Genomic DNA, 72,089 nt, shown 5'->3' with positions numbered 1-72,089 from the left:
TTGATAACCTGAGCTTGCGAGACACTCCCTTACATTTACTATTACCAATAGTATTAACGTTGATCAATAGATCTGCACGATTGCTTCACTTTCATGGTGTTAAGAATGTTTCTCAATGAATTAAAACAGCTTCATAGTTTTATAGAGGACCACCAGATCAGCAGACTCAGTATCTAGCCAAGTAACAAATACTGTACACGTTTCTCGTGTATTATCGTAGTTTTATAGAGGGCCACCAGATCAGCAGACTCAGTATCTAGCCAAGTAACAAATACTGTACACGTTTCTCGTGTATTAGCGTAGTTTTATAGAGGACCACCAGATCAGCAGACTCAGTATTTAGCCAAGTAACAAATACTGTACACGTTTCTCATGTATTATCATAAGCTGTATGTTTTTGTCACCATTAATTCAGGAACTTTAATTAACTTTTTTCATTGGCACATTGGAAATACTAGTAAAAATACGAAATGTACATATACAAACTCATTGGTTACGAAAGAAAAGGAGTTTTCATTGCTGTGTACTAGCAATTAGTTGAGATCAAAATCAAAACTGGACACTTATAGTAGTAGTAGTATATTTTACTAAAAATTACACATCATAATAATATAGAATTATGTCCCTGGTTGCGTATTTTCAGATAAAAACACTTACCTGTTTTCAGCCATCGGTGTTACACTGTAGAAGTGGACGTTAATGGTAACTCTGAAGGAACGACTAGGAAATCGTGTTTCAAGGAATTGAAGATGGTTTTGATATGGTTCCCTATTTCTGTATATTTATATCTTCAATAGTTAATTAAAACAACAATAAATAATTCATGACCGCGCAACCGATATCAAATAATTCATTAAATAAAAATCGTATAGTTGTTTATTGTCATGCCGAACATACTCGACGTAAATAAAATTGTATCGTTATCTTAACAGTGCAATCGTGCATGACTTGAACAACTATAATGCTAATACTGATTGGGAAGAAATACGTGATCCGTAACCTTATCTCGACCCGTCTAGGAACACTAGATTATTTTCAGTAACACATACTTATTCAGGCCATATGTATAAACAACGATAATGATTCCTTTGATAACCGCCAAGGAGACGTCACGTGATGAACCTTACACGATTAATGTCATATGACGTAACGCATGGGTAAAGATGTCTTATGGACATGACATTAATCGTACGACAATGACATGTGACACATGAAAAATCACCAGACATTCCTCCGAGTGAATTTTACAAGAGAAGCGAGACACGCACTGATTCACAAAATGTTAATGACAAACTCCGAAGTACTCGTTACAATTCATTTTCCAAATTTGTTTCAAATTTTTTAAACTTGTTCTTAAATACAGCAAAACATTAAAAAAACAACAGATGTGACCTCTGAACCAAGTACTCTCCGATCGATACAGGACCAGTCCATGTTTAACTACAAACTTATTTGAATTCGTGGAATATCGCTATACCGAAATATTCGATCAGGTTCAGAGAACAAATAAGTTTCACAGGATATGCCAGGGACATTTAGATCAGATTGGAAACGTTCGTAAGAATAATTCACATGAACTCAAGGTTTGGTACATGAAAAGCATTGCAGAAAAATGAACTGTCTTTTCATCAACACATCTGCAATTTTCAATCATAATTTCGAAGTTTTTTTAGATTGCATAAAGGGCAATAACCGTGTAAATAAAAAATTAATGAACAAAAAACCAAAAAATAAAACACGCGAATAAAACGTGATGGCGAATACAAAAAATACTAATAAAATGTAATACTTCTACGATACATCACAACAATTTATCAACGCTAACGCTTAATTTGCCATAATTTACTTCTGATGATTCGCGATAAGGGGGCCCTGATCGCACATATACCACAACGCACTAAAGCGTGGACGTATAGATTTACGATTTCGTTCAAAATACAAATAAATACTCACGTACACACATATTTAAAGTGATTGTGACAGGGTACATATCGGTTCAGTCACTGGAAAAAGAACACTTAAACACGTTTCAAGTTAAAGAGATTTTAATCTGTGTCTGCACAAACGTTAACGCGGTTTTCAAATTTGAATATATATTCACGTTTTATCTGATAGCAAGTATATCACAAACGTTTTGGAAAGGCAAGGTTGGCGAGCTTACCAATGTTCAAAACAACATCTTACAAAGAAAATGAAATGTTCAAATCGTTCAGGATATTTTAATGCATTTTCTCCGTTTATCATACGAAGAACGGTCCGATAAAAAACGAATTGAAAGCTAACTGCCCATGGCGAGCTGTTGGTTCATGGAAGGGTTACAACCAAAAATCATCAAATGATTAGGTTGAAGCTGTAAGTATTGACATGTGACAAACGGATTAAAATATTATGGCTTCATTAAATTCTCTACACACTAAATGGCCATCGGTGTATATGACCAGCTCTCACCTCCCGGTAACGGCTGGACTTTTCTTCCTCCGCAACTAAACGTAACCATTATCGATCGATAGCTTGACTGAACACAGCTACTAGAGGTCGTTTACAGGTCAGGTCAAGCTAAGTTCACCACCGTTACGTATACAATGTAAAATGAGAAATAGAGCAGACTTGGCATTATATATGCAATTTTTCATTTATTAAATGGGAAGTTGACGTTTCTAACAAGCTTAATTAATGTTTTTGTTGTTGTTTATGTTATATTAAGTAGAACCCCAGTAAAAAGGAAATACTAACAACATAACAGCTGATGATAAACAGGCGATCGTCCTTCTATAAGTCACTGACCCTGTTAAACATTCAACAGCCGAACTTGTTAGCACAGGCTTACATTGTACTGGTCTACATCTGTATATACATATGTAATACTTCACAGACAGAAAAGCCACCCATTTCATGTTTAAACATCGAAGTTGTACCTGTTGTCTGATTGATTTTACTAACAAAATGTATCGCTTTAATTGTGGTTGTCTGCGGTGTACTGAACCAGGGCATGTTATTGCTGTGTCCTAAGGTTGTTAGCACGAATGCTAAATATACCGAGGCCGTTCACCTCAACTAATGCCAACATAATGTGGTTTCCTGTGGTTACAGAGGCTGGATTCTATATACCGGAATACTGCTTTAGGAAATTTAATAAAAAACAAAATGGTTAAATACATGCTCTTGGCCATAAGTTAAGTTTGTTCTCAGTATTTAAGAAAAATATTCAATGACCACACAAAAGGAAATATAGGAATGTTTTAGACATCTAACGAAACTATACACTGTCGAGAGGAAAATAAATTTAGGGAAGTGCTGTATCATTTAAAACATATGTGTTCAAAAAGGCATTCCTAAAGCCAAGAAAAATCATCACATCATCAAATCATAAACCATGTTACCAATTAACGAGTTCTATTGGGTATGGAAATGTCAATATATTGTATAGCCACAACGTTTCTGGTTCAATTCTTATGTCCGTCGTCTTATACCATGGAAGAAAGTAACAGGTTTGGTATTGTCATCTATGAGGATAGAGCGATCTGCCAAGGAAATGTCATCGAAATGCGGGGACCAAAAGTGAAAGGATCTGATCACGGTACATCTGCCCATGTAAAGTTCTGTTGCACCAAGGTGTAATTCTGATGCCGTATTTCTCGATCTCCAAACACGGACCCTGGCAAATGTCAGATTATGTCGATCAGCTTTCATCAGAGCAGTGTACTCTTCGCCAAGGCCTAATATCCCACCTGTGACGATCACATGCCCATTACTGTATTGCTTGTTTGTGCCTTTCGTGTAACAAAGTGCGTTTTACTGGTCAACGGTAACGTGTTGTTTGAATCTCTGTTGACGGCACGGCGGCTAACGCGAACATGGACTTTCCACAGTCTTCAGAGCCTGATGGCGGTGGTAACTGGGGATTGCCTTGCCTGTCTACACACTTTCGAGGGCTGTCAGACCCGGGACGCTCGTCAACATGCACATTTTGGTTCAGAAGCTGCATTAACATAGAAATAACAGACTGGTTAACATTACAATGTACAGCTACTTGCCTATTTGTTACCCCACCTTGAACTACGCGGAAGCCTGCCATCTTTCGGTATATGTCAATTTTCGACGTGTCATTTTTAAATATAGTATGCGCACGTGTTTGATTTACCAATAACACACGTGCGATCACTGCTTTAAGTGCAGAAACCAACTTGTTGTTTGTTAGAGTACAGGGTACCCAAATTTAATCGGGGTTATTTTAGTTGTTTGTTCGCTTGTTGGCACACGACATCGAACACAACAAATAAAAACACTGCATGGAGTACGACAAGGTTTATTTTCACAAAGGATAATCAGTTCTGATTGAAATTTTATACTACAATAAATAGTAACGAACTGATGGCCAAGTGTTTTATAGTTTTCTTTTACACAACAAATCATGCATGTGAGCAGATACGTTTGATAAAGCGAGTAACTGGCTCCTTTACCGTCCTGATCAAGAACCAGCCTCGGCCCGTATATCTATCTTTCTTATTAAGATATTTCCCCATTCGGAGTCTGTATAATTTGCAGTCATCATTTCTGTCACGGGCCCATATATTAACAAGACATTATCTCGAAAATAACGATATTCGAAATATTGTAAGACTTCGCGGTAGCTAGTACAGCAGACGAAAAATATATATTTGCTGCGTTATTCAGACATAAATTGCAGATGACCGACCAGATATAAAACCTGCATGTATAGGACTATATAGACGGACGACCCGATATAAAACCTACTTATATAGGACTATACAGACGACCGAACTATACAGACGGCCGACCAGATATAAAACCTACGTATCTAGGACTATAAAGACGGCCGACCCGATATAAAACCTACGAATATAGGACTATAAAGACGGCCGACCAGATATAAAACCTACGTGTATAGGACTATACAGACGGCCGACCAGATATAAAACCTACTTATATAGGACTATATAGACGGCCGACCAGATATAAAACCTGCATGTATAGGACTATATAGACGGCCGACCCGATATAAAACCTACGAATATAGGACTATATAGACGGCCGACCAGATATAAAACCTACGTGTATAGGACTATACAGACGGCCGACCAGATATAAAACCTACTTATATAGGACTATAAAGACGGCCGACCCGATATAAAACCTACTTATATAGGACTATACAGACGGCCGACCAGATATAAAACCTGCGTGTATAGGACTATATAGACGGCCGACCAGATATAAAACCTACTTATATAGGACTATACAGACGGCCGACCAGATATAAAACCTACGTATCTAGGACTATAAAGACGGTCGACCTGATATAAAACCTACGAATATAGGACTATATAGACGGCCGACCAGATATAAAACCTACGTGTATAGGACTATACAGACGGCCGACCAGATATAAAACCTACTTATATAGGACTATACAGACGGCCGACCAGATATAAAACCTACTTATATAGGACTATACAGACGGCCGACCAGATATAAAACCTACATATATAGGACTAAATAGACTGACGAACGGAATTGAAAATCCTGGACACGAGTTACCTATTACAGACTGACAGACAGATAAGAAATCGATATGTAGGCCTTTGCAGACAGGCGGACATAAAAGAAACCTTTGTGTAAAGGACTTTACAGACTGACGGGCAGTAGGTGGTGTGTATTTGTCTCAAAAAGCAATCAATCAAAACTGAAAGGCTCGGTTACCAAAATCTATAGACATTATCTAAATCATAACCACAACTGCCCACACAAATGACGGTCTAGCACTATTAAATAGTCACGTAGTTAAAACGGGATTAACACGCAGTTTGGAAATATAACATCTTCGTCAGCATTTGCAAATAGATCAGCAAGCACCTAACGCCGTAAACAAAACTGATGTACATTTAGCTAAGGTTATTTGGCAACATTACCGATTCTAAATAACACCTTTATACAGCGTACTACTGTTTTTGTACGTTATTATTCCTGTTACATATGCTGATGAACGATTGCTGGTTTCCTTTAGCAGAAACTACGCATTGAAGTGTAGCAAGAATGACAGAAGCCTGACCGGAGGGTAAAACGATGTACAGTGTCAATAGAAACTAATTAACGCCGATGTTTGCCAAATATTGTCAATAAGTATTGATTTCACACGAGTCTACAGGGTCAAACCCACAGCACTAAGACTGAAATGTTAAGTTCTATAACAGCAGAAATATAGGATCGAAACAATTATAACATGAATTATAGAATTGTTGTTGTTGATAAAAAACTTTCTGTGGAAATATCACAGCTTTTCTGGTAGAAACAGTGTAAAAAAAGTAAAAACAAAAATCCACAGCGAAAAGTCCTGGTCGTTTCTGTGTGTGTAATTAATTCCGAAGGAGCCATGAGTGGAACACAGGTCAAGGACCGAGTTATATTTATGTATGTAACACGTTTGGTAGCATGTGATGTTTGACTATCATTATGAACAAACGCGAGGCTTTGCACCACACATGAAACACGTTTAGTAAAATGTGAACGGACAAAAGGTCCAACGGGCTTACTTTTATCTAACTAAAGACGTCCGACATGTTAACACAACTGACGGTATACAAGTATTTTACTTGGTCATGATTTTGTTTATCTATTCTATGAACTTAAGATAATTATGACAAACAAGAATTTACCAAAGATTTACATTTCAATACCCCTTCACCGTTACTTTGAAAAGAGGTCATGGACATTGCTAATGCAAGCTGTTGTCCGTGTACCCTGACTTTATGTACCTCATCGAATGTATTTTTTCAGTAGTTCAGCTGTACTTCGAAAGTCTAAAACAACTAAGGCTCTATAGCCAGTCGGGACGCTATATGAAATCTGTATAAAATTGAACTTTTCTCCAGACGACACCATGAAACACCCTTACTAATGAAAAGTTTCAATACACATGAACCGACTGAAAAAAAATCTTTCCGAAAAATCCAACTTGTTCCAATTAAAAAGACGTTGAATGTCACAACTAGATACAGCGCGATATGTGTGCACATCAAAAAGTACCACGTGAATATGAATGCCATCAGGACATGATTTCCAATTTCTAATTTGTTCCTGTTGTCACCAACGCTGTAAGAGCGCCGGTCTTTTTGTCACTTCCCGACAGCCCATATCAACTTTCCTATGAGATTCAGCCATGATGAAAACGTTTCTGCCATGGCAGTCATAGATCAAGTGAATGCCACAAGGTTAACGTCGATTGTCCTGTGATACTACAGTATTCTAGTGTATATATTTTAACGTAAGTGTACAACTCGATCCTTATATATAGAACGCGTCATAACCTTATATAAAAAAGCAAAACCACAATAATATTGATTAAATGCTCAAACATGACAAATTTTACCTCTAACTATCAAATAAATAAATAAATTAATAAATAAAATTAACGCCCCAGTATCTAACAGTAATGTTCTTTGGTGAACTTTTAGGACAAGTACGGTCGAACAATCTGGTGTTTAGATAGAGGATTTTGATGTCAGTGTAACTGTACATTTTGAGGTTGTGTTTAGTTAGATTTTGATGTCAGTGTAACTGTACATTTTGAGGTTGTGTTTAGTTAGATTTTGATGTCAGTGTAACTGTACATTTTGAGGTTGTGTTTAGTTAGATTTTGATGTCAGTGTAACTGTACATTTTGAGGTTGTGTTTAGTTAGATTTTGATGTCAGTGTAACTGTACATTTTGAGGTGGTGTTCAGATAAACAAATCTAACTCTTCATCAAGTTTGTAGATAGTGGTGACATAAAAGTCTATATTTGATGTGATATTGATCTCCAGTGAAAATAAAACAAAAGAATTTCTCACATATTAACAAATATGACACATGCATCCATCCTCTGTATAACACTACGATGATATATCTATGTAAAATTAAGTTTTTAATAGTAATGAAACATCCACATTTAAGTAAGAAATTCAAGTCAATCTACTCTGACAATTATGTAGATAGGTGTATGTAAAAACTTCAAAACACAGTTTCATCATATGACCTTGTATGTACCAAGACATCCAGACAGACAAAGTGGATGTAATAGATCTGAGAAATATGTGATACCTTACAAAGTGCAATCAACTCCTGAAATGAAGTTTTGACATTTCTCAGTACTTAATAAATAGTAGTTTGTGTGGAACAAGAGGTTTAAGTGACTTGTAAAAAGATATCAGCTTGTGTAGAACAAGAGGTCCCACTGATCTGTAAATATATGGCAACATGTGTAGAACATGAGGTCCAACTAGCCCTTATACATAAATAGCAGCTTGTGCAGAACTAGATGTCTAATGACCTGTAAATAAATAGCAGCTTGTGTGAACAAGAGACCCAACTGGCCTGTAAATAAATAACAGCTTGTGTAAACAAGAGGCCCAACTGGCTTGTATATAAATAGCAACTTGTGTGAACAAGAGGCCCAACTAGCCTGTAAATAAATAGCAGCTTGTGTGAACAAGAGGCCCAACTAGCCTGTAAATAAATAACAGCTTGTGTAAACAAGAGGCCCAACTGGCTTGTATATAAATAGCAACTTGTGTGAACAAGAGGCCCAACTGGCCTGTATATAAATAGCAACTTTTGTGAACAAGAGGCCCAACTGGCCTGTATATAAATAGCAACTTGTGTGAACAAGAGGCCCAACTGGCCTGTAAATAAATAGCAGCTTGTGTGAACAAGAGGCCCAACTGGCCTGTAAATAAATAGCAACTTGTGTGAACAAGAGGCCCAACTGGCCTGTAAATAAATAGCAACTTGTGTGAACAAGAGGCCCAACTGGCCTGTATATAAATAGCAACTTGTGTGAACAAGAGGCCCAACTGGCCTGTATATAAATAGCAGCTTGTGTGAACAAGAGGCCCAACTGGCCTGTATATAAATAGCAGCTTGTGTGAACAAGAGGCCCAACGGGCCTGTATATAAATAGCAACTTGTGTGAACAAGAGGCCCAACTGGCCTGTATATAAATAGCAACTTGTGTGGTAAAAGAGGTCTAAGTGACATGTAAATAACTATCAGCTTGTGAAGAACAAGGGGTCCCATTGACCTGTGAAAATATAGGAATTTGTGTAAAACAAGAGGTTTGTGTGAACAAGAGGTTCAACTGGCCTGAATATAAATAGCAACATGTTTAGAACAAGAGGCCCAACTGGCCTGTATATAAATAGCAACATGTGTAGAACAAGAGGTTCAACGGTGTGTAAATTAATAGCATCACAACAAGAACAAGAGGCCAAACTGGCCTGTGAATATATAGGAGATTTTGTGGAATATGTGGTTCAACTTGCATTGATGTATGGGAAAAATGTCCAACTGACCTGTTAATGTGTTGATAAAGAGGTCCAAGTGGCCTGTATAACTAGTTTTCTTGTAAATTTCCTCTTTTCTAGAGAACTATACATGTGCTTCACATTTTTAAACATATCAGTTTCAGTAAACAAGAAGTAGTTATAGTTGAGTTAACATTGGTTATCTGACTTCTGTCAACATCAGAAACTCTTCATGATTTTTTCCTACAGAACCCCTACTAACAGGGCCACTTCTAACAGAACCCCTACTAACAGGGCCACTTCTAACAGAACCCCTACTAACAGGACCACTTCTAACAGAACCACTTCTAAAAGGGCCATTTCTAACAGAACCCCTTCTAACAGGGCCATTTCTAACAGAACCCTTTCTAAAAGGACCATTTCTAACAGGGCCATTTCTAACAAAACCCCTTCTAACAGGGCCACTTTTAACAGAACCCCTACTAACAGGACCACTTCTAACAGAACCCCGTCTAACAAGGCCACTTCTAACTGAACCACTTCTAAAGGGCCATTTCTAACAGAACCCCTTCTAACAGGGCCATTTCTAACAAAACCCCTTCTAACAGGGCCACTTTTAACAGAACCCCTACTAACAGGACCACTTCTAACAGGGCCATTTCTAACAAAACCCCTTCTAACAGGACCACTTTTAACAGAACCCCTACTAACAGGGCCACTTTTAACAGAACCCCTACTAACAGGGCCATTTCTAACAAAACCCCTTCTAACAGGGCCATTTCTAACAGAACCCTTTCTAACAGGACCATTTCTAACAGGGCCATTTCTAACAAAACCCCTTCTAACAGGGCCACTTTTAACAGAACCCCTACTAACAGGACCACTTCTAACAGAACCCCGTCTAACAAGGCCACTTCTAACTGAACCACTTCTAAAGGGCCATTTCTAACAGAACCCCTTCTAACAGGGCCATTTCTAACAGAACCCTTTCTAACAGGACCATTTCTAACAGGGCCATTTCTAACAAAACCCCTTCTAACAGGACCACTTTTAACAGAACCCCTACTAACAGGGCCACTTTTAACAGAATCCCATTTAACAGAACCCCTTCTAACGGGGCCACTTTTAACAGAACCCCATCTAACAGGGCCACTTCTAACGGGGCCACTTTTAACAGAATCCCTACTAACAGGGCCACTTCTAACAGAACCCCTTCTAACAGGGCCACTTCTAACAGAACCCCTTCTAACAAGGCCACTCTCTCCATAGCTCTACTCTACATGCTGTAATCTGAAGGTTGTACTCTACATGCTGTAATCTGAAGGTTGTACTCTACATGCTGTAATCTGAAGGTTGTACTATACATGCTGTAATCTGAAGGTTGTACTATACATGCTGTAATCTGAAGGTTGTACTCTACATGCTGTAATCTGAAGGTTGTACTCTACATGCTGTAATCTGAAGGTTGTACTCTACATGCTGTAATCTGAAGGTTGTACTCTACATGCTGTAATCTGAAGGTTGTACTATACATGCTGTAATCTGAAGGTTGTACTATACATGCTGTAATCTGAAGGTTGTACTCTACATGCTGTAATCTGAAGGTTGTACTCTACATGCTGTAATCTGAAGGTTGTACTATACATGCTGTAATCTGAAGGTTGTACTCTACATGCTGTAATCTGAAGGTTGTACTCTACATGCTGTAATCTGAAGGTTGTACTCTACATGCTGTAATCTGAAGGTTGTACTATACATGCTGTAATCTGAAGGTTGTACTATACATGCTGTAATCTGAAGGTTGTACTCTACATGCTGTAATCTGAAGGTTGTACTATACATGCTGTAATCTGAAGGTTGTACTCTACATGCTGTAATCTGAAGGTTGTACTCTACATGCTATTCTCTATATGTTGTACACCATGACTTTACTCTAAAGACTTTACTCTACATGATGTGCTCTAATGGCTCTACTCCAAAGGCTTTACTCGAAATGTTATACTGTAAAGAAGTACTTTACCATGCTGTGGCTCTATTCTACTGGTTATACTCTACTGACTGTATTCTTCATGCTGTACTCTGCTTGCTCTACTCCACTGTATTCTACATGCTGTACTCTGCTGACTGTATTCTACATGCTGTACCCTGCTTGTTCTACTCTACTGTATTCTACATGCTGTACCCTGCTTGTTCTACTCTACTGACTGTATTCTACATGCTGTACCCTGCTGACAGTATTCTTCATGCTGTACTCTGCTTGCGCTACTCTACTGTATTCTACATGCTGTACTCTGCTTGCTCTACTCTACTGTATTCTACATGCTGTACTCTACTGACTGTATTCTACATGCTGTACTCTGCTTGCTCTACTCTACTGTATTCTACATGCTGTATTCTGCTTGCTCTACTTTACTGACTATTCAAATGCTGTACTCCACTTGCTGACTGTATTCTACATGCTGTACCCTGCTTGCTCTACTCTACTGTATTCTACATGCTGTACTCTACTGACTGTATTCTACATGCTGTACCCTGCTTGCTCTACTCTACTGTATTCTACATGCTGTACCCTGCTTGTTCTACTCTACTGTATTCTACATGCTGTACCCTGCTTGTTTTACTCTACTGTATTCTACATGCTGTACCCTGCTTGTTCTACTCTACTGTATTCTACATGCTGTACCCTGCTTGCTCTACTCCACTGTATTCTACATGCTGTACCCTGCTTGTTCTACTCCACTGTATTCTACATGCTGTACCCTGCTTGTTCTACTCCACTGTATTCTACATGCTGTACTCTGCTTGCTCTACTCTACTGACAGTGTTCTTCATGCTGTACTCTGCTTGCTCTACTCTACTGTATTCTACATGCTGTACCCTGCTTGTTCTACTCCACTGTATTCTACATGCTGTACTCTGCTTGCTCTACTCTACTGTATTCTACATGCTGTACCCTGCTTGTTCTACTCTACTGACAGTGTTCTTCATGCTGTACTCTACTTGTTCTACTCTACTGTATTCAACATGCTGTACTCTGCTTGCTCTACTCTACTGACTGTATTCTTCATGCTGTACTCTGCTTGCTCTACTGACTGTATTCTACATGCTGTATTCTGCTGACTGTATTCTACATGCTGTACTCTGCTGACTGTATTCTACATGCTGTACCCTGCTTGTTCTACTCTACTGTATTCTACATGCTGTACCCTGCTTGTTCTACTCTACTGACTGTATTCTTCATGTTGTACTCTGCTTGCTCTACTCTACTGTATTCTACATGCTGTACTCTGCTTGTTCTACTCTACTGACTGTGTTCTTCATGCTGTACTCTGCTTGCTCTACTCTACTGTATTCTACATGCTGTACTCTGCTTGTTCTACTCTGACTGTATTCTACATGCTGTACTCTGCTTGCTCTACTCTACTGACTGTATTCTTCGTACTGTACTCTGCTTGCTCTACTGACTGTATTCTACATGCTGTATTCTGCTGACTGTATTCTACATGCTGTACTCTGCTTGCACTACTCTACTGACTGTATTCTACATGCTGTGCTCCACTTCCTCTACTCTACTGACAGTATTCTACATGCTGTACTCTACTGACTGTATTCTACATGCTGTACTCTACTGACTGTATTCTACATGTTATACTCTGCTGACAGTATTCTACATGTTATACTCTGCTTGCTCTACTCTACTGACTGTATTCTACATGCTGTACTCTACTGACTGTATTCTACATGCTGTACTCTACTGACTGTATTCTACATGCTGTACTTTGCTGACTGTATTCTACATGCTGTACTCTGCTTGCTCTACTCTACTGTATGCTGTACTCTGCTGACTGTATTCTACATGCTGTACTCTACTGACAGTATTCTACATGTTATACTCTGCTTGCTGTACTCTACTGACTGTATTCTACATGCTGTACTCTACTGACAGTATTCTACATGCTGTACTCCGCTTGTTCTACTCTACTGACAGTATTCTACATGTTATACTCTGCTGACAGTATTCTACATGTTATACTCTGCTTGCTCTACTCTACTGACTGTATTCTACATGCTGTACTCTGCTGACAGTATTCTACATGCTGTACTCTGTTTGCTCTACTCTACTGACTGTATTCTACATGCTGTACTCTACTGAATGTATTCTACATGCTGTACTCTACTGACAGTATTCTACATGTTATACTCTGCTTGTTCTACTCTGCTGACTGTATTCTACATGCTGTACTCTGCTGACTGTGTTCTTCATGCTGTACTCCGCTTGTTCTACTCTACTGACAGTATTTTATATGCTGTACTCCACTGACTCTACTTTACATGGTGTACTCTAAAGGCGTCGCTTAATTGTTTTCTCCTCCATTTTCTTGGTATCTCTTATTTACTTCCCCAAAAATGTCTGGGCTAAGCATAAAATAGTATATCTCTTGTGAATAAAAAACAAAACCACAAATCAAAACAGAAGAGTTAAAACTGTAATATAGAAAAATGTTTACAGGTCACATGAAATCTTTAATAACATGTGCACAAATGATTGTGAACACATTACATACAATTGATCAATATCACACAAATGGATTACTCAGTGGTATCACACCATACCTCAGTCACTATAGCTACACTATACAGTACAAAAGTCAATAAGTTATGTGTAGTACTGGATAGAATAGCAGCAAAAAAATCAATGTCACTGTACTGGTCCCAGTTCTAGTTAGATCAATGTCACTGACTGGTCCCAGTTCTAGTTAGATCAATGTCACTGTACTGGTCCCAGTTCTAGTTAGATCAATGTCACTGTACTGGTCCCAGTTCTAGTTAGATCAATGTCACTGTACTGGTCCCAGTTCTAGTTAGATCAATGTCACTGTACTGGTCCCAGTTCTAGTTAGATCAATGTCACTGTACTGGTCCCAGTTCTAGTTAGATCAATGTCACTGCACTGGTCCCAGTTCTAGTTAGATCAATGTCACTGCACTGGTCCCAGTTCTAGTTAGATCAATGTCACTGTACTGGTCCCAGTTCTAGTTAGATCAATGTCACTGTACTGGTCCCAGTTCTAGTTAGATCAATGTCACTGTACTGGTCCCAGTTCTAGTTAGATCAATGTCACTGACTGGTCCCAGTTCTAGTTAGATCAATGTCACTGTACTGGTCCCAGTTCTAGTTAGATCAATGTCACTGTACTGGTCTCAGTTCTAGTTAGATCAATGTCACTGTACTGGTCCCAGTTCTAGTTAGATCAATGTCACTGTACTGGTCCCAGTTCTAGTTAGATCAATGTCACTGTACTGGTCCCAGTTCTAGTTAGATCAATGTCACTGTACTGGTCCCAGTTCTAGTTAGATCAATGTCACTGTACTGGTCCCAGTTCTAGTTAGATCAATGTCACTGTACTGGTCTCAGTTCTAGTTAGATCAATGTCACTGTACTGGTCCCAGTTCTAGTTAGATCAATGTCACTGTACTGGTCTCAGTTCTAGTTAGATCAATGTCACTGTACTGGTCCCAGTTCTAGTTAGATCAATGTCACTGCACTGGTCCCAGTTCTACTTAGATCAATGTCACTGTACTGGTCCCAGTTCTAGTTAGATCAATGTCACTGTACTGGTCCCAGTTCTAGTTAGATCAATGTCACTGTACTGGTCCCAGTTCTAGTTAGATCAATGTCACTGTACTGGTCTCAGTTCTAGTTAGATCAATGTCACTGTACTGGTCCCAGTTCTAGTTAGATCAATGTCACTGTACTGGTCCCAGTTCTAGTTAGATCAATGTCACTGCTGTGCTCCCAGTTCTAGTTAGATCAATCGCACTGCTGTTGTCCCAGTTCTAGTTAGATCAATGTCTCAAACTGGTCCCAGTTCTAGTTAGATCAATGTCACTGTACTGGTCCCAGTTCTAGTTAGATCTATGTCACTGTACTGGTCCCAGTTCTAGTTAGATCAATGTCACTGCTGTGGTCCCAGTTCTAGTTAGATCAATGTCACTGCACTGGTCCCAGTTCTAGTTAGATCAATGTCACTGCACTGGTCCCAGTTCTATTTAGATCAAAGTCACTGCTGTGGACCCAGGTCTAGCTGTTTTGTAGATGAAGCATCACTGTTCTATTCTAGCATTGCTGTTTGGGCCAGTTTTAGCATCACAACTTTGTTAAGATTAGCATAATGACTTAAGTTATATAAGTGTCACCTCTCTTTTCAGATTAGCCTCACTGCTCAACTCAGACTAGCACCACTTTAATCAGATTAGTGCCACTACTCCCATCAGAGTAGAGTCACTCCTCCCATCAGTGTAGAGTCACTACTCCCATCAGTGTAAAATCACTACTCCCATCAGTGTAAAGTCACTGCTCCCATCAGAGTAGAGTCACTGCTCCCATCAGAGTAGAGTCACTGCTCCCATCAGAGTAAAGTCACTACTAGCATCAGTGTAGAGTCACTACTCCCATCAGTGTAAAATCACTACTCCCATCAGTGTAAAGTCACTGCTCCCATCAGAGTAGAGTCACTCCTCCCATCAGTGTAGAGTCACTACTCCCATCAGTGTAAAATCACTACTCCCATCAGTGTAAAGTCACTGCTCCCATCAGAGTAGAGTCACTACTCCCATCAGAGTAGAGTCACTGCTCCAATCAGAGTAGAGTCACTGCTCCCATCAGAGTAGAGTCACTGCTCCCATCAGAGTAGAGTCACTGCTCCCATCAGAGTAGAGTTACTACTCCCATCAGAGTAGAGTCACTACTCCCATCAGAGTAGAGTCACTACTCCCATCAGATTAGAGTCACTCCTCCCATCAGAGTAGAGTCACTGCTCCCATCAGAGTAAAATCACTACTCTCATCAGAGTAAAGTCACTGCTCCCATCAGAGTAGAGTCACTGCTCCCATCAGAGTAGAGTCACTGCTCCCATCAGATTAGAGTCATTGCTGTTATCAGATTAGCGTCACTGCTCCAGAAGCCACCAGCGGTGATATGGGTTTATACTGCATGATGTGCTGGTCACCTTTCTGAAAGTCCACAATCTCCTCTCTGCAAAACAAAAACAAATGCAACCACTGGTCAGTGCTAGAATAACATTTACTTATCATCTTACCTAGATATCACATGGCAACCATATGTCAAGTAGATATCTACAATGTGACATGTATGTCCTGTGTCTATTTCTTTTTACAATATAATCGCAGAAATGAAAATAATGAAATGGTGATTGGGAAAAATATTATAAAATATGAAAGTTTAAAAATTATGGTCATAAAAATTGAATATTTTTTATATTTAGATTTTCTGTCATGAAATGACTGTTGGAAATGGCATGTATGCCTATGTTTTCTAGCATTAGACTAGCTAACCTCAGCCAATAATGGTCTACAACAATGCATTTTCTTTAAAAACAGGAGATAAACTAACATCACCGTCCACACCAGGTATATGGCAGTTCTTTATAGACAGGAGATAACAAACTGTCTACACCAGGTATATGGCAGTTCTTTATAGACAGGAGATAACAAACTGTCTACACCAGGTATATGGCAGTTCTTTATAGACAGGAGATAACAAACTGTCTACACCAGGTATATAGCAGTTCTTTATAGACAGGAGATAACAAACTGTCTACACCAGGTATATGGCAGTTCTTTATAGACAGGAAGAATGCCTTTCTATAGCTGGTAAATTTCTTCAAATTAAAAATGACAAGTTGAGGTAAAAAGGTAATGATTTTACATCAGGAATGCAACTGAAGTAATCTTATCAAAGGGGATTACTGTTCAGGACGAAAGATCTGCTTATACACTATCATCACACCAATGAGCCCAGGTACACTGTAAAGGACCAGACTAATTAATGTCTGATATAGCTGTCACAGAATCAATACACAGACAACTGGTTCCTCAGGAATCAAAAGGCCTAAGGGGCTTGTAATTTTTACCTGTTATGTAATAGTGTTGGCAAAACATATCTTGGGAAAATACAGCTTGAAACATTCGCAATTTTGGCATTCAATCACAGGAAATGTGATTTTGAAGATGGTAAGGGTCATCTAGCACTTTACAGCAGATATCTGAGATGATAAGACTACAGACTGCACAGTGATGGGTAATGTCATTGATCACTCCATTAATTTCTTTGGATATATTTGGTTACTTTGGTCACAGTACAATATGATCCTATTCAACAATAGCCGTTCCCAGAGTCCTTGTATGTCAATGAGGGCCTGTATCATTCACCTGGATATTTAAGTCAATAATGCAAAACTTTACATTCCATTGGAAGGAAAATGTTTTACCTTGGACCTTTAACATTTTCAAAGCTGTAACTGGACACATTATACTCATTATCATATTAAAGTTACACAAATGTAATTAGTACTGACCTTATTCAGGGTCAAGATCAGGTGACTAGGATTTGGTTTCCTAACTAAGACAGCTAGAGTATTGAAATTTCAGGCTAAATAGAGGTCAGGATCTATGGCTTATATAAGGTCTCCTGTACCGTTATAGATGGTGGTTATAAAACTGACATTGGAACAGGACAGTATCAACATTACAAACAATCCTAGACCACAACCTCAAATATCTGGATCTGGACATATTCTGGATCAAAACATATATTTTAGTCAGCTGTTCCCATAAAATGAAACAATAAAATTTCAAAATGATATGTTCAGTTACTTTGAGTTGAAATTTGTCATTTAGGTTCATCAATTTTTTAGAATGGAGAAAAAAATTTATAAGAGCATGAGGATGTTTTGTATGGATCTGTCCTGATATTCCAGTAGGTGATACAGCTATATCACACACCTCTCTGACCTTATGGTACTTAACAGGAACACAGACAATGTTAATCAGAAAAAAAAACACCTCATAGGTTATATTTAGCCTGATCTTGAACTTGAGAGTGCAGACAAACTGAACTTGACCTAAATGTGTGTGGGTAGAGAGCGAGCATGTAGTCTGTGTGTATCAGTGAGTGAACACAATCATGTGGCCTTAACGTTTGTAGGCACTTTATAATACTTTATTAACTGGTAGTTTCTCCTCCTCCCCAATAACCAATTACTGGTAGTATCTCTCCCTCCCAAATAACCAAGTACTGGTAGTATCTCCCTGTCAACAATAACCAAGTACTGGTAGTATCCCCCCTCCCAAATAACCAAGTACTGGTAGTATCTCCCTGTCAACAATAACCAAGTACTGGTATTATCTCCCCCTCCCAAATAACCAAGTACTGGTATTATCCCCCCTCCCAAATAACCAAGTACTGGTATTATCTCCCCCTCCCAAATAACCAAGTACTGGTAGTATCCCCCCTCCCAAATAACCAAGTACTGGTATTATCTCGCCCTCCCAAATAACCAATTACTGGTAGTATCCCCCTTCCCAAATAACCAAGTACTGGTAGTATCCCCCCTCCCAAATAACCAAGTACTGGTATTATCTCCCCCTCCCAAATAACCAAGTACTGGTAGTATCTCCCTGTCCCAAATAACCAAGTACTGGTAGTATCCCCCCTCCCAAATAACCAAGTACTGGTAGTATCTCCCTCTCCCCAATAACAAAATACGATATAAGATCTCCCCCTTTCTCTCCCCAACATATGACATTATATTTGTCTATTTACTCAGATACTCAATCAATACAACCAATTAACATTTTATATCATGTATCAACTTAACTGTTCAATGGTTAAATATTGATATACCAACCTGCTGTCCCATTACAGCAGTACTAAATAGCCTTTGATGTGAAACAAATATATATAGGTCTGATAGATGGGTTGTGAGCCTGATATCTAAGGGTTTGATTTTAGACAGACATATTGCATTATTTTTCAACATAATTCTCTTCAGTATCTATAAACTTTTGCCAACAATATTTATGAGCCTCAATGCGACTTTTTCACTGTAGTATATGAAGGGACATCATTCCCTAGTATTGCTACCATATCAGTATGGATATCCTTAGATGTAAAGACCTTTCTTATGCAAATATTGAATCACTGCTCTTTCAGCAATTTTGTCGATTTTGTAAAAGTCACCTGCCTTAAAGCTTCAACTAGACTTCAATGAAATATCTACATCCAAGCAGAAAAAGTGTGATTTTAAACTCTAAGCTCTATTTCCAATATTGGGCCCTACTCTTCTACATGCAAACCCTTGACTTACATAAAACTCATCACCTGAGCATATTTGAAGCAAAACGTACTCAAAATACTTTCATTGAAACAGAAAATGGATTTCAAACATAACACTTATCTATACCCTATTGGGACCTCCCCCTTAGACCTATGGAGGGTGAGACCTATTGTTCTTACAAAAATAACTCACCATCACCCAGGTGTCAGAATGTGTCAGACCAAATTGGACAAAATCTCAACATTCCTACAGAAAAAAGAGGATTTTAAAGAATTTGCTAAATTTCTTCTTTAAGGCCTCACCCCTCAAGCCCTAAGGGATCAAGAATCACCATTGATACAAAATCCGTTCCCATTACCCCACAATACTTTTGAACAAATTTAGCCGGAATACCTTCATCCAAACAGTATAAGGAATTTGAATAGATTTCTCCATTTTCCCTTTTTCCCTGTCATTTCTGTCAGAAGCAAAATTAAATTCGATCTATTGCCTCAGTCTCCTTGGGGTTCAGCCCCACCACTTGTGAATATCAAACACCCAGGACTTCCATTCTAATCAAAGTAAATGAATATGTCGTATGAAGAAATTGTAAACCTAAAAATGGTGAACTACCCTTTTGAACCAGGTGAGCTACTAACATAGTTAATTATACTGACAGTATGGATGAAACCTTTTCACTTTTTTCTTCACATGTGACTTGCTGAATATGTTGGGCCACTCAAGCTATGCTTGCTATTTATCAACTTAATGAATAAAAAAGCAGTCTATAATAAGATACCTTCATAATGACCACAGGTCAGTACTGGTCAGTGGAAGTAGTGGAAACAAGAGAGATATAGTAATTACTGTCACATGATGTAAACTGCTGGCTTACGGCGCTAAGATGTTATGGAGTCAATGAAACGTAGAATCTTCACATGTTGTGTTTGTGTGATGATGAGAAACCTCTCAGGAAGTTATCTGTATATAATCACATGTACCAAAAATACACCTAGCTGCATGTCTAATAACGTGATAATATAGGTACATTATTTCCCCCTCAACCATCCATACTATGCCTTATTGTAACACTGTAAACATCTTACAAACCTGTTTTATAATGAGACTAGATTGTTGGAGCTTATTTGAAATATAGCCACACAAATTCTGAAGACATGCACAAAGGAATCAGATTTCAATTAATTTATAAAGTTAGTATCTGATAGATATAATTGTGGAATCTGAATGAGGTCATATTACAATGAAAGTGCAGTCTGATGAATGCTTCCCTTTTGTCCATTACCAATTATCTGAAATAAAAACTAAAGATCCCTGAGGAATCATGGCACTCACTCGGGCGAGAGAAAGGCATGAATACTAATAAGGGGCTTTAGGGGTGGAGATATGCTCAGAACAAAATGTTTGTTTACACAAGGTCAAAGATAAAAGATATAGGTCACAGTGACCTTATTACGTCATGCAAATCACCTTTTGCCTAATATGTTTTAATACAGCAAGTTTGGTGATTCAACATGAATGAAAAAGTCAGACTTGCCAGAATGTACCCACTCACCATGTTTGATGTTCCTATATGAAAAAAGTGTACTAGATATGCTCTCAAGGAAATGTATACCACCAACACATAGCAAAAACAAGATGGAGGCCATGGTAGCCATCATGACAAAGCAGCATAATGAAAATCACTTAGAACTAGGGACCAAGGAGAACACATTATTATAATCTTTATGTATCACCTCTTACACTTTTGGTGAAATATCTATAACAAATTTTACCGGTCAAACCCCAATATGACCATGGTGGTTATCTTAAAAATCAAATCAATCTGGAAACATACATAAGGATGAAGGAACATGTGTACTGACAGATTACAGGAGATCCTTAAGACTGTTTCAGAGGAGTAGTGGTAACATAAATTGTTTAAGGATGATGGAACATGTGTACTGACAGATTACAGGAGATCCTTAAGACTGTTTCAGAGGAGTAGTGGTAACATAAATTGTTTAAGGATGATGGAACATGTGTACTGACAGATTACAGGAGATCCTTAAGACTGTTTCAGAGGAGTAGTGGTAACATGAGTTGTTTAAGGATGAAGGAACATGTGTACTGACAGATTACAGGAGATCCTTAAGACTGTTTCAGAGGAGTAGTGGTAACATGAGTTGTTTAAGGATGATGCAACATGAACAAAACCTGATACATCAGCCCATGTTACTCAGTAGATTTTAATTATATATTACTGCTGAAATAGTTAAGTTTATTGGTGCTTTATGTCATATTTACAGCCAGTGTCATTTGAGGACATGCCATGACTGGGCAAAGGAGAAGTCCCATACTTACAGGATACATTAACCACTAAGCCACGGTGGCCCACTGCCAAATACCAGATACGTAAGTCCCTGTATGTTGCTATCCTTATACCTTTACACAGTAAATGGGGCTTGAAGTGACCTTCACCTCTGGAATTGAGTGCTTGAGCTCAGTGGGGAAGATGGTCGGTTTGTGATTTTAAGCCCCAAGGAACTCCCTATAATCAGACAAATCCTGGAACCTGAGACTATTCAAATTAATAGCTATTGATAACAAAACAGATTAAGTGGTGAGTACAATAACAGAGACCTAGTCTGATGACTTTTGTCACAGAAATTAAAATGATACAATATATAAAATTAAAAACAGATTTCTAAAAGCATTATAAAAAGATTCAATTTGACTTGTAGCCTAGTATAAGTAAATCTGTTTCTGAATCGTCTTATCAGTGTGCTAACCTTGGAATCCTTATGTAGATGTTAGTGACCCTAGCTGTCTAACTTCTATTGTGTGAGTCAGAAAATGTGGTATCCCAACACAATACCTTTATAACAGGAGTGATATATCTACCTGTAGGCTGACCACTCTGGCTCAGGTATTTACAATGCTAGACCTTGTTTGCTTAACCAGGTGACTACAATATTTCTAAATTTCTTCCATTTTAAAATTTATTAATAAAATCCAAGATGGCCGTCTTCCACCATTTTGTTTTTCTCTTCAGTCCCAACTCAAACAGGCACAATTAGGGACCTTAAAGAACCTATACAAGAAATTTGAGAAAGATTTATATATAGAGTAGTTCTCAAGAAATAGTGATAACAAACTTTCAAAGTCAAAATCCAAGATGACTGGCTGTCAGCCATTTTGTATTTTTATCACACCCAAAATCAAATGTGCACAACGAGGGGGACAAAGGGGAACATACATGTGAAATTTAAAAAAGATCCATCCTGTACTTCTCAAGAAACAGCGAAAACAAACTTTCAAAGTCAAAATCCATGACGGCCACCTTTTGGCCATTTTGTTTTTCTGATCGGTCCCAAAATCAAATGGACACAACCAGTGACAAAGTGGAACCTACTTATGAAATTTCAGAAAGATCCATCCAGTACTTCTCAAGATATAGCAATAACAAACTTTCAAAGTTAAAATACAAGATGGCCACCTGTACTCCATTTTGTTTATTTGATCAGACCCAAAATCAAATAAGCACAACTAAGGACCAAAAGGAACCTACATTAGCAATTTGAGACAGATCCATCCAATACTCTCAAGAAATAGCAATAACAAAAACTGTTTACAAACGGATCTATGGACCATGGATGCAGAGCGATTTGAATAGCCCACACCAGATAGTGGGCTTATAAAATCAAAGTGGGTAGGGGCTCATAGACATATACACTAACCCCCTCATCGCTTTCTTTTTCCTTCTCCATGTATAAAGGGGTTCACTTATGAAGGGCTAATTTTGTACACACAAAAGTGGTCAACAATGACCTTTGACTAGGACTATCAAAATGTAATCAGGTATAGACCTTGGTAGAAGTATGATGCTAAATCTGGGATGCATGTGATATCTTGTACACAAGGTTATTACCAACACAACATAATATATATAAACTAAGAGTTATTATAAGACACTTTTTAGTTAGGAGAAACACTCATCAATCAAATCTAGACTGTAAAACACTACAAAAATGTCACTGTAATGGTAAAAGAGTTATATAAAAACATATACCAATCTATATTGTATCCTTCCCAGGGCTGCTCTGTTGATCTGTATACTCTGTCCATCAGGACATGTTTAGAAGGGTATACATATATATGTGTAAAAAGCAGGGCCAGAATTCACTGTGATCAGTACTTTCATGTTTAACCTATTAAATCTATTTGCACTCTAGCTGCTCCAGTTCTTTGAAACCTACATGTATCATTTATACAATTAACATTTCTTATAACTGAGTTGTAAGTAATGGAGTAGAGTGCAAACTAATCAATGACATGAGTACACCTACTTCACAAAGGGAGACAACTCCACAACACTATGACACTGATGTTGCTAAATGTCACCTATACAGTGAAAATACTTCCCTTTTACAATTTCCAGGTATCTATGAATACAACTGCAGCAGGAAAAATTTGGTTATGGGTGGGATCTGAACCAAGTACTTTTAACAGATACATAATTTAATGTTTTACACATAATTATGTGCTTCTGACCCTCAGTAATTCTATACCACATTCCCTGCTGTCAGTAAAAAGAAAACCAAGCTTAAGATCAATAAATATTTTGGCAAATCTTTAACATGTTTCCTTAAAAGGAACCCTACCCTTTTAAAGGGACATGCACGCATGCACACACACACACACACACACACACATATATATATATATATAAGTCAGACACAATATTGACAGGTATTTCAAATCTGAAACCTTCAGATCATGACAACTTGCTACTATGATCATGTAGCTAGCTGTCTATACACTACCACTTCTAAGCATCCTTATTTTGGGGATGTCTTGGTGATGTAATGGTTAGGCAGTTGCAAAATTTCTTGACTTTGGAATTTGGTGCTATAGATTGTGAGTTCATGTCCAATTCAGATAAATGTAGGAGTCAAAAATTGTCTTCCTTCATCAGTTGTGTAACAATGGTCCAAATAATATATATATATATCTATACCTAACCTCAAGCATATAGTGTGTGATGGAGATATGGCAATATTTGTTTAAAAGGACCTGGCTTGTTTAAAGGATATCCTCCATAACTTAATCTGCTAGTCTGATATAGTGCAGTAAAGAAATGGTCTGTTTGTTAAACACCTCATTGATAGGTAAGACAAATGAGTAAACACTGCCTGTGACAGCTGAACAAAAACTAAGGAGTCAAGGACAGTCAGTCGCCTTATCAGTAATAAACAAAACCAGCATATATTTACTGGCATGGCCTTGGACTAACTTGTACAAAATCCAAACAACTGTGATAAAGGGGATGATGATTATATAGATTTAATACACCCAAGTTGAAGTGTACTTTTGAAATGTCTCCTTACAGGTGATACATGTATAGATCAGGGACAGCGAAGTCTAGTATCCTGTATACAATTGTAAGGTGCCCTGTATAAAATATAGATGTCTGGTGCCTTTTACTTCAAGGTGTCCTCTACAAAGAGGTGTAGTGTCCTGCACAGAAATTGAGGTCTCCTGTTTTAACATTGAGATCTCTGGCGCCCTGTACATATAGGTCTTATGTCCTGTATGTAAAGGTCAGGTGTCCTGTACAAAGAGGTCTGGTGCCCTGTACATACAGACCAGGTGTCCTGTACATAGAGGTCTGGTGTCCTGTACACAGAGGTCTGATGTCCTATACATAGAGGTCTGGTTTCCTTTACATACAGGTCTGGTGCCTTGTACATAGAGACCTGGTGTCCTGTACATAGAGGTCTGGTGCCCTGTACATACAGGTCTGCTGTCCTGTACACAGAGGTCTGATGGTCTTGTACATAGATGTCTGGTGCCCTATACAGACAGGTCTGCTGTCCTGTACACAGAGGTCTGATGTCTTGTACATAGAGGTTTGATGTCTTGTACATAGAGGTCTGGTACCCTATACATACAGGTCTGCTGTCCTGTAAATAAAGGATTTGGTTTCCTGTACATAGATAAGGTTTCCTTAACACTGGATTAGTGAGCTACCCATGATTGGAAACATTCATAAAATTGAAAAGGGTCCAACCTAATAATAGTATAGCAATCTACCTACTTTTTCTAAGTTAAGATTTTGAAGACAGTAAGCATTTTGTATATAAATTTAAGTATCAACAGATTAAAAGATGCTGTACAAAAATGAATAAGTAATTATATCTTCTTTCCATAGAAGAAGAAGAAACATCAGCTCTGACGTTATACCATGGGTGGTTAAAACAAAAATGGGATATAAAATGGTAATAAAGGCAAATTTCGTGATAGAAATTGTAACATTTAAAAGTCGCAGTTGATACCTAAACTGGAAGATACAAGCAATTCAGATCTTATTGAATCTTTCTTTCCACCGAGATTTCCAGAACAAGGATAAAAGGAATTAAACTTGAGAAACATAAGATAACCAATCAGCTGACTAGCGGCTATTTATGTTGTGGGAGAGGTCATTTCAACTGATTACAATACAAATTGATTATTAAGCTCTAAGGAAAGATCACAAAAGAAAGGGTTTCCTTAACACTGGGTCCTATGAACAGATCACAACAGACAGGGTTTCCTTAACAATGGACCCTATAAATAGATCACAACAGACGGGGTTTCCTTAACAATGGACCCTATAAATAGATCACAACAGACAGGGTTTCCTTAACTATGGACCCTATAAATAGATCACAACAGACAGGGTTTCCTTAACTATGGACCCTATAAATAGATCACAACAGACGGGGTTTCCTTAACAATGGACACTATAAATAGATTACATTAGACAAGGTTTCATTAACACTGGACCTGATAAATAGATCACAATAGACAGGATTTTCTTAACATTGGGATCCATAAAAAGATAACAAAAGACAGGGTTTCATTGACACAGGATCCTATCAACTGATCACAATAGACAGGGTTTCCTTAAAAATGGACCCTATAAATACATTGTAGATCACAATAGACAGGGTTTCATTGACACAGGATGCTATAAATAGACAACAGACAGGGTTTAGTTAAGTCTGGACCAGTTAAACAGATCACAATAGACGGGGTTCAGCTAAGTCTGGACCATTTAAATAGACCAAAATAGACAGGGTTTAGTTATGTCTGGACCCTTTAAACAGACCACAATAGACAGGGTTTAGTTATGTCTGGACCCTTTAAATAGACCACAATAGACAGGGTTTAGTTAAGTCTGGACCCTTTAAACAGACCACAATAGACAGGGTTTAGTTAAGTCTGGACCCTTTAAATAGACCACAATAGACAGGATTTTGTTAACTGGACCTTAAGCATAGATCCTGATACACATGTTGTTTTTCCTTGCTGCCAATGACATACAGAAAGGCAGACAGATGCAATACCCAGATATTACTGATAATAAATTACTACTCTGTGCTCTCATGAAAACCTCTGTAATTTGCATGTTTCAGTTAGTATTGATATAAATTACAAAACACAATGTACATGTCAAGAGACTCTCTGATACAATCCATCAGTCTGGTAGTGTGACAACTTTAGATCCACAGTGTAAGACTTTCTAGATGTTATGGTAGTCAAAGACAATCTCATTAGTGAAGAAAAGACTGCAAAATTAATGTTGAAAGTAGAGATTATATCTACAAGTAAATAAATATGTCTCGAATATCATAATGATTGCAGCCTTATAATTAACAAAGAATTCACAATCAACCTCTGATTCTAACAAACTTCTTCAGATCTGTGTGTGATAAATCAATTTTACTGACTGGAATTTGTTCAAAGGCTCATTACTGTAACAGGTGTGAATATTTAGGCCCTGTGTGCAGAATATCAATCATAAGAACAGAAAACTTTATGGCTGAATAATGTATATTTATCACTAAAGTAGAATCTACTGTCGCTTGATAATTGGTTTTCATCAGTATATTAGCAGTTAATCAGCATGTTTACCTATCATTTACTGATAGACTAACACATTGTAAGACTGTGGCTTGTCTTTGAATCACACATCAAACTTTCCTTGTCTGACTTGTTTACAGAAAGTGTCAACATGTCATTTGAGAAGGTAACAAAAGCTACCATGGAACAGCCACGCATAGAGACATTTATACAGGTTACAGACATGCAGTCCCCACGAGACTATCATGGGAGGGATCATGGCAAGGCCATCGTTGTGCGGTTATTGGGCTCGCCACCTGTCCCTAATAATATCAGAATCCTTATAATATCCTGTTAGCTAATTATGTATGCATGGTACATTTTCAAAATAAAACCTACTATTTATTTGAGTAACTTTGTTTATGCAGCTCCATTCAGCCAAAAGCTTCACTCCTTAGAATGAAGTTGATTATTAATGTTTTTTATAATATTTATTTCCTATAATTGCACAATGCAGCAATTGGAACGAATGTGTAGCATAGAATAGAGAAAATGAAAACTGCTATTTAAACATGGAAAGGAGAATTTTAATGTGATTGCAACTTATTATTATACAATGGTGACCTAATAAACTACTTTAACCTTCAACCCTTCCAAAGGGACAATGTGAGACCCTGGGATCATGAAATTTACAATTTTGGTAAGGCCCTTCTAGACTCTGCCACCCATGTAGAGTGTTTGATTTTACCACAAATGGGTATTGAGAAGACGATATTTGAAATTTCAGTCAATTTTGGCTCCGCCCATCACCACATGGCGGCCAAGGTAAACTTATTTAAATAATCTCTGTAGTCAGCTATTGGATATTTATTATACCATCATCCTAAGACTTAAGGTTCACTAGAAGAAAATGTTTAAAAAAAATTAGGTTAGGTTGGATTGGATTGGGGACCATATAATTTACATTTAAGGTATAAAATGTCACTGAAATCTGTCTGGGGTTTTTCCTGTCGCCCAAACAAACTACTGGCCACACCATATACCATATGGTGTTGTTCATTGTCTCCTTTCATACAGGTTGTCAATCATTTGAACAATAAACAAAATTAACCTTTCACACAAAGTCAGGTCAAGGTGTTAAGAACAATGTAGAACCTCTGTAGTCAGCCATTGGATATTGATTATACCATCATCCTAAGACTTAGGGTTCACTAGAAGAAATTGTTAAAAAAAAAATAATAATTAAGGACTTGTGACAGCGTAAAAAAAATTTCCTTTACCGGTCATAAGGAGAAAAACAACACAACAAAGAAAAAATTATCCTTATTAAAAAAAAAAAAAAAGAAAGAAAGAAGTCAAAAATGTTTCTAGGATTATTTGATACATGTCTAGAAAAAGTACACACTAGGCTAAAAAGTAATGCCAAAGTTATGCATACTTCTCATATGGAATACAAACATCCAAAAAACCATGAATATTGGCATATCTCCAAAGTTTATACAACATGCACAACCAGTGTTGGTGGCCATCCATTGCCTTGTGTATATGTAAACTGATTAATGCTAGTTGAAATAAAATGCTAAGTACAGGTATCATACATTAAAGGTAGCTGTTTAGTACTGCCAAAACAGAAGATTATGAAAGTCTAAAAATATTACAATCTGATATGATTAAGTTGACCGTTCTTCTTTCGGTCTTAAAAGATCTACAGGTACAATGTAGAGTATTATGTGTTAAAGGGTGCAAAGTTAAATTATATCTGAATACCTAAAAAACACTCTCAAGGTTGCTATTAATATGTCCAACTTTCAATTATTCTTGCAACATCTTGCAAAAGTGATTCAGATATGTCAATTTTTTGCACAAGATATTCAATTTTCCTCAGCTTTCTGGCCACTGCTTTCTCGATGGTCAGTTAGCACAGTGGTAACACATTCTCCTTTTACCTAGATATCCTTGTTCCTCCTGGGTACTCTGGTTTCCTCCCATTTAAGCAGAGCAGTTTAAATAAGCTTGGGACTACATTAAAATTTTCTTAATCCTATGCCCATGCCTACTGACAAAACTGTTAATATCTATAGTTATAGAAGTGCTGTTTAGCAGAACTACCTACAACTACTACTTCAATGCTCTACAAAATATCCATATCATATGACACAATAACAGTGTCTAGGTCAGACTTTTTGTATTATCATTACAGGATAAATTTGATGTTGTATTTGACCATCAGCTGAAGTGTAAATAAACCCTGTATTTTGGGTGTGTCACAGAGAATTATTACACTTGGTAATTCTATAATTATAAATTTCATCACTGAAACTCAACTTAAAAAATACAACATTATTATAAGGTACTGTAGGATTACGACTCAAGGAAATCATGTAGAATGGAATCTATCAAATATATATTCATATATAAAACCAAAGACAATCAAGAGGAAAAGGGATTTCAATGGCATGAATAACACTTTGCATATTCAACATGTAGCTGGTGTGTCAGGAACCCTATTCATAGATTACTGCAATAAATAAACACTTTACCTCAAGGTCAAGGAAGGAAAGCGAGTGCACAAACATGTACCGCTATAATCTGTGACATTCGTATAGATAGCGCAGGCAAATGGCCAGATCCTTGATACTGCCAATATTACACTATATTTAATACTGCCAGCAACACAGCTATTGCTGAAGGTCAACACAGTCAAACATGAATTTAACTTATAATTAATTTCAATACATAATCAAGAATAGTAGCAATTGATTGATGGGTCTACTGTTTATATAGGACTTTATTGGACAGACTAATACCAAGGATATAGACAGTGTGTGGATCACAGGACCCTCATAGATTTTCTAATCTGACACTTGTAACCTTGAAGTTTCAAGGTTTTATTCAATCACTCTGACACACATGTGTAACAAGAGGTCACATACATATAGTTAACATGATAACTTCAATGTCAGAGTTATATAAAGTACAGGTTCTATCTCGGCGAGGAATACCTAACCATCTTCCTGTTTCTACAGATAAATGCTTATTTGAATGTCAGAGTTACATAAAGTACAGGTTCTATCTTGACGAGGAATACCTAACCATCTTCCTGTTTCTACAGATAAATGCTTATTTGAATGTCAGAGTTATATAAAGTACAGGTTCTATCTTGACGAGGAATACCTAACCATCTTCCTGTTTCTACAGATAAATGCTTATTTGAATGTCAGAGTTATATAAAGTACAGGTTCTATCTTGACGAGGAATACCTAACCATCTTCCTGTTTCTACAGATAAATGCTTATTTGAATGTCAGAGTTATATAAAGTACAGGTTCTATCTTGACGAGGAATACCTAACCATCTTCCTGTTTCTACAGATAAATGCTTATTTGAATGTCAGAGTTATATAAAGTACAGGTTCTATCTTGACGAGGAATACCTAACCATCTTCCTGTTTCTACAGGTAAATGCTTATTTGAAGTATCAAACTTCCTATCTTTAGTATCAACCTTAATCATATATTTTTCTTGTTCAAATTTTGCCCTTTAGAAAAGTTAAGAAAATCATAGAATAATTTCTGTATATATTGATCCTTGAGTCTATCTTTTACCAATGTTTTAATTTCATCTTTAGAAAAGGATAGTACCTGACATAATTAAGTTTCGAATATAATTTCTTTAACACTTGTGAGCCATTTAAATGACATGGTTCCATTTTCTTATAACATGTATATTGATTTATAGATAGTACTTGATAACTTCTAAGCAGTAATCAACTGATGCCAGAATACTATTATTTAATTTCAATGTCTAGTGGGTATCTTCCCAGTTTACCATAAACAAATTAGCTGTGCTTTTTAAGTATATTTTTACAAAACTGCACAAGGATTTTTTAATAGAATATTTATATTTTCAAACCCCTATACTTTTGATGAATACAGGAGAACTGGTATGATTAATGAATCAAATATTTTCAATTATAAATCAACTGGTAGTGATATGTTTTTTAATTTCTTAAAGACTGCAAAAACTGATTTCTGTGCTTGTTCAGCAATTTTTTTCGTTACTTTAAAAAGCTACAGTTGAAGTTAGATAAAATACCTAGATAGGTACACCCTTCAAGTATATCTAATTCTATGTTACATAATGTAAAATGGGGAGTTCTTGTACATTTCCTTTTTAAGAAAATGACAACTTCAGTTTTCCTTGAGTTAATAATGAACTTCCATGTATTACAATGCTGTTCAAATTCATCTGGTGCTAATTGTTAAACATCTGGTATTTCTGATACCAGAATGGTATCATCAGCATACAAGATAATGAATGGTTTAAGATACATTCTAATCTCATCAATACAAAGTTTGTCTATTGTTTCAAGACAACTTACATTTTTTTCATCTAGACATATTTTTAAATCATTTAAAAAAAATTGCAAATACATGTTGATAAAATTTCCCCTGTTTTACCCCGTTCTCACAATCAAACAAATCAGATTGTTCACATACATTTTTAACATATGATTTGGTATTATCATATAACTTAAAAATAACTCCCAGTAATTTTGCTTTTTTGAAGCTTTTTCCACAGACCGACTCTCAACAGAGAACCGAACGCCTTAGCAATGCCTTGAAAGAAGGTGAAGATCACATGATATTAAAGTGATAACTCTTTATCCCAGGTGTCTACAGGTGTCTACTGGTGTCTACAGGTGTCTACTGAGCAAATATGACCCTTGTGTTTGGGACTTGAGACAAAGTCTGAAGGCCACTAAACATTAAAGTGATAGCTCTTTATCCCAGGTGTCTACAGGTGTCTACTGGTGTCTACAGGTGTCTACTGAGCAAATATAACCATTGTGTTTGGGACTTGAGACAAAGTCTGAAGGCCACAAAACATTAAAGTGATAGCTCTTTATCCCAGGTGTCTATGGTGTCTACAGGTGTCTACTGGTGTCTACTGAGCAAATATAACCCTTGTGTTTGGGACTTGAGACAAAGTCTGAAGGCCACAAAACATTAAAGTGATAGCTCTTTATCCCAGGTGTCTATGGTGTCTACAGGTGTCTACTGGTGTCTACAGGTGTCTACTGAGCAAATATAACCCTTGTATTTGGGACTTGAGACAAAGTCTGAAGGCCACAAAACATTAAAGTGATAGCTCTTTATCCCAGGTGTCTATGGTGTCTACTGGTGTCTAATGGTGTCTACAGGTGTCTACTGAGCAAATATGACCCTTGTGTTTGGGACTTGAGACAAAGTCTGAAGGCCACAAAACATTAAAGTGATAGCTCTTTATCCCAGGTGTCTATGGTGTCCACTGGTGTCTAATGGTGTCTACAGATGTCTACTGAGCAAATATGACCCTTGTGTTTGGGACTTGAGACAAAGTCTGAAGGCCACTAAACATTAAAGTGATAGCTCTTTATCCCAGGTGTCTATGGTGTCTACTGGTGTCTACAGGTATCTACTGAGCAAATATGACCATTGTGTTTGGGACTTGAGACAAAGTCTGAAGGCCACAAAACATTAAAGTAATAGCTCTTTATCCCAGGTGTCTATGGTGTCTACTGGTGTCTACAGGTATCTACTGAGCAAATATAACCCTTGTGTTTGGGACTTGAGACAAAGTCTGAAGGCCACAAAACATTAAAGTGATAGCTCTTTATCCCAGGTGTCTATGGTGTCCACTGGTGTCTAATGGTGTCTACAGGTGTCTACTGAGCAAATATGACCCTTGTGTTTGGGACTTGAGACAAAGTCTGAAGGCCACAAAACATTAAAGTGATAGCTCTTTATCCCAGGTTTCTACAGGTGTCTACTGGGCAAATATGACCCTTGTGTTTGGGACTTGAGACAAAGTCTGAAGGCCACAAAACATTAAAGTGATAGCTCTTTATCCCAGGTGTCTATGGTGTCTACTGGTGTCTACAGGTATCTACTGAGCAAATATGACCCTTGTGTTTGGGACTTGAGACAAAGTCTGAAAGCCACAAAATATTAAAGTAATAGCTCTTTATCCCAGGTTTCTACAGGTGTCTACTGGGCAAATATGACCCTTGTGTTTGGGACTTGCGACAAAGTAATTTAGAGATGTTAATCAAGGTATTTGTCCGTAACATCTTAAAGAAAGGTCATGGTCACTTGCTTTTTAGTCTATGACACGTTCCTTAATAGTATAATCATCACATATTACTACAAGCCATCTTGTTCTTAAAGGAGAACATGACAGATTTCAACAAGTATCATACAAATGATGGTCTATTTATGTGTGAAAGGTTAATGGTTACAGAATATGTTTTTATTACAAAGTTACAACAGTAGTGCACTAATAGAATATAAACAAAATCTCCATTTTTATCAGAGCTATGACTGTAATCAATACCAGAATATAAAAATCTCTGTTTTTATTACCAAGTTACAGTGATAGTCAATGACAGAACTGATATTACTGTGATGTAAAGAAGAATATAAAAGTTGTTTTGTTTACTATTGGAACTTCTCAACCTTGACCTTGACTGATAGGTACTTGTTGTTGACTATAAACCACCTTCTAACTATGGCAAGCCATTAGTATTGATACCATATCATCAAAGATCTGATATCCTATGCCTGAGTTTAGCTTCAGGCCTCCAACATACAAACACTGCCTAATCCTTATTGGTATCACATGTATTATCTACTATTAAATACAATCAACTATTTTACCTTCTTAGGTACCATATGTACAAAGTTCTTCAATATCAGTTAGCTTGCTATAGTACTATAAAACTGATATGTGATTATGGTAAGGTCTACGTGACATCTGAAGGTCAGCCCAGGTCATGTTTACAGTTTTCAGTATAAAAAACAACACATATCAGGGTGACCTGACTTGATGAATATTGGAAACAAGTAGCAGGTCACATTCCACTGACAGTACCGTGATCATAATAACATAATAGATTCCAGGCTAGACAATAACAACTGCCTTTGGTACATAAATAGTCCTGACACAATCTCTACACCAGAACAGTGAACTTTTTGTACTGTGGATCTCTTTGCCTAACCTGACCTCTTAGCACTAACACCAGGGCAGAGATTCAACAGGAAAGGAAACCATACATAAACAAGTCTATAGATAGTGATTCAAGCCTATACACATCACAGACTGTTTGTTCAAATAATGTCAGGAAAACATTGTCAGTGACCCACTAGGGGCATTAAAATGTAAATTACATTAATAAAGAATGCATTCGTCAACACAGGTATGATAATTGACTATTCATTTATGCTGCTAGTCTTGTAAACGTTACTTTATATTCTAGTATGACTTTCATGTGTACTATCATTATGGGGAACATTCAGACAAAAAATACTAGAGTTATTCTTCTCAATCTCAATATTCACTGAAACAACTGAGGAATACTTTGGTCCAACAGATTCAAGAAATGTATTTATCTAATGGTGCAGTTTAAATTGTATAATTTTTAAAACAAACAGATATTTGGTAACAAGTCATTCTAACATTAAAGCTGTACAATGTTAACATTTCAGAATTCAACTGCTAAATAAAGAAAAGAGTTATAGTAATCTTTAACAGTTGTTCTGATTTATGTGATGTTGACCTCTAGAAGTATTGATGGGAGACTCATCCTCCAGAAGTACTGATGGGAGACTCATCCTCCAGAAGTACTGATGGGAGACTCGTCCTCCAGAAGTACTGATGGGAGACCCGTCCTCCAGAAGTACTGATGGGAGACCCATCCTCCAGAAGTAGTGATGGGAGACTCATCCTCCAGAAGTACTGATGGGAGACTCATCCTCCAGAAGTACTGATGGGAGACTCGTCCTCCAGAAGTACTGATGGGAGACCCGTCCTCCAGAAGTACTGATGGGAGACCCATTCTCCAGAAGTACTGATGGGAGACCCATCCTCCAGAAGTAGTGATGGGAGACCCATCCTCCAGAAGTACTGATGGGAAGTAGTGATGGGAGCCCATCCTCCAGAAGTAGTGATGGGAGACTCATCCTCCAGAAGTAGTGATGGGAGACTCATCCTCCAGAAGTACTGATGGGAGACCCATCCTCCAGAAGTACTGATGGGAGACCCATCCTCCAGAAGTACTGATGGGAGACTCATCCTCCAGAAGTACTGATGGGAGACTCATCCTCCAGAAGTACTGATGGGAGACTCGTCCTCCAGAAGTACTGATGGGAGACCCGTCCTCCAGAAGTACTGATGGGAGACCCATTCTCCAGAAGTACTGATGGGAGACCCATCCTCCAGAAGTAGTGATGGTCGACCCATCCTCCAGAAGTACTGATGGGAGACCCATCCTCCAGAAGTAGTGATGGGAGACTCATCCTCCAGAAGTAGTGATGGGAGACTCATCCTCCAGAAGTACTGATGGGAGACTCATCCTCCAGAAGTACTGATGGGAGACCCATCCTCCAGAAGTACTGATGGGAGACTCGTCCTCCAGAAGTACTGATGGGAGACCCATCCTCCAGAAGTACTGATGGGAGACTCATCCTCCAGAAGTACTGATGGGAGACTCGAAGTACTGATGGGAGACCCGTCCTCCAGAAGTACTGATGGGAGACTCATCCTCCAGAAGTACTGATGGGAGACTCATCCTCCAGAAGTACTGATGGGAGACTCATCCTTCAGAATTACCTAGACAACTTATCACCTGGAAGTGTTGATGGGCGACTAAATAACTCATCATTTCTGTGTTATGAATATGCGCTTTGATAATAGGCTTAAATTTTGTCATTTTACTTAGTTTCATGTGAAATGAAGACAAATATAGGATTTTGTTCATTACGTAACTTTTGTGAGTATTCACAAAAAGAGCCAATCGGCACAAAGATTCAATATCTAGATTGGTGATACTCAGTCTATATGGTTTCTGATGTACAAATACAGGGATTGTAATATACTGGGTGTTATTACACTGATAACAGAGTAGTTATGTGATGGATGTAATAACACTGATAACAGGGTAGTTATGTGATGGGTGTTATTACACTGATAACACGGTAGTATGTGATAGATGTAATTACACTGATAACAGGGTAGTTATGTGATGGATGTATTTACACTGATAACAGTAGTTATGTGATGGGTGTTATTACACTGATAACAGGGTAGTTATGTGATGGGTGTTATTACACTGGTAACAGGGTAGTATGTGATGGGTGTTATTACACTGATAACAGTAGTTATGTGATGGGTGTTATTACACTGATAACATGGTAGTATGTGATGGGTGTTATTACACAGATAACAGGGTAGTTATGTAATGAGTGTTATTACTCTGATAACAGAGCAGTTATGTGATGGGTGTTATTACACCGATAACAGAGTAGTTATGTAATGGGTGTTATAACACTGATAACAGGTGTTAAAACACTGATAACAGAGTAGTTATGTGATGGGTGTTATTACACTGATAACAGAGTAGTTATGTGATGGGTGTTATTACACTGGTAACAGGGTAGTTATGTAATGGGTGTTATTACACTGATAACAGAGTAGTTATGTGATGGGTGTTATTACACTGGTAACAAGGTAGAATGTGATGGGTGTTATTACACTGATAACAGGGTAGTTATTTGATGGGTGTTATTACACTGGTAACAGGGTAGTATGTGATGGGTGTTATTACACTGATAACAGGGTAGTTATGTGATGGGTGTTATTACACTGATAACATGGTAGTATGTGATGGGTGTTATTACACTGATAACACGGTAGTATGTGATGGGTGTTATTACACTGATAACAGAGTAGAATGTGATGTGTGTTATTACACTGATAACAGGGTAGTTATGTGATGGGTGTTATTACACTGATAACAAGAGTAGAATGTGATGGGTGTTATTACACTGATAACAGGGTAGTTATGTAATGGGTGTTATAACACTGATAACAGGTGATAAAACACTGATAACAGGGTAGTTATATGATGGGTGTTATTACACAGATAACAGGGTAGTTATGTAATGGGTGTTATTACACAGATAAAAGGGTAATTATGTAATGAGTGTTATTACTCTGATAACAGAGTAGTTATGTGATGGGTGTTATTACACCGATAACAGAGTAGTTATGTAATGGGTGTTATAACACTGATAACAGGTGTTAAAACACTGATAACAGGGTAGTTATGTGATGGGTGTTATTACACAGATAACAGGGTAGTTATGTAATGGGTGTTATTACACAGATAACAGGGTAATTATGTAATGAGTGTTATTACTCTGATAACAGAGTAGTTATGTGATGGGTGTTATTACACCGATAACAGAGTAGTTATGTAATGGGTGTTATAACACTGATAACAGGTGTTAAAACACTGATAACACAGTAGTTATGTGATGGGTGTTATTACACTGGTAACAGGGTAGAATGTGATGGGTGTTATTACACTGATAACAGGGTAGTTATGGGATAGGTGTTATTACACTGATAACAGGGTAGTTATGTAATGGGTGTTATTACACTGATAACAGGATAGTTATGTGATGAATGTTATTACTCTGATAACAGTAGTTATGTGATGGGTGTAATTACACTGATAACAGAGTAGTTATGTAATGGGTGTTATTACACAGATAACAGGGTAGTTATGTAATGAGTGGTATTACTCTGATAACAGAGTAGTTATGTGATGGGTGTTATTACACTGATAACAGAGTAGTTATGTAATGGGTGTTATAACACTGATAACAGAGTAGTTATGTGATGGGTGTTATTACACTGATAACAGGTGTTATTACACAGATAACAGGGTAGTTATGTAATGAGTGTTATTACTCTGATAAAAGAACAGTTATGTGATGGGTGTTATTACACTGATAACAGAGTAGTTATGTAATGGGTGTTATTACACTGATAACAGGGTAGTTATGTAATGGGTGTTATTACACTGATAACAGAGTAGTTATGTGATGGGTGTTATTACACTGGTAACATGGTAGAATGTGATGGGTGTTATTACACTGATAACAGGGTAGTTATTTGATGGGTGTTATTACACTGATAACAGGATAGTTATGTGATGGGTGTTGTTACACTGGTAACAGGGTAGTATGTGATGGGTGTTATTACACTGATAACAGGGTAGTTATGTGATGGGTGTTATTACACTGATAACATGGTAGTATGTGATAGGTGTTATTACACTGATAACACGGTAGTATGTGATGGGTGTTATTACACTGATAACAGAGTAGAATGTGATGTGTGTTATTACACTGATAACAGGGTAGTTATGTGATGGGTGTTATAACAATGATAACAGGTGTTAAAACACTGATAACAGAGTAGTTATGTGATGGGTGTTATTACACAGATAACAGGGTAGTTATGTAATGGGTGTTATTACACTGATAACAGAGTAGTTATGTGATGGGTGTTATTACACTGGTAACAGGGTAGAATGTGATGGGTGTTATTACACAGATAACAGGGTAGTTATGTAATGGGTGTTATTACACTGATAACAGAGTAGTTATGTGATGGGTGTTATTACACTGGTAACAGGGTAGAATGTGATGGGTGTTATTACACTGATAACAGGGTAGTTATTTGATGGGTGTTATAACACTGATAACAGAGTAGTTATGTAATGGGTGTTATAACACTGATAACAGGGTAGTTATTTGATGGGTGTTATTACACTGATAACAGAGTAGTTATGTAATGGGTGTTATAACAATGATTACAGGTGTTAAAACACTGATAACAGAGTAGTTATGTGATGGGTGTTATTACACTGGTAACAGGGTAGTATGTGATGGGTGTTATTACACTGATAACACGGTAGTATGTGATGGGTATTATTACACTGATAACATGGTAGTTATGTGATGGGTGTTATTACACTGATAACAGGGTAGTTATATGATGGGTGTTATAACACTGATAACAGGTGTTATAACACTGATAACAGAGTAGTTATGTGATGGGTGTTATTACACTGATAACAAGATAGTTATGTGATGGGTGTTATTACACTGATAACAAGATAGTTATGCAATGGGTGTTATAACACTGATAACAGAGTAGTTATGTGATGGGTGTTATTACACAGATAACAGGGTAGTTATGCAATGGGTGTTATTACACTGATAACAGAGTAGTTATGTGATGGGTGTTATTACACTGATAACAAGATAGTTATGTGATGGGTGTTATTACACTGATAACAAGATAGTTATGTGATGGGTGTTATTACACTGATAACAAGAGAGTTATGCAATGGGTGTTATAACACTGATAACAGAGTAGTTATGTGATGGGTGTTATTACACAGATAACAGGGTAGTTATGCATGGGTGTTATTACACTGATAACAGAGTAGTTATTTGATGGGTGTAATTACACTGATAACAGGGTAGTATGTGATGGGTGTTATTACACTGATAACAGAGTAGTTATGTAATGGGTGTTATAACAATGATTACAGGTGTTAAAACACTGATAACAGAGTAGTTATGTAATGGGTGTTATTACACAGATAACAGGGTAGTTATGTGATGAGTGTTATTACAATGATAATAGAGTAGTTATATGATAGGTGTTATTACAATGATAATAGAGTAGTTATATGATGGGTGTTATTACAATGATAACAGGGTAGTTATGTAATGAGTGTTATTACAATGATAATAGAGTAGTTATATGATGGGTGTTATTACAATGATAACAGGGTAGTTATGTAATGAGTGTTATTACAATGATAATAGAGTAGTTATATGATGGGTGTTATTACAATGATAACAGGGTAGTTATGTGATGAGTGTTATTACAATGATAATAGAGTAGTTATATGATGGGTGTTATTACAATGATAACAGGGTAGTTATGTAATGAGTGTTATTACACTGATAACAGAGTAGTTATATGATAGGTGTTATTACAATGATAACAGGGTAGAATGTGATGCAATGCAATGATAACATTGTGTAATGAGTGTTTGTTGAACCTTACCCAGCCTCTAGGGTTTCTTCCTCCACCAGTACACCTTCTGTGTCTTCGTTTACTTGTAGAAACACATATTTGTCCATGTTAGGTCGCATAGCTGTGTAAAGGAAAAGTTATTCTATAAATTACAATACTGAGTTATAGATTACCATGATGTTACTGGCTACTGTCATTTTACCAGTAAAATGACCACTGGCTACAGGTTGGTCAATGGGCAGTAGTTGAACAGGTAATATAATAAGGAGAGTGGCTTATCTTCAATTGCAGATTTGATTTTCATTCTGTGGGCTATATAAAACTTAATGCATAATCTTGAGATAAATGGGTAAGTTTCAAGTAATTATTAGACTTTCTGCTTTTCACAGAAACTGCTTAGAATTTGATTAAAGGATTATAGTGCAAGAAAAAGTACATCTGAAGGAAACAGGTGGAAACCAGTGCATAATAAGTAATTAGACATTTTTGTTGGGAAATTAAGGGCAATTTAAATGAACAATAAGTAACTGTTAGGCAGGTGCTTGTTGAGGTTTGGGCTGAAGTTTTCTTTCCTGTGCGTGGTTGATCTGGTGCCTCTAGAACTACACTGTAGTCTGTAGTTTAAGTATTAAGTCATTTTATTGTGGTATTTGCTTATGTAATGAAAAATAGTAACAATTTACATGAAATTGAAACAAAATCTTCTAGAATTTTTCTTGATGATAGTAAATGCTATTTGCAGACACTCTAGTGGTGACAAGAACTATCATATACAGAAAGCAAGAAAAGATAAATTAGACAAGACTTTGTCAATATTTAAGATTTATCCCAGCAAAAGTAATTAAACAGGAAATTTCTTTGAGACAGAAATATTAAAAAACAAATTTTGCAAAGGGAATATATACAAGAAATTTAATACTTTTATTTAATTACACTACATTTTATTTAAACACTATTTTCATAACAATATTTTGTTATTAATGGAATTATTGGCCTTATATGTTTGTCTTTATAGATCATTCATATAAATATTCAAATGATGGCTACACTTTCAACAGAAATGGTGAGATTTTTTGACACAAAATGTCATTATACAGCATATTTCTGATGATCTGTAAAAATCAAAACCTACTTTTCTGTTGTTATAGTTCAATCTGCTTTCAGGAAATTTTTTTCTTTTTAAAATTGGTATAAACAGGAGCTGATTATGTCATAATGTTTCATTAAAATTTCTTCTCTACAAAAAGCAAAAAAAAAAAATCCCACTTTGCAAAAAAAGAACTTGGTCAGTTTACCAACTGGGACAGGGGTTGAAAAAGAAGTCATTTTGCCCTTTGATGGATTAAGACCAGTGTACAAAAGATGATATACTATAGGTATAATTTTCATAATTCATTGCAGTGCTTTGACCTCCAGAATTAAGAGTAAGATTGGGCATGACTGTGGTTTCATTAACATCTCAATGCATAATACAACCTTGAATTTGAGGGTTCATTTTTTTTATGTATCTCAAAACTTACATTATGTTTCATTAGATAATGTTATGACATTTAGAAGATATAGTTCATAAAAATCTTAAAAAAAAAATCAACTTAGGCATCTGATGAAAAATTGACCTTTACAATCATGAAGTTTCAACAAATCATATGTACTTCCAAACAGCACGACTTTAATTTAAAATCAATGAAAACATTTCCTGCCTGAATGAAAAACATCAGACTTTAGGTTAGATACTCAAAAATCTTACTCGTTGGGATGAGACAAGTCACACAAAGTACTATAAAGAGCAAAGAAAAGAATCTAAAGATCTTGTTATTTATTTTTGACATCCAAATAGAAGCATGATAACTTCTACTTCACACGAACAGTGGAAAACATTGTTAAAAATCAGAATGAAAGGTAATTACATATATAAGCCTTTGCCATATACAGCATTGTCACATGTGGAGCTACAACCAAGACAGCGACACATTATAACATTCGTGACTTGACTTGAATAATGCCACAAAATCAATCTTGTAAATCAGTCTGACTCATGTGAACAATCCCCCAGGGAAACATGTGTTGTCAATATAGATGTTTTATCGGATAAACTGGCTCTATTAAAACTTACTACCAAAAAATGCCTGCCTCCTTTTGTTTTATTATTGATAGTATTACACTATCACTGCATGTATTCAAGTGCTGTCAGGAAATCAGTCTTTAGGAGGAGGAACAGTGAATTACAGGGACAGGTACTGCTGTTTTCTCATTGGTTCCCAAAGTCATGATCTTATTGAAAGTTTGACACAAATATGATGTATTTTAAAGAAGAAACATGAGTAAGAACAGTACAATAACCAAATAATTGAAGTTAATCTTTTCAGATCTTTTTCATCACAGACTGAATAAGCCTCTTCCATTTTTTCAGGAATTATAGTGAATTAAAAAGAGATATTGTGAAATTTCTCAGAACTTTAGAATTCATTATTTTACATAGGTTCAACAAGCTAACAGTGAAATGTAGTGTGATATGAATGGTTAAACAGGGATGACCAAGGTAGAGGTGGTGCCCTAGCCGTGCTACTTCACTGGTCATCAGTGACTGATCAGTCTAGCTCACCTGTCTAGCTCACCTGACTAGCGTCCAGACTAACTCTATCAGGTTTAACAAGGGGTGAATTGACAATAAACTACCTATGAACATTAATTGTGTGAAGACAGTAACCCAGTGTGAAGGTCACTGAGTCTAACATTTACAGATCACTAGGAAAAAGAATGCTTGTTCTATTTTAAGTTTATATGAGGTCATGTTTCAACAGGTCAAAGGTCATGTCTCACAAGGTCAAAGGTAAACATGTCTGGATATCTAGGTAATAGGATGTGAGTTAACAGATTCATTGATAAATGTTAGCCTAACAGGAGGAGATACATGTAGATATCAACAGCCTTTATAAATGTTGACTCAGGGCTTTCAACTTAATCTACACCAGTCTGTGTGTAAATATTGACTGTGTACTAAACATCAATATCTGACAGGACATGTAATGTAAACATGATAAACCCATGTGTCCATCTGTCTAAATTTTAGCTATAATTATGTATTTTTGGTGAGAATCTTGAATTTTAATAAAGTATGCAATATTTCATTAAAAAAAAAAAACAGGAACACGAAAGAAGCTCAAAAATGCTTTTTATAATATGCTATTTGAGTTCTAACTCATTAAAAACCAGTAAACAACATATCACATAGGATGATGGAGTTGGCCATGAGAGAGAAAATTACATATGTTAGTAAATCAACATGGGTCCAATTCCTCATATTTACTTGTGTTGGACCTCTTGAAAGCATCTTAAAGTCATTATATTTATTCAATTGTTCCTCGGTAAATTTAGTAAATCAACATTTCTAGATGAATTTTTTTTTTTTGAGAAATAGGAGAGAATACCTAGACAAGCTTATTTTATGGAACAAGGTATGTATGCCTAAACGCATTTGTAATTACAATTCATTCATTTACCTTACAACAATTGTTAAACAAGTTATTTCCAATTTACATAAATCACTCTTGTTGTCCTCAATGGAAGTGCGGGAGGAATCTGACAATGGGAGAAAACCAAAGTTCAAGCTCAATTACACCTGTTCTGGGAATCAAAACCTGACAACTCACATTTGTGAACCGAATATATGTCAATTAGAAAAAAAATGTCTTTTCTGTTCTGTGGTTATCTTTCTACACATATTTAAACTTGATATTCATAAATACATGTACCTGCAGTTCTGACAAATAATAGATTACAAACTCTAGTTGATTTATGCATTCATTTTAATAAAATAGAAGATATGATAGTGTGGTGGTGCAGCAAATATCACGATCCCCCCAAAATTATCTGTTCCACATAAAAATAACTTGGAGGCCAAAGTTGCTCAAATCTTGGTTAGAATTATCTGATGGTTATTAAAAAATTCAGATCAGAATTGATCAAAATTAAGGATATTTTTCATCATTTCACAGTATAAGATTTGTTGAGACAGGTAGGATTGATATTTTTTTAATGTCATTTTTTCTTTGAAAGGTCTTATCTTTTTCAGTGGCAGCAATTAAAATTTCCCACTGGTTGACTCTAATCAAGCTTTCAAAAACTGTGACAAATTTAGGATTATAAGCTGATAAAGTTTTCTTTACAGTTGTTTAAAAATAGGTAAAGTATGACTGTACATTATCTAATGTGATCACAGGATTGTTTGTACCATATTCTCAAATGTCACGAAGGATACAAGAGTTATTTCCCTTGTTAAGTATGGCAGACAATCACATTTTGTTATTGACATTCATAAACATGAGATAATAAATTTCCAATATTTTATTGCCATTGGTTTTGCTTGCATTTCTTTACAGAGTTTGGACACCAAGTAAGAGTAAAATGAACAGAACATTATTTACCTGTCTGTTTGGTATCCAGTGTTTGAAGATTAGGAGGCATATGTCTGAGAGCCAAAGACCGGAAATGATTGTCCATTGTTTCAGCATAACTAAAATACATTAGTTAAACACATGTAAACATGCTGTAGTATTGGCTATGTTTCTTTCATTTCAATACAAATTCCCTTCATTAATTCTAGAGTATAGTGTACAAGGTAGTCTAAACGTACAGGTATATGTATAATATATAATATATACAATTTATAGAACACAAAAATTGTCATATATTTAACTTCAATTGTACAAGTAAAGTTACTTAGTACTATAATATCAGGTAGTTATTACAAAAAACATATCTTACTCTTTCGCAAATTCAAATTCTTCAGGTGACATTCTACATGCATCCTCTTCCTTTCTCTGTCTTTCTTGTTCTAAAATGTGAACAGTGTAACGTTCAACCTGAAACAAAAAATATGGCATTGCTGCCTTCAGTTAAGAATACCTTAAATTCATGAAAAATTATTCAGCTTTTACAGAGAAAACAAACTTATTTCCCTTCTTTGTTTGACCAAATCTTTTAGGTTTTTAATGAAAAAAAAATTATTGTATATAAACAGACATCTGGTCACTATCATACAAAGTAGTAATTAATGTAACTATCAAAAATTAAAGTGATCTACAGATATACCAAGTTTATACATCTTGAAATCAGCATTTCTGGGATAAAAACAAATTATAAAAACTTTCATTTTTTGATACAGGAAAAAATTCCATACCATTCACATAAAAAACAAAACTTGTATAGCATCACTCTAGGAAGCTGAAATATTTTAACACTTTGTTAAAATGATTCAAACCTATAGAAATTTTCTCAGTTGGAATCAGGAATAGCTATAATAACTATATACTTCCCTTGCCAAGTGTGCCTGTATTCTTCACAATGTAACACATTAATTTTGATGCCTCAAGATTTGAGCCCAACACCTCTGGATTACTAGTCCTATTCTTAACTGATTAATTTAATGTGAAGTTCTTTCTAGCTGAGCAGTATATGGCAACTGATATTTACCAAGATTACATACTCAACCTGGAAAGAACTCTACCTAGGTTCTCCATGTGTTACAGTAATGCTTATGGGGCATGGCTAAGTATTATTCCCTAACTCTCTACCTGGGTTTCCATGGGTTATAGTAATGCTTATGGGGCATGGCAAGTGTATAATTCCCCGACTCTCTACCTGGGTTCTCCATGTGTTATAGTAATGCTTATGGGGCATGGCCAAGTATCGTTCCCCAACTCTCTACCTGGGTTCTCCATGTGTTATAGTAATGCTATGGGGCATGGCTAAGTATTATTCCCTAACTCTCTACCTGGGTTTCCATGTGTTACAGTAATGCTTATAGGGCATGGCTAAGTGTTATCCCCTAACTCTCTACCTGGCTTCTCCATGTGTTATAGTAATGCTTATGGGGCATGGCCAAGTATCGTTCCCCAACTCTCTACCTGGGTTCTCCATGGGTTATAGCAATGCTTATGGGGCATGGCTAAGTATCATTCCCCTACTTTCTACCTGGGTTCTCCATGTGTTACAGTAATGCTTATAGGGCATGGCTAAGTGTTATCCCCTAACTCTCTACCTGGCTTCTCCATGTGTTATAGTAATGCTTATGGGGCATGGCCAAGTATCGTTCCCCAACTCTCTACCTGGGTTCTCCATGGGTTATAGCAATGCTTATGGGGCATGGCTAAGTATCATTCCCCGACTTTCTACCTGGGTTCTCCATGTGTTATAGTAATGCTTATGGGGCATGGCTAAGTGTTATCCCCCAACTCTCTACCTGGCTTCTCCATGTGTTATAGTAATGCTTATGGGGCATGGCTAAGTATCGTTCCCCAACTCTCTACCTGGGTTCTCCATGGGTTATAGTAATGCTTATGGGGCATGGCTAAGTATCATTCCCCGACTCTCTACCTGGGTTCTCCATGGGTTATAGTAATGCTTATGGGGCATGGCTAAGTATCGTTCCTCAACTCTCTACCTGGGTTCTCCATGGGTTATAGTAATGCTTATGGGGCATGGGTAAGTATCATTCCCCAACTCTCTACCTGGGTTCTCCATGGGTTATAGTAATGCTTATGGGGCATGGCTAAGTATCATTCCCTGACTCTCTACCTGGGTTCTCCATGTGTTACAGTAATGCTTATGGGGCATGGCTAAGTGTTATCCCCCAACTCTCTACCTGGCTTCTCCATGTGTTAAAGTAATGCTTATGGGGCATGGCTGAGTGTTATCCCCCAACTCTCTACCTGGGTTCTCCATGGGTTATAGTAATGCTTATGGGGCATGGGTAAGTATCGTTCCCCAACTCTCTACCTGGGTTCTCCATGGGTTATAGTAATGCTTATGGGGCATGGCTAAGTATCATTCCCCGACTCTCTACCTGGTTTCTCCATGTGTTACAGTAATGCTTATGGGGCATGGCTAAGTGTTATCCCCCAACTCTCTACCTGGCTTCTCCATGTGTTAAAGTAATGCTTATGGGGCATGGCGAAGTGTTATCCCCCAACTCTCTACCTGGCTTCTCCATGTGTTAAAGTAATGCTTATGGGGCATGGCTAAGTATCATTCACTGACTCTCTACATTGGTGCTGATGTTACAAGATCACTCTCTCTAACCAAGCTATATACTGTGGCTAGTTTTTACCTGGGTTATGACAATAGATATCACTAACATTTTGCCGCAGAAGAGGCCAAATCAACTTTAAGTTGAAAACTTTGCCACAGACAAGACCAGATTAAATAGAATTTTGAAAATTTGTCATAGACAACACCCGATTAAATAAAATATATTCAAGACTTGTCACAAACAAGGCTAAATGACCTCAAATCCATCCAGACTTGGTCACAGAGAAGACAAAGACAATGCACATACTGACCTTCTGTAGACGGCATCTGAGGTAGCTGCTGATGATGTAACGAATTCTGTCAATCTGAAACAGAGTCAGAATGTATCATAGCACTAGTACTGTTAAAGTATATGTAAAAAATTTTTTCAACATTTTTACAATTGAATGGGAAAAAATAAATAGAATCTTACATCCCCTTTAAGATGAGATAGGCAGATCTGAGGGGAAAGATGACCTAGGCTTGCCAAGTGTTTGGAACTTGAACATCTTTTCCCTTTGGTTGAGATTATCAAATCAATTATAACATTACAAAGGCAATCATGATAAAGTATCTCTAAAGATGAATTTTTTCCATTTTGAGACAGAAAATCTCAACTCTTGAGATAAGAATGTAAAGCCATCAGCAGAACCTTCTACTGGACATGTACGTTAAAGAACTCTATCTTTTGACTTGCAACTTTTCCTTATGCATCATGCAAATATTTTAAAAAGGTCAAGTAAGCTTTAATTTTTTTTTCAGAATATTTTCTTCAGGCATATTAATGTCATAAAAGTTCTCATAACACAACCAGTAGAAGATTAGAGTGTGACATTTCAATGACTACATGAACACTTTCATCAGACAAATGACCAGTGTGGAGCATAGTAGCACTGACGTGCATAGAGTAGGAGATGGAGAGGAATCAACCCAACTTTTTAGCTGTACTATAACCCCATGAACACTAAGGTAAAAACAATTGAGACAAGATGGTGACAATGTAATGTAGTAAAATTGGCTATGCTTTGTTTAACACTTGGTCAAAGATGTGAGAGTCTGTGGCTCCCCATCATCCAAGTTTAGTACAGGTCCACGGTGGCATATCTAGATGGCTTCCTTAACCAGCTGTCAGAAAATCTCCCATTGTGATAATGTTTTGTTCCTGTAAAAGCATTCTTACCTCCATTCTGTGGATGCTGACTCGAATATCGGACCGTTTGGCACGTTTTATATTTTCCTCCATTTCTACTAACTGTTCAAGCATACATTCCACCAGGTCCATTTTAGCATCCAATAAGTCTGGTGAAAACTTCTCATTTCGCCATGCCTACGCAAAGTATGCACAATTTTTAAATACAAGCAGTGATGGGACGACGATCAGATACAAATGACTATCTAACTGTTTAACCTCATCAGATGTAATGACCGATTGTAATTTTTCATACTTGATCATTGGTAAGTTCTTGCATTTTAACAGAATAAAATACATATTATGCATAGTAAACATGCCAAATACCAAAAATATTCATTCTTATGTAATTCTAGGTAAGTTAGGTATTTTAAGTTAAAGTTACAAAAAAAAAAAAAAAAATGAATATTGAACACTCATTTTATATGGATTAACTACATCAAAAGTCCTATCTGATTTTATCCCAAAATTGATTATAGATTGCAACTCATATCCCATCACTAACTATTTCAAAATTTCCAAAATGACATGTCACACCAGAGCCATACATATGTTTGTCAAATGCAGAGTATGATGAAGAAATGTTATGTAGATAATATATTTCATTCTTTTGTTTTCACAGTATTGAGTATTTAAAGCAGTATACATGTGCATACCACAGCGGCTGGGCATATAATAAACAGATGATGTATTTCAATAGTGTGTAATGTTTTGTAAAAACAAAAATATACACATCTACACCATAACACCTTTTCCAAGGTACAGTGTTTATTCTGTGATTATTAGCAATGTCAAACCACTCACTACCAGTGACTTTTATATCTAATATGAATGCCATCAGATTCCCATGTGAACACATTATTTATTTCTTTTTCCCAGTCGACTAATTTTGTAACACATATAACCAAAGTTTCGTCCATCGGTATATTCCATTGTGACTTATGGGACATTTGATAGATTTCTCTTATATTGAATGTGAAAAATAAAAGATATAATTCAAAATAGGATGCTTTTTACTATTACAAGTCACAGAGTAAATGTATCTTTAACAAAAAACCAGAAAAAATTGAAAGTCAGTTGATTGTGTTTTCAACAACAGGCTATAGAATGGTAGTGTGACTTATGGGACATTTTTAGATACCATTTTCTAAGTTGTCTGGGAAGATTGCCATCGCTATCTCAATTTCAGAGATATGTTTATTGTTTGTAGCCTATTTGTTAGTTCTTGGATGTACCTGCGACCTGACAAAAAATGTGAGATTGGTCTTGCTCTTAGTTTTCACTGGTAGTTTGATACATCATGTGACTTATGGGACAAAAAAACGTGACTTATGGGACGCTATCAACTCAAAATCATTACAAACTATTTTGATGTAAATATGTCTTTATTATTCCACAGAAACCTCATGCAAATGAACAAAGCAAAACATATGTTGGGAATTCACATATTAAAGAACAGATTTTTCAAAAAAATTTGAAGTCAATGCGTCATAATCAGATGCAATAACAGCAAAACAAGAAAAACAAACTATTTGGTACAGAAACATTGTCAATTGAAACACTTTCCTGCCAAAGGATGAAACACAACATAATTGAAACTAATTCAACAATGTTATGGTCTCCAAGTCCTTCTAAACTGACCTTGACATGTATCGTGACTTATGGGACACAAGCACTAAACTCTGTACATGCCTTTTGCATTAACAAGCACAGGCTCGGTTTTCATAAGACACTTTATTTGGTTCTTGTGATACCAAATGGTGTCCCTTTCTGGTTCAAATACATATGATTTCCCAGAGCTACCTAACTTCAGACACCTAATTTGGTACTGGCCACCTTTTATGTTGATTATCAGTCCATGGTAATACACAGATTCATACTCAACGTCTACCCACTGACCACAAGTATACTCAGATTGCAAGGCAGAGTTATTTGAGGTTGAATTGATCTTGGTAACTGACTCATTTTCCTCCCTGTTAAGAAGGAAAATGTATCCATTTCTGAATCAATCACTGAAGAATGTATGGAATATTTGATGACATATTCCTCCAACAACCTGAAAACAATGAGCAGAACGTGTGCCAGGTAGTGTTTTAATATCTTGCCCAGTGGGCCTCCAGCTATCATCAAGTTTTTGTTTGTTCATCTCAATCTTTGTTTTGTCAACATAGAGGACATTAATATTGGGGCAGACTTCTTTTGCTAGTTCTGCAAATTCCGATGAGGAGGATATATCTAAATGTTGGGCTTTCACTTTTTCGGAAACCCGTCTTTTCACTGTTCCGCCAATGCCGTCAATGCAGCCTTTGCCATGGGATGTTGCAGAGAAATTCCACTTAGCTGGCAGATTCTGGAGAGCCAGAGAACATAATGTGAATTTTTGTTTGAAATGTTGAGCAGTGCCATCGGACTGGTATTCAATGCAAGAAATGATCACATCATCATTCTCTTGTCTGAAGTGTTCCATAAGCATGTCATTGAACACGACAACTGCATATTTGTCATGATGCTTGTAGTTGGATATAATAACATATGGCTCAGATTTCAGCTCCACACCATCCCCTGTTTGTTTGGCATAGTAGATCATTGCAGTGTATAGGGTTGATGATTGCGTATCCCAATACACTGACTGGATTTCATCCTGTACTTTGTGTGTAAAATTTTCACTGAAGTCAGTCTGAATCAGTAGTGTACCAATAGGCAAGTTTTGCTTTAGATTATCAAAATAACTGGACTGGACTCTCTTGATGAAAACATGTTGCAGGAAAAAAGCAAGCTTGGATTTCAAAATTGCAAGTATGTTCTCCACAATGTCGCAGAGTGAATGGCGCATAAGCTGATCATCTTCTGACCTCATCCATTGCTTGTACGCGACTTCTTTCTTGGTTTCATTACCAGCAAGTGAGGAAATCAAATCATCATACATTTTCAAATTTCCACATTCACTACAATCTGTTTGAAACATGCACTTTTCTAGTTCATCATTGCAGACAACTTTTTTGATAAATTCAGCTGTTGAATTTGGCAGTCCTGGGACAGATTCCAGAATTAGTCGGATATTTTCATGATATATGCAAAGACAGATATTGGCTGGGGTACCAGAAGACACACATGTTTTGGTCGAAGATCAGCAAATTTAGATTTTCCAATTTTTACATCTGAGAAAGCCAGCTTGAACTGTTGATAGGCCTCACCCACAGTCATTGTGAGAAATTGTTTCTGGACCTTTTTCTTGTTGCCCTTCTCTCTCAGAATCACAAAATCCTTTTTCCCTGGGGCTTGGCTCGATATGTCATCACGTTCATAAAAATTTAACACAGTTTCTAAGACAGCACTGTCTATTCCCGAAGCTGCTCTTCTTTTAGCTGGTGTTAGAAAAGTTTCTGGGGAAAACTTGACTGCCAGCTTCTGTACAACTATTTTCTGTTTCCTTGGGTTTCTAGGAAGTCTTGACTCTGCCCTGTTAACAGCTCGGCTTATGGTGGCATGACTGACTGGCACAGAAGACTCAGCACCAGAGGTGTTTTTAAACTTTGTCCTACAAAATACAAAGGTTTCCATAGCGAATAATTGTTTCAGAACTTTTCTATGTCCTGGAATTAAGAAAACATACATGTCAATCAATAATCATCACTATTAATATCAAGTTTAATTTATTCGTGACTTATGGGACATTCAAGATGAAAATCATTATCAAACTACAGAAGAAGACAGATTACATTAAAATATTTGGGATTGTTCCCAGTTTTAACTGTAAACATGGTAAAACAATTTTTCAACACTTTTATTATGATGGTGTTCAATAGACTTACCTATAATTTGCTTTACATTTCCGTTTATATTCCTTTAGAGCTTTTTTTTGCCCTAGAGACATGGTGTCTTTTCTTTTCTTCTCCCACTGCCTATGATATGCAGTCTGCTTTTGCCTGTATTCCTCATATTTGGAGTTTGCTTTCAGCCATAAACGCCTTGCTCTCTGCCTTTCTGCATTGCTTTTAGGTGGCATTTTGATTTCACACTTGGTGACTGATGGGATGTGACTTACGGGACAATTTTCAAGGCAAGTCCATTGACAGAAATAAGAGACAATGACACACAAGTCCCTAATCCCTGATTAAGCACAATGTAGTACTAGATAAATATAAGTGACTCTGTCTTTGGAAACAGCTGACTTGCATATGAAGTAAACAACTCTATGAAAATTGTGACTTATGGGACAATTTTGACATCACCAAGTTCAAGGTTAAATTTGCAGATGTTTCAGTCTTGACACCATATTGTTACAATGTTTCATTAAAACTTCATTGATGAATGATCTTTTAAATGTTGACACTTCAGTTCAATGATATTATTTTGTGGGAATAAAAAAAGATAAACATTCTGCTTATTTTGGGGGCATTCAAGAGAAATTTTTGTCACAAGGGGAAAAATGTGATAATTCATGAACAGAGACTGATATCGAAGAAATTTAACTTGATTTAGAAAGTAGAGACAATACTGGTTCCATAAATTTATATAATTTTATTATGAAATAAAGTTTAGAAATTGCTGAAAATGAACATTTCCCATGGAATTGACCCACGTGTTATGATTGAAAGTTACATTTCAATGATAAATAATGCTGTTTTGTCAATAAAATGAATATTATTAGTTTTGAGTTGGGTGGATTTAATTCACACTGTGGTCTGGAAGGTACCACTGTATTCTGGATTGTATTATTTCGTTTAATGAAACAATACAAGGGAGACAACTTAGCGGGAAAGACAGGAGTTGATAATCCTTGCAATCGAACATATTTTCTTTTGGTTATTTGTCTACGTATTTGTCATGTATGCCTAGTTGTTATTTACCTTGGGTAAACCAGATATGTTTTTATAAGATTTTGCTCCATTATATTTATAATGTAGGATTACAGAGCAAATATGTCATTGTATAAACATCACAACCCATCTTTGTTACACTGAACATATCCTTGTGATCATTTCACTCTATGACATTGACATATACAGCCTTGGTGTAGCAGGGGCTAAATACAGCTTTGTTTTGTCAATTCGAAATCATTTGAAGAAGTACACTACACGAGTTGAGGTAACTTTCTCCTGTGGCATGGCACTCAGCGCTACTACACATTTGAGTATTAAGTTACTGACCTCTTCTAGTTTCTGTAAAACTTCAGCTGCAGTCATTGCTTCTCCTTCTTCGTCACTGCCATCGCCGAATTCATCAAGCTCCGACATTTTGCTTTAGGTACAATGCTTCAACACAATAAAGATCAGAGCGATGTTTACAAATGTCAAAGTGAAACTAAGCTTCCCGCCATGTGCGTGTAACTTCCGGCACTTTCCGCTCTCATACGCCTGATAGAGTTATTTCCCTTTAACCACAGATTGATATACAAAGTTAGTTGTAGCCAATAAAAAAGTATGACAGTAGGTGTACATGTTTCCAGAGTGTAAGTCATTCCCCAAATGTGTCGTCTTGACGGTCTCATTCATATCAGACATTCAAAGTTTATGGCTGTCGGCCACATGAACTTGGCGGCACTGATTCCCGACCGACGATCATGATACATGAACGAAAATTCAAACGAATTTCAAATCTGCTTTTTTAAAGGGTGAAAACTTGTAATGATATTCATGTAAACACGGACTTGGTTATAGAAATCTATATACAAGTCAGCGATTCAAAGTATTTGATCCTAAATATATTTAAACAGATTTTTTTTTGTACTTTTACAAAATTAGATTTTTTTTTCCTTTTTGAGGTATACACTATTAATTATAATCCTAGACTGCTACCAGCTACAACGTACACCAGTCATCAGCCACAAAACAGGCTCTTATGGTGCACGTGTTTTATAAAACAGTAAGAACAAACACAGTAAATTTACTCAACCTCTGGTTCGTGTTCTGGCAAGAAAATTGCCCAATGATCGGCCGGGAAGTGCTGATAACAGCAATAATAACATGAATAGGATAAAAAAAAATTGAAACCCGTTATCAGTTTAAAAGACAGAAGACAGAAGGAAAATTCACAGATAGATGAAACTGGAAAGCAACTAAAATTGACAAGTGCCATTATTAAAAAACTAGAGGTAAACATTACTGAATTAGCGAAATGAAACCGCCTATTACATACTAATCATTATACATCAGAGCCAACAGCGTAGTACACACGATCATCAGATAGTAACCCTCTCGTAGTGAGCAGCTCGCCAACATAAATGAACAAGTTCATTCCCTAGAGGTGGAACAACCAGGATCTAGAGTTCATAACTTGGAGATACACGTCTTACTGTAAAATATCAGAATGCAGCCCCCCTCCTGGAGGACAATATCCTGCCTACCAAACCTCACGTTACCACATTCCCTTATATAACATATACTATTGGTATATATCATCCTTAGCAACATCTCATTTCACTTCACATCCAACGGAGCTCCCGCCCCTTGTACCTCTGTTTCAGGACTGTTCTCACACACATCAAAATCGCCTGAATACGTACCTGTTAAAATCATTATTAGTCTATAATCCAAGTAAGCGGTTCACACGGAAATATTTATATTCTATGAAGAAATTTGGGTGAAGGGTATTAACATTGTCTTTATGACATTGTCAATACTAAGGTGTGTTAAAGACGCATTTGCTTCACACATGTTGTGTAGATAATGTTGGAGGACCTGGTGTGCCAAAAGAGACCTGGAATGTGTATTGATATGTGTTATTTTAGAGATACGATCTTTAGAAATATATATTCCAAAAGTCCATATTGATAAGTGTACAAAGTTCCTTTACCTAATAGTTCTTATTGAAAATACATAGCAGTATCTAGGACCCTTTTTCCTAGAAAACCCATAAAAGTTTGTGAAAGTGAAGTCAGTAGGATTAATGATAGACAGATAGCCTTTTATACATTAACACGTACACAAGACCTGGCATAGCATGGTTCCACAGTAGTGTTGTTACACTGAGAGATAAGCCGCACAGCAGCCAGAAACACAAAACTTATTCCAGTTCAAACTGACGGAGGAGAAAGCTTAATTTCTCTGTTATCTCTTCGATCAAAACACAGAATAAGTGATCGCTTTGAGATATCGCATATTTATTGAAACAATAGTTGTCTTTCTCTTCCACTTTAGATAATGCAGATTGTAAAGAGTGAACAAGTTGGACAAGAAAGCAGTTCTCTCACAATAATCGTCCTCTCCCGACACTGTTATTTACATCTCGAGCAAAGAAGACGCTATGCTACTGGGTCAAACTAAAGACAGCACGTCGTGTGCAAGATGAGCCAATTCCTTGTTTGTTGAACTGGATGCCATGACAGATAATTGTGATAGAATATATCATTGGCAACTGGTCACTTATATAAGCATCTCAGGTAACTATGGGACATTTATCTTATCAACACTCCTGAAATATCATACGTTGTTGGATCCTCTCACGACAAGGATACAGCACTCCAGCTATAACATACACTATACTGTCCTATTGGATAGAAAACCATTGGTGCAACCGAATAGACAGTACCAATACTTTTAAGGATGCCACATGCACTTAAACAACAGTAAACCATTACACCCAGAAGTCAAGAGGTTTAAGAAAAACTTTAAATGAAATGTAGTCTATTTTTTCTGATTTAGGCAGTTCAATATGTAATGTAAAACAGATCAACCGCGCGGCAGGGTAGTCCACGCAATTCACTTAAACCATAGCCCAAAGCGGGACATAGTTGCAACAGAATTTGTTTCTTAAAAAAAGGCTACAAAATCGAACTTTCAGAAAATGGCTTTTAGGCCTTCAAGGGGATCAATAATATTTTAAGCCGTGCTTGTAATTTAATATCTACCTCTTGTGTAACATTGGAAATAGAAACACAGTACAGATGTTTCAACTCGGGTATTGCAAACAATGGAACTACAGTGTATCTATAAAATTTTTAACTTGGTTTTTGTTGTTTAAGTGTAGAAGATATCATTAATACATATGACAGACAAAATAAGTTACTATATCAATTCTAAAACATATGGTATTGACTTTATCATATATGACCAATGACACATCCACATACAAAAACATCATATTTAAATCTGACATATTGTGCTGATTTGGTAGTGTTTTGTTAAACGTAATTGGGACCCCCATTTCTGTAGCTTGTACTTTAAAAAGGGCCAAGTAAATGCTTTAAAGCATTTTTATATATGAGTACTACATTGAAATATTGAGTTTAGTAAGAAAACATCATAGCATGCATTATGTGCTGTTTTGGTGCTCCTTTTTGTTGAATATCTCTCAACGTTGTTGTACTATGCTCATGATAAAATTTAAACATGAAAAATAACAAAAGGCAATAACTCCTGAATTATGCAGAAGAGAGTTATAGTTCTTGTACACTGCACTTCTCATCATCAAGATCTATTTACCTATAAAACTTCATGTTGATACCTCATGCTTTTTTTTTGTTATGCTCCGGACAAAATTATGATGTCCGGACGCCCTCACTCAGAGACAGTTGTGGGGAAAACCAAACGGCCGAACGGACGGACAAAGCGGCGACTATATGTTCTCCTTTCGAGAAGTATAATTACCTGTACATATGGCATATTTCTATGGGAGTTATTTTAATCTCGCATTAATACTATTGAGGATTTTTTTTAAAAAAATTCCCTTTGTATGTTCAACATTTAAATATTTTTAAGTAATATTTATGGTGTAGTAGTTTTGAAGCAATATCTTATTGATTTTTGGGTTATTTTGTATTAAACATGGACTGATTTTGCAATGTTGTTAGTTACGCCATGACCAGCATCATTCACTTATATTTGTTCAGCAAGCAATTAGATTTATTTTCTTGATCCCAATTAGGACGAAAAAGAACAAAATTTAACAAGATTTATTTTTTTTGTAGACACTCTCTTGTTACATATTGTATACTGATTATATACTTATTTTGAAAACAATTGCAATTCTGTACCGGTTGAACCGAAAGTGATTGAATTATTATAGTTAAACACCCATATGATTATTTAATCAATACAATTAATTAAGATTTCAAATATATTCGGCTAACATCAACTAAGTATCAAACTGAATTAAAAAATAAAAAAAATCATGGCATTTGAAATTAATGAGGTTTGTTTTTTTCTTATCCTGACCATTTTAAAAACAGTGCATCACATTTCCCACAAGTTTTAATCCCTCAACATAACATTCACAAAAAATCATTTGTCAGTGTTTTGCTCACAACTCAGAGATGATTTTTAAGAAAATGCAATTGGAAGAAGGTATATCTTTAATTTCCTGAATATTTTCCCAACATACAGAGAGAGAGAAAGAGAGAGAGAGAGAGAGAGAGAGAGAGAGAGAGAGAGAGAGAGAGAGAGAGAGAGAGAGAGAGAGAGAGAGAGAGAGAGAGAGAGAGAGAGAGAGAGAGAGAGAGAGAGAGAGAGAGAGAGAGAGAGAGAGAGAGAGAGAGAGATTGTTACCAGAGAGATACTGGGTAGACAATGGATTGCTGGTACTTGAGGAGAAGAAACAGGAAGTATCGTGAGCTTGACACGTATTGCTATGTAATTTAATAGAATTTACGTGCAAATTAGTTTTGACTATTTAAAATATACATACAAAGCAGACACCTGTACAACAGGCTAGTGTGTAACACACAAAGCAGAAACCTGTACAACAGACTAGTGTGTAACACACAAAGCAGACCTGTACAACAGGCTAGTGTGTAACACACAAAGCAGACACCTGTACAACAGACTAGTGTGTAACACACAAAGCAGAAACCTGTACAACAGACTAGTGTGTAACATACAAACAGAAACCTGTACAACAGGCTAGTGAGTAACACACAAAGCAGACACCTGTACAACAGACTAGTGTGTAACACACAAAGCAGAAACCTGTACAACAGACTAGTGTGTAACACACAAAGCAGAAACCTGTACAACAGGCTAGTGTGTAACATACAAAGCAGACACCTGTACAACAGGCTAGTGTGTAACACACAAAGCAGACACCTGTACAACAGACTAGTGTGTAACACACAAAGCAGAAACCTGTACAACAGACTAGTGTGTAACACACAAAGCAGAAACCTGTACAACAGGCTAGTGTGTAACACACAAAGCAGACACCTGTACAACAGACTAGTGTGTAACACACAAAGCAGAAACCTGTACAACAGGCTAGTGTGTAACATACAAACAGAAACCTGTACAACAGGCTAGTGTGTAACACACAAAGCAGAAACCTGTACAACAGGCTAGTGTGTAACACACAAAGCAGAAACCTGTACAACAGGCTAGTGTGTAACACACAAAGCAGAAACCTGTACAACAGACTAGTGTGTAACACACAAAGCAGAAACCTGTACAACAGACTAGTGTGTAACACACAGAAACCTGTACAACAGAGTGTGTAACACACAAAGCCTGTACAACAGACTAGTGTGTACAAAGCAGCAGACACCTGTACAACAGTACACACAAAGCAGCAACCTGTACAACAGGCTAGTGTGTAACACACAAAGCAGAAACCTGTACAACAGGCTAGTGTGTAACACACAAAGCAGAAACCTGTACAACAGGCTAGTGTGTAACACACAAAGCAGAAACCTGTACAACAGACTAGTGTGTAACACACAAAGCAGAAACCTGTACAACAGGCTAGTGTGTAACACACAAAGCAGAAACCTGTACAACAGACTAGTGTGTAACACACAAAGCAGAAACCTGTACAACAGGCTAGTGTGTAACACACAAAGCAGAAACCTGTACAACAGGCTCAGTGTGTAACACACAAACAGAAACCTGTACAACAGACTAGTGTGTAACACACAACAGGCTAGTGTGTAACACACAAAGCACCTGTACAACAGACTAGTGTGTAACACACAAAGTAACACACAAAGCAGAACCTGTACAACAGGTGTGTAACACACAAAGCAGAAACCTAGTGTGTGTAACACACAAAACCTGTACAACAGAGTGTGTAACACACAAAGCAGTACAACAGACTGTACAACAGACTAGTGTGTAACACACAAAGCAGAAACCTGTACAACAGGCTAGTGTGTAACACACAAAGCAGAAACCTGTACAACAGACTAGTGTGTAACATACAAACAGAAACCTGTACAACAGGCTAGTGTGTAACACACAAAGCCGACACCTGTACAACAGACTAGTGAGTAACACACAAAGCAGAAACCTGTACAACAGACTAGTGTGTAACACACAAAGCAGAAACCTGTACAACAGACTAGTGTGTAACACACAAAGCAGAAACCTGTACAACAAACTAGTGTGTGTGTAACACACAAAGCAGAAACCTGTACAACAGGCTAGTGTGTAACACACAACAGCAGTGTGTAACACAAAGCAGAAACCTGTACAACAGGCTGTGTGTAACACACAAAGCAGAAACCTGTACAACATAACACACAAAGCAGACACCTGTACAACAGGCTAGTGTGTAACACACAAAGCAGAAACCTGTACAACCGGCTAGTGTGTAACATACAAACAGAAACCTGTACAACAGGCTAATGAGTAACACACAAAGCAGACACCTGTACAACAGACTAGTGTGTAACACACAAAGCAGACACCTGTACAACAGGCTAGTGTGTAACACACAAAGCAGAAACCTGTACAACAGAGTGTAACACACAAAGCAGAAACCTGTGTGTACAACAGGCTAACACACAAAGCAGAAACCTGTGTAACACACAAAGCAGAAACCTGTACAACAGACTAGTGTGTAACACACAAAGCAGAAACCTGTACACCAGACTGGTGTGTAACACACAAAGCAGTGTGTAACACACAAAGCAGAAACCTGTACAACAGGCTGTGTGTAACACACAAAGAGAAAGACTGTACAACAGTGTGTGTAACACAGAAAGCAGAAACTTGTACAACAGACTAGTGTGTAACACACAAAGCAGAACCCTGTACAACAGGCTAGTGTGTAACACACAAAGCAGAAACCTGTACAACAGACTAGTGTGTAACACACAAAGCAGAAACCTGTACAACAGACTAGTGTGTAACATACAAAGTAGAAACCTAACACACAAAGCAGAAACCTGTACAACAGACTAGTGTGTAACACACAAAGCAGACACCTGTACAACAGACTAGTGTGTAACACACAAAGCAGAAACCTGTACAACAGACTAGTGTGTAACATACAAAGTAGACACCTGTACAGCAGACTAGTGTGTAACACACAAAGCAGAAACCTGTACAACAGACTAGTGTGTAACACACAAAGCAGAAACCTGTACAACAGGCTAATGAGTAACACACAAAGCAGAAACCTGTACAACAGACTAGTGTGTAACACACAAAGCAGACACCTGTACAACAGACTAGTGTGTAACACACAAAGCAGAAACCTGTACAACAGACTAGTGTGTAACACACAAAGCAGAAACCTGTACTGTACAACAGGCTAGTGTGTAACACACAAAGCAGACACCTGTACAACAGACTAGTGTGTAACACACAAAGCAGAAACCTGTACAACAGGCTAGTGTGTAACACACAAAGCAGAAACCTGTACAACAGGTCAGTGTGTAACACACAAAGCAGAAACCTGTACAACAGGCTAATGAGTAACATACAAACGGAACCTGTACAACAGGCTAGTGTGTAACACACAAAGCAGAAACCTGTACAACAGGCTAATGAGTAACATACAAACGGAAACCTGTACAACAGGCTAGTGTGTAACACACAAAGCAGAAACCTGTACAACAGGCTAGTGTGTAACACACAAAGCAGAAACCTGTACAACAGGCTAGTGTGTAACACACAAAGCAGAAACCTGTACAACAGACTAGTGTGTAACACACAAAGCAGAAACCTGTACAACAGACTAGTGTGTAACACACAAAGCAGAAACCTGTACAACAAACTAGTGTGTAACACAGAAAGCAGAAACTTGTACAACAGACTAGTGTGTAACACACAAAGCAGAACCCTGTACAACAGACTAGTGTGTAACACACAAAGCAGAAACCTGTACAACAAAGCAGAAACCTGTACAACAGACTAGTGTGTAACACACAAAGCAGACACCTGTACAACAGACTAGCGTGTAACACACAAAGCAGAAACCTGTACAACAGACTAGTGTGTAACACACAAAGAGGAAACCTGTACAACAGGCTAGTGTGTAACACACAAAGCAAACCTGTACAACAGGCTAGTGTGTAACACACAAAGCAGAAAACAGGCTAGTGTGTAACAACAAAGCAGACTAGTGTGTAACACACAAAGCAGAACCCTGTACAACAGGCTAGTGTGTAACACACAAAGCAGAAACCTGTACAACAGACTAGTGTGTAACACACAAAGCAGAAACCTGTACAACAGACTAGTGTGTAACACACAAAGCAGACACCTGTACAACAGACTAGTGTGTAACACACAAAGCAGAAACCTGTACAACAGGCTAGTGTGTAACACACAAAGCAGACCTGTACAACAGGCTAGTGTGTAACACACAAAGCAGACACCTGTACAACAGGCTAGTGTGTAACACACAAAGCAGAAACCTGTACAACAGGCTAGTGTGTAACACACAAAGCAGAAACCTGTACAACAGGCTAGTGAGTAACACACAAAGCAGAAACCTGTGTGTAACACACAAAGCAGAAACCTGTACAACAGACTAGAGTGTAACACACAAAGTAGAAACCTGTACAACAGACTAGTGTGTAACACACAAAGCAGACACCTGTACAACAGACTAGTGTGTAACACACAAAGCAGAAACCTGTACAACAGGCTAGTGTGTAACACACAAAGCAGACACCTGTACAACAGGCTAGTATGTAACACACAAAGCAGAACCCTGTACAACAGACTAGTGTGTTACACAGAAAGCAGAAACTTGTACAACAGACTAGTGTGTAACACACAAAGCAGAAACCTGTACAACAGGCTAGTGTGTAACACACAAAGCAGACACCTGTACAACAGACTAGTGTGTAACATACAAACAGAAACCTGTACAACAGACTAGTGTGTAACACACAAAGCAGAACCCTGTACAACAGACTAGTGTGTAACACAGAAAGCAGAAACTTGTACAACAGACTAGTGTGTAACACACAAAGCAGACACCTGTACAACAGGCTAATGTGTAAAAAAAAAAAAATGGAAACGTTATATACCAGGCTTGGATTATATAGATGTATTAATATATAACTGAGAAATCTCTATTTAATATATCTATATATATAGTAAATCTGGAGATGTGGATCTCTAAACAATATTGATAATAATACCTTCATCTGCACAGTTAAATGGTACTTACTGGGACATAATACCTATATATAGAATTTCAGATGTATACCTGCTAGCACATGAAACTATGTTTATCAAAAATATATCGGAGTTAGTATTAACATAACTACCGTTCGCATGTAAAACTCAAAATTGTACAAAAGACACACAAATGAATAAAATGAACGTTCTGGTAAACACTTCCTTTATTGAGTAATGTCTCGTCCAGTGAAAATCTGTACAGAGAAGTGGAACAGCATGATAACAGGTACTTCATAGTAGCTAAGGAATTTAACCATGAGGAAGGATTAAGACATTACAGATAAACCCAGGTGGACACAACAATACTTCCTCATTGTATTAAACATATACTGAAGCGTAACTCACGATCTAGACATAGTCAAAATCTGGTGGAGAAAAGGTGACACGTAATGTGGGAAATGAGCACATAACTAAAGTCAGATATACTGGGAAAAGGTGAGTACGTAGTGTCAGAACTGAGGACAGAGCTAAAGTCAGATATATGGGAGAACAGGTGAGTACGTAGTGTCAGAACTGAGGACATAACTAAAGTCAGATATACTGGGAACAGGTGAGTACGTAGTGTCAGAACTGAGGACAGAGCTAAAGTCAGATATATGGGAGAACAGGTGAGTACGTAGTGTCAGAACTGAGGACAGAGCTAAAGTCAGATATATGGGAGAACAGATGAGTACGTAGTGTCAGAACTGAGGACAGAGCTAAAGTCAGATATATGGGAGAACAGGTGAGTACGTAGTGTCAGAACTGAGGACAGAGCTAAAGTCAGATATACTGGGAACAGGTGAGTACGTAGTGTCAGAACTGAGGACAGAACTAAAGTTAGATATACTGGGAACAGGTGATAACGTAGTGGCAGAACTGAGGACAGAGCTAAAGTCAGATATATGGGAGAACAGGTGAGTACGTAGTGTCAGAACTGAGGACAGAACTAAAGTAAGATATACTGGGAACAGGTGATAACGTAGTGGCAGAATTGAGGACAGAGCTAAAGTCAGATATATGGGAGAACAGGTGAGTACGTAGTGTCAGAACTGAGGACAGAACTAAAGTAAGATATACTGGGAACAGGTGATAACGTAGTGGCAGAATTGAGGACAGAGCTAAAGTCAGATATATGGGAGAACAGGTGAGTACGTAGTGTCAGAACTGAGGACAGAACTAAAGTCAGATATATGGGAGAACAGATGAGTACGTAGTGGCAGAACTGAGGACAGAACTAAAGTCAGATATATGGGAGAACAGGTGAGTACGTAGTGTCAGAACTGAGGACAGAGCTAAAGTCAGATATACTGGGAACAGGTGAGTACGTAGTGTCAGAACTGAGGACAGAACTAAAGTCAGACATATGGGAGAACAGGTGAGTACGTAGTGTCAGAACTGAGGACAGAACTAAGGTCAGATATATGGGAGAACAGGTGAGTACGTAGTGTCAGAACTGAGGACAGAGCCAAAGTCAGATATATGGGAGGACAGGTGAGTACGTAGTGGCAGAACTGAGGACAGAGCTAAAGTCAGATATACTGGGAACAGATGAGTACGTGGTGTCAGAACTGAGGACAGAGCTAAAGTCAGATATACTGGGAACAGGTGAGTAGGTAGTGTCAGAACTGAGGACAGAGCTAAAGTCAGATATAATGGGAACAGGTGAGTACGTAGTGTCAGAACTGAGGACAGAACTAAAGTTAGATATACTGGGAACAGGTGAGTACGTAGTGTCAGAACTGAGGACAGAACTTAAGTCAGATATATGGAAGAACAGGTGAGTAAGTAGTGTCAGACCTGAGGACAGAGCTAAAGTCAGATATACTGGGAACAGGTGAGTACGTAGTGGCAGAACTGAGGAAAGAACTAAAGTCAGATATACTGGGAACAGGTGAGTACGTAATGTCAGAACTGAGGACAGAACTAAGGTCAGATATATGGGAGAACAGGTGAGTACGTAGTGGCAGAACTGAGGACAGAGCTAAAGTCAGATATACTGGGAATAGGTGAGTACGTAGTGTCAGAACTGAGGACAGAACTAAAGTCAGATATATGGGAGAACAGGTGAGTACGTAGTGTCAGAACTGAGGACAGAGCTAAAGTCAGATATACTGGGAACAGGTGATAACGTAGTGGCAGAACTGAGGACAGATCTAAAGTCAGATATATGGGAGAACAAATGAGTACGAAGTGTCAGAACTGAGGACAGAGCTAAAGTCAGATATATGGGAGAACAGGTGAGTACGTAGTGTCAGAACTGAGGACAAAACTAAAGTTAGATATACTGGGAACAGGTGAGTACGTAGTGTCAGAACTGAGGACAGAACTTAAGTCAGATATATGGAAGAACAGGTGAGTAAGTAGTGTCAGAACTGAGGAAAGAACTAAAGTCAGATATACTGGGAACAGGTGAGTACGTAATGTCAGAACTGAGGACAGAACTAAGGTCAGATATATGGGAGAACAGGTGAGTACGTAGTGACAGAACTGAGGACAGAGCTAAAGTCAGATATACTGGGAATAGGTGAGTACGTAGTGTCAGAACTGAGGACAGAACTAAAGTCAGATATATGGGAGAACAGGTGAGTACGTAGTGTCAGAACTGAGGACAGAGCTAAAGTCAGATATACTTGGAACAGGTGATAACGTAGTGGCAGAACTGAGGACAGAGCTAAAGTCAGATATATGGGAGAACAGGTGAGTACGTAGTGTCAGAACTGAGGACAGAGCTAAAGTCAGATATACTGGGAACAGGTGAGTACGTAGTGTCAGAACTGAGGACAAAACTAAAGTTAGATATACTGGGAACAGGTGAGTACGTAGTGTCAGAACTGAGGACAGAACTTAAGTCAGATATATGGAAGAACAGGTGAGTAAGTAGTGTCAGAACTGAGGAAAGAACTAAAGTCAGATATACTGGGAACAGGTGAGTACGTAATGTCAGAACTGAGGACAGAACTAAGGTCAGATATATGGGAGAACAGGTGAGTACGTAGTGGCAGAACTGAGGACAGAGCTAAAGTCAGATATACTGGGAATAGGTGAGTACGTAGTGTCAGAACTGAGGACAGAACTAAAGTCAGATATATGGGAGAACAGATGAGTACGTAGTGTCAGAACTGAGGACAGAGCTAAAGTCAGATATACTGGGAACAGGTGAGTACCTAGTGTCAGAACTGAGGACAGAACTAAAGTCAGACATATGGGAGAACAGGTGAGTACGTAGTGTCAGAACTGAGGACAGACCTAAGGTCAGATATATGGGAGAACAGGTGAGTACGTAGTGTCAGAACTGAGGACATAACTAAAGTCAGACATATGGGAGAACAGGTGAGTACGTAGTGTCAGAACTGAGGACAGAACTAAAGTCAGATATATGGGAGGACAGGTGAGTACGTAGTGTCAGAACTGAGGACAGAACTAAAGTCAGATATATGGGGAACAGGTGAGTACGTAGTGTCAGAACTGAGGACAGAGCTAAAGTCAGATATACTGGGAACAGGTGAGTACGTAGTGTCAGAACTGAGGACGGAGCTAAAGTCAGATATATGGGAGAACAGGGCAGGACAAGTGAGTAAGTCAAAGTTTACATATGTATAATGTTAAATACTACGTCGACCTTGCGAAACGACCCAATTCTAGGCTACTTGTGATTGTCACCAAGTCGTTCAAGGCATCTCGATTGGAGGAATCTGGATCCACAGATTTATAATTTGAATTTTTCTTTAATTTGGTATACGGTCGACTATATATCATGCACTAACACTGTCGCCAGACTTTATCAAACAAAGTTAAGTTGTTGATTCTGTGAATCAGAAACCTCCACATAACACTAGGCTATTCAACTTCAATGATGTACTAGGGTAATGACTTTGTTGGGACCATTTTTATTCTCTACATTGTCTTGATAAACATTGTAGTTCATACTGACTTTAAAACTACCGGTACACATACCTAATGAAGTCGGCATCTTGACAGCGGATTTGGCACATGTACTTTTGTAAAAATGACGTTGAGTGGCCCAACTTTTGAAAACTCGACGTTGATTGGCTAGTTAAATTTATAACACCAATTTCCATCTTCTCAAGCCAAAATTATGTGTACAGTGAATTTCAAATTTGACAGGGATAGAGTGAGATAAAACAATTATTTTGACCATGACGGAATGAAACAAAGTTTCAATGTCAGAAACGTGTTATTTCAGAGAATTTAAATTATATCACAAGCAAAATTCTTGGCATTTATTAGGTCGTTTATCGGTAAAACGAGGATATGTTGTTATAGATACGACGCCTCCTGTCTATGAAGGAAAATGCTCAACCGCTTTTGGTCTATGAGTCAATATACCTTGACATTAGTAGGTATCGATACCTAACACATTGTACACTTATTTCTTTATTTTCTTGCAGTGATTTAACAAACTGTGTCATGTCATGTTCGGAACTTCTCACACTTCCGTTTACGGCCGGAAATCTATACACGTCAAGAAACGGTCGAACACATCACGATGGATCCATATCAGCAGTTGTTGTCGTCACTTCCGTTTTGGCATTCGTTACAGCATTGATTTCATTGCAGTCGGAGTCCGGCCAAGTCATACTCGATCCTATAGTCATACGGTTATCCCTTACAATCATCGTTGCTGCTGGTATATGCTCTGCAATATATTTAGTCAAACGCGCCAAAAGCCAAACGACAACAAATGTAGGTCCCAAACCATTCGATGGATTTCATCGTCTACAACTTGGTTTTCTTTGGCTGTTTGGATTTGGGGTTATGGTTGTTTGCATATTGGAAATATCTCGTATTTGCTTTTGCAAAACTGAAATAACCCAGGCAGTTTCGATCGACGAGTTTGGTGTAAACGTCGGGTATCATGTCTCAAGGATGTTATTAGTCGTAGCTGAAGTCGGTCTAATCTCTTGCTTTTCTCGTGTAAATTTTGATCACTGCCTGGCAACATATTACGCCATGTTGTTTATCATTTTGGCCAACGCCTCGGTCTGGATATACTATTACCTGGCGTTAGATGCAGAGTCATCCTCTCAGGCGTTTATTATTGTCAATGCTACCGTCCCGCAGATGAATAATACTACATCATGTTTTTACAGTTCTGCCATTGGAACCTTATCACGGCAGACAGATCGGATTCTTTTTCCGATAAACACTGAGTTTTCATTACTTGTTTTAAAGTTTGTTCTGGGGATGTGGAATGTAGAGCAAGTGGAATCCACAAATGTCACTATCGTTAATAGTGTAATGGGGGTAACAGAGGATGAAGATGACCGACCTGACGTAGACCAGGTCCAAACTTCACAACAAACTTTGAATGAAAGGTCAAGGTTAATTAATACAGACTGGGAATATAGACTACACAACAGACAAGATTACACACGCCTCAACAACACTTGCTCTCTTTCTTTCTACTTAGCCGTCGCTGTCTCCATTTCCATGTGTCTGCCTCTAGCAGCTATGTATCTAGTTCTGGAGTTCAAGTTCCCTGATAACGACGCATTCTACAGGATCATAGCGACTTACGAAGTGGCGTATAAAATGGCGATGACCATTGCTCTGTTATGTACCTGGGTTTACTTACTGAAGGATGGCAAACCAATCACAGAACACAGAAATCTACACAGTCAGGACTATATTCTACTTATGAGTACATTTGGGGCGGCAGTCTACTTCATCCATGTCTTAATTGGAGGCTCTATAGCTAAAAACATGAAGGGAACAATAGATATTGCAGCGAATAGCATAAGTATTGTGTCTCTATATCTACAAACGACGCTTTTACTACAAACTAAAAGATATGATCCGAAACGAACAATCACCAGGCACTTTCCGGGTTTCCGGTCACTGTGTATCGTTCTTTCCATTCTTAACTTTGGATATTGGATCACAGACAGTTTTGTCGGCATGAAATTTCAGGCTGCCTTTTCTCCCAAGGTCGAGGTGTTTGGAGCTGAATATTGGACATTCCCTCTGGTGATATTCTACCGACTAGAGTGTGGATTCACATTCCTTAGGCTCTATGGAATCTTTGGTGAAGATATGAAAATGGAAGAGAAATAAGCAGTTTCATAGAGGCGGTAGGGTATATGGTCAGAAAATGTCCCCGCGTTTAACGTTTCGTTTTTTCTCTATAGCTGTATTTAAACAATTATTAAAGTAAGTTCGTATCAATTTATATCAATTACTGCTATTGATGTAGATTTTCTTAATGTAGGTTTTTTCAAAGACACAGACTTTTTGCCGTTTCGAAATAGTCGAATGAGAGCAGCCAGACATTGAAATGTTAAAGAAGACATATTGAAGTCCGTGGTCGCGGCATTCCACACGCTGATATACATAGTTATTAACACCTCGGAAATAAACTAATGTCCAAATTGTAATCAATTAACTTTGTAATAGTTCAATATGTGTTCTCAGAAATAAGTAAAGTGATATATGTCAACACCAAATCAAGCTGATTTTATTATTTGTTATAATACTTGAAGTGGCTGGAAAAGTGACATGGCTGTCTAAACTAACCCCTCAAGACGACAGCGAAACTAAATGATGATTAAAACTTGTAGTACTGTTTAGCCTTCGTGTTTGTAATTAAATACACGTGTTTAATTATTGTTTATTTTACCTGTTATTATCACACTTTCAACAAAACGGAATGTGTTCGGTTCTGTTTTGTCCTTTTTTTGTACTCACTCTACATGTCAGTGCCTCTACCACAATTACATATATATCAGCAAAGTTCACACTGTCTCAGAGATCATTTTATAATTTTCAATTACATATTAAAATGATTTCTTGTACTCTGAAAATTTTATGTACACGTAAATATTAAGTTAAAGCACGTATATGTACGTGATAGAGACTTTACTTTTTTTGTTTGTTTTTATTTTAAATTACAGAAATATCATTGTTCAAAACCCTTCATTTAGTTTTACTGCCAGATTGTCGCTCGAATCTTTTATCACCAAGTCCTTGTTTAAAATGTACAGAACTGATTGTAAATACCTCTATCTCAAAACAATTATACTGCCTCCGGAGCTTACGAGCCGAAATTATAAAACTATCTTCAAGATTTGAATAATCATATTACATGTTATATATCAAAGACACATTTCAGAAGTGTTTCCACAATCATGTGTGTGGAGATGTAAGTACATAACATTATATAACTGGATATCGCCGACTCACGATCCTTCGATGTGGATTTTCCACAAATTTGGTTTTAGTAGCTCAAGTTTTTATATAACGATATCAAGTATTTAATTAGAGTGATCATATGAGAAGTGTCTGCCATCTACATTACTGTGTACATATTAGACACGGTCAGTCGAAGTAACACTTTGACGTCACATGAACCATTTGACTGGTCACCTCATTAAAATTCCACTGACGCGTAACGAGTACTTCCGACTGCCTAAAAACAGGTATAGGGATATACATGTAAAAGAACTGAATGAAAACCTTATTCATGGCAAAAACCTGTGTGTATTATGCTCGTTAAAATACTCGGCGGCAATCAGTTCTGTACATTTTAAACAAGGACTTGGTGATAAAAGATTCTTATTTAAGAACGTGACATTTCTCACTTGGATTGTCCACAGTTAATATGGCATTAACATTCCTTTGAGGTAGACGTTTGGTCATGTCCCCTTTCTGAGACGCACTGGAATTGATACTGTTTCCAGCTTAACTTTCAGCATTGTAATAGTATAACGACTGGTTTACCTGTTGTCAGTATAATGTAACCGGTTGGAATATCCTGCTGGAGGCCTTCGGCAGTATACTTCAGTGTGGTAGTATAACGACTGGTTTACCTGTTGTCAGTATAATGTTACCGGTTGGGATATCCTGCTGGAGGCCTTCGGCAGTATACTACAGTGTGGTAGTATAACGACTGGTTTACCTGTTGTCAGTATAATGTAACCGGTTGGGATATCCTGCTAGAAGCCTTCGGCAGTATACTACATTGTGGTAGTATAACGACTGGTTTACCTGTTGTCAGTATAATGTATCCGGTTTGGATATCCTGCCCGAGTATAATGCAGTATACTTCAGTGTGATAGTATAACGACTGGTTTACCCGTTGTTAGTATAATGTAACCGGTTGGGATATCCTGCTGGAGACCTTCGGCAGTACACTTCAATGTGGTAGTATAACGACTGGTTTACCCGTTGTCAGTATAATGTAACCGGTTGGGATATCCTGCTGGAGACCTCCGGCTTAAAATTCAGGGGGTAGTATAACGACTGGTTTACCTGTTGTTGGTATAATGTAACCGGTTGGGATATCCTGCTATAGTACGTGTGGTAGTATAACGGGTTTACCCGTTGTCAGTATAATGTATCCGGTTGGGATATCCTGCTCGAGTATAATGCAGTATACTTCAGAGTGATAGTATAACGACTGGTTTACCTGTTGTCAGTATAATGTAACCGGTTGGGATATCCTGCTAGAGGCCTTCGGCAGTATACTACAGTGTGGTAGTATAACGACTGGTTTACCTGTTGTCAGTATAATGTAACCGGTTGGGATATCCTGCTCGAGTATAATGCAGTATACTTCAATGTGGTAGTATAACGACTGGTTTACCTGTTGTCAGTATAATGTAACCGGTTGGGATATCCTGCTCGAGTATAATGCAGTATACTACAGTGTGGTAGTATAACGACTGGTTTACCTGTTGTCAGTATAATGTATCCGGTTGGGATATCCTGCTCGAGTATAATGCATTATACTTCAGTGTGATAGTATAACGACTGGTTTACCCGTTGTTAGTATAATGTAACCGGTTGGGATATCCTGCTGGAGACCTTCGGCAGTACACTTCAGTGTGGTAGTATAACGAGAGGTTTACCCGTTGTCAGTATAATGTAACCGGTTGGGATATCCTGCTGGAGACCTTCGGCAGTACACTTCAGTGTGATAGTATAACGAGAGGTTTACCCGTTGTCAGTATAATGTATCCGGTTGGGATATCCTGCTCGAGTATAATGCAGTATACTTCAGAGTGATAGTATAACGACTGGTACCGGTTGGGATATCCTGCTCAGTGTGATAGTATAACGACTGGTTTACCCGTTGTTAGTATAATGTAACCGGTTAGGATATCCTGCTGGAGGCCTTCGGCAGTATACTTCAGTGTGGTAGTATAACGACTGGTTTACCTGTTGTCAGTATAATGTATCCGGTTGGGATATCCTGTCGAGTATAATGCAGTATACTTCAGTGTGGTAGTATAACGACTGGTTTAC

General features: G+C 37.5%; 1 protein-coding gene across 1 annotated transcript; it reads right to left on the bottom strand.

Moving 5' to 3' along the window:
- Positions 1-16,123: 16,123 nt before the first annotated feature.
- LOC132556535 (DNA replication complex GINS protein SLD5-like) lies at positions 16,124-53,735 on the bottom strand. Its single transcript, XM_060220948.1, has 7 exons — positions 53,649-53,735; positions 48,490-48,636; positions 47,582-47,635; positions 45,006-45,103; positions 44,666-44,754; positions 40,272-40,362; positions 16,124-16,335 (listed from the first exon to the last, which is right to left on the bottom strand). The coding sequence occupies exons 1-7, from the start codon at positions 53,733-53,735 to the stop codon at positions 16,239-16,241; spliced, it is 663 nt and encodes a 220-aa protein (XP_060076931.1). The 3' UTR covers positions 16,124-16,238.
- Between the last annotated feature and the right edge of the window lie 18,354 nt (positions 53,736-72,089).

The sequence above is a fragment of the Ylistrum balloti genome, unplaced genomic scaffold (genome assembly GCF_031769215.1).
Source record: "Ylistrum balloti isolate Yb309-2 unplaced genomic scaffold, AGI_CSIRO_Ybal_v1 Utg370574, whole genome shotgun sequence".
Lineage (NCBI taxonomy): Eukaryota > Metazoa > Mollusca > Bivalvia > Pectinida > Pectinidae > Ylistrum > Ylistrum balloti.
Note: the sequence above shows the minus strand (reverse complement) of the source record. Positions and strands in the feature narration are given on the sequence as shown.

Coding starts and splice junctions, on each gene's coding strand:
- LOC132556535 (XM_060220948.1), bottom strand. CDS start 53,735: ATGTCGGAGCTTGATGAATTCGGCGATGGCAGTGACGAAGAAGGAGAA. Junction 47,636..48,489: donor TCAGCATCCACAGAATGGAG/GTAAGAATGCTT, acceptor ACTCTGTTTCAG/ATTGACAGAATTCGTTACAT. Junction 45,104..47,581: donor TCAGATGCCGTCTACAGAAG/GTCAGTATGTGC, acceptor TTTTTGTTTCAG/GTTGAACGTTACACTGTTCA.